The 60,948-nt window shown below is 30.0% G+C and overlaps 3 protein-coding genes across 5 annotated transcripts in view; 1 reads left to right on the top strand and 2 right to left on the bottom strand.

The window, feature by feature from the left end:
- Nucleotides 1–2,604: 2,604 nt before the first annotated feature.
- Nucleotides 2,605–16,431, bottom strand: LOC107455856 (uncharacterized). Its single transcript, XM_016073572.3, has 5 exons — nt 16,206–16,431; nt 8,660–8,859; nt 7,267–7,426; nt 5,002–5,115; nt 2,605–3,198 (listed from the first exon to the last, which is right to left on the bottom strand). The coding sequence occupies exons 1-5, from the start codon at nt 16,288–16,290 to the stop codon at nt 2,738–2,740; spliced, it is 1,020 nt and encodes a 339-aa protein (XP_015929058.1). The 5' UTR covers nt 16,291–16,431; the 3' UTR covers nt 2,605–2,737.
- Nucleotides 16,432–25,246: 8,815 nt separating this feature from the next.
- On the bottom strand, nt 25,247–43,869 carry LOC107455853 (F-box only protein 27). Its single transcript, XM_016073568.4, has 5 exons — nt 43,355–43,869; nt 32,509–32,604; nt 31,272–31,398; nt 27,543–27,699; nt 25,247–26,552 (listed from the first exon to the last, which is right to left on the bottom strand). Exons 1-5 carry the CDS (start codon nt 43,680–43,682, stop codon nt 26,421–26,423), a joined length of 840 nt encoding a protein of 279 aa, XP_015929054.1. The 5' UTR covers nt 43,683–43,869; the 3' UTR covers nt 25,247–26,420.
- Nucleotides 43,870–53,228: 9,359 nt separating this feature from the next.
- LOC107455852 (mitochondrial amidoxime-reducing component 1) overlaps nt 53,229–60,948 on the top strand; it is a 27,342-nt gene continuing 19,622 nt past the window's right edge. The window contains exons 1-4 of one of the 3 annotated variants that reach the window (XM_071183033.2): nt 53,366–53,380; nt 54,460–54,563; nt 56,431–56,656; nt 59,440–59,619. In XM_071183033.2, the coding sequence (XP_071039134.1) occupies nt 56,445–56,656; nt 59,440–59,619 (392 nt within the window). In that variant the 5' untranslated portion in view covers nt 53,366–53,380; nt 54,460–54,563; nt 56,431–56,444. Of the gene's footprint in view, nt 53,381–54,459; nt 54,874–56,430; nt 56,657–59,439; nt 59,620–60,948 lie in introns of those variants that run through there. The other 2 variants (XM_071183032.2, XM_043050928.3) reach the window with 2 other exon arrangements.

The raw sequence follows: 60,948 nt of genomic DNA, 5'->3' as shown, positions 1-60,948 counted from the left end.
CAAGTGTGTTTTTTTTTTATAATTCATGTTACTTTATATCTTGTTGATATTACAAATATTATTATTATTATTTCAATTGTGTCATCATAAGGAAAGTTTTGCAAAGGGATAATTTTAAATTTTTTTTTGATATTAGTTAAAATTTTTCGGCGAGGGGGGATGTAACATGAAAAGCTTCTATTAATCTTTTTATGTTAGTTTCTTTGCTATAAAACAACTCCTACTTTATTCCTAATTAATTATTCTATTTGAAATACTTTCTCACACTTTTAAAAGCCACATCCTGTTCTTAAATCTATTTTTGGCTCAACTATGCATTTAATTAAGAGCAGGACATATTTCCCTTGCTTTGTGTGGGAAACGCGTGATCTCTTTCATAAACCAATAGTAATCCTTATCACTTCCCTTTTCCCCTCAAATATAACAAAATAGAGGGAAATTCCTTTGCTACTTTCCCTAAGATAAAAACTTAAGCACACAGTTTTTGAGTGCGAATTTGAGCTCCGCCTTTGCTAGAAAATGTCTTAAATATACTATGCGAAGTTAATAAAATATTTTTTGCCTTCCAACTGCTATCTGCGTGGCCTAACATCACTCACCATGACTGCTACCCTTTCATATATATATATATATATATATATATATATATATATATATATATATATATATATATATATATATATATATATATATATATATATATATATATATATATATATATATATATATATATATATATATATATATATATATATATATATATATATATATATATATAATATATATATATATATATTGCTGTTCTTGGATCTTTAGGATGTCAAAACGCAAGAATTTAGCAATTTTTAATTATTTTGAGAAAAAATCACGACCTGAAATTAGTGAGGTGACAGCATCTAGTACCAATGTAAGTTTTTCTGTTGAACCGAAATGTGATACTTCCGTTGAAGATAACATTTCTAGCATAACAAAATCTGATGAATGTGAAAGTGGCCCTCAAAGTGTTACTTTCCACCCATATGACATTGGACTTTTTTCAGAAGATATTACATTATGTTCTTAAACTTAAAAAATCAAATCAAAATTTAACTAAACAATGTTGTCTAAATAAAAAGTCAAAATTGTCCAGCTGTCTAAATTAGGGAAATCATAGTGCTTTATTACAGATTTGAATTTCTTTTAGTAGTTAAAAAAAATTACGAAGACCCCCCTTGAAAAAATTCTGCGTACGCCACTGAAGTAACAAAACTTTTTCTCTTATTTGTAAAATAATAGGGTCGCCTGTAAATATTTGCAAGAAAATTACTGAATATAACAAAAATATTTTTCACTTGCGTGGGAAAAATACAAATGCAGTCAAACCCTGCTATAGTGAACGAAATGTTCGGTCCCGTGCCTTGCTATACACGGATAATGTTATTTTTTGTGCATATAGTGAACCAAAAAAGTGAGGAAGTTGGATATATTGAACTTTTTTCTGTCTTCGACTGATTTTTTTTTGTAATTTTGAAATTTCTACTTCAAAAAAAAAAAAAAAAAAAAAAATACATCTATCGATTTTCAAAACCATCTATAGAGGGGAATGTAGCGATAAGCATTTTTTCTTGTTTGCTTCCTTTATCTCACTTTCCCATATCTAAACAAACAAGGCAGATGTTTCCAACCCAGACAGTCGATGCCCCTGTAAGGTGTCAGTCAGTCGAATCAATATGCATTTCCTGTCAGAGGGAATGAGAAATTATTCATTATTGGTCAAAGGGTTGGACACTAATATGTGTTGATAAGGCCCTCATTTCAACTCCTTTTTGCTCTCAGTTCAGTTTAAACAATCCTGCAAACAAGTGTCTCAAATTTAACTATGGCGAGCAGTAAACGTAAAACGTTCTCCATTGATGATAAAATGGGCACAATCAGAAAAATTGAAAATGGATGCAATCAAGCTGATATTTGCAGGGAATATAAACTATCCAAATCTGCAGTTTGTAGTATATGAAAAAATAGGCAATTAATAATTTCTGTTCATGAAAAAAATTTAGATGGCAGAAAAAAGTTGAGAGAAGCAGATCACAAGGATGTTGAAGAAGCATTACTAAAGTGGTTCACCAATCGAAGTATCTGGACAAATGTCGATGAATTTGCTGAGCGATTTTCTGAAACTATTTTTATGTGCTCGAATGACAGGTTAGACAGGTTTAAAAAGCGGAATAACAGAAATTCAGAAAAAAATTTTTGAAAGTCGGGAAGTTTTTCTATATCTGATGTTGAAGATTGCTCATCAGCAAAAGATTACTAATTATTTCTTTTTGTACGCAAGACAAAAAGTAATGAAAAATAACGAATTTTTTGCTACTACATAATATTTTTCAGTCATTTATTTGAGTAATGTGTAATTAAAGGGAGGAGTTTGGGAACCATTAGTTAAATTGCCTGCGTAACGGATATAGTGAACTACCGGTTATAGTGAACAGAAGTTTCGGCTCCTTGAAGTTTCACTATAGTAGGATTTGACAGTACTTGTATTTTTTCCTCACAAGTGAAAAAAAACATGTTCGTTAAAAAAAATAGGGTTTATTTAAATCTTCACAAGAAAAGAGCTTACTGTAATTTTAATATCAAAATCTAATTTATTAACAATGACGGAATATAAAAACTAGAGCATCATTAACATTTACAATAAATGAATAATATTCTGCCACACTATTTAAACTTCCGCTACAAATTACGATTTTTTACCTATCTATTCCTCGTTTTGGTATCCCCGATTATCCGCTCCACCGAGTTCTGGTGCAGTAGGTAATTGGTCTAAATCTGGGTACATGGAGGGCACTTCGTGTATTTCTCTGTGTGTTGGGACCTCTTCCACCTTGGTGTCTTTGTTTCTTCGAAATGAGCGACGAACTCTGTTGTAAAGGGTTTCTGCAGAATTGGCTGAGTTTTGTCGGTCATCTGCTGTTGGAAGTTGGGCAACTCTTGCTGGTACAGTTGAAGAGACTGATTGTAATGGCATTGGGGGGCTGGAAGGGCTGTCATCTGCTGTGTTGTCGGATTTTGATCTTCTGGAACTGCGTATTATGACTGCTATTAAAGTGACTGTCATGATGAATAGAACTAAAGCGACCGCTGATAAGGAAATTAGCCACACAACTGAATAATTAGACCTTGGGCTGCCCTGATTGAAATCGCTGTTAGTCTCTGGCACTATATAGGAAAATTATATTAAGTTAATACAGTTCTACAAATAGTGCTTTAAAGAATACTTTTTTTAAAAAAAATGATTTAGCAAAAGGTCTTCATGGCAAATTCGCCTTCATTAGTAATTTTTAAAAAAACGGGAGTGTGGGCTGGGATAGCCTGGTTGGTAGGACCCTACACCCGTGTTCGCGAAAACTGGAGTTTGAATCCTGCCGGACGATGAAACCCTGTGTATTAAATGACAACTGGATGGTGCACATTAAATCTGTCGGGGTCTCCAAGTTCCTGTCACAAATCAATACCTCTGGGAGTACAAAATTGGTAATTGATTCTTCGCTCTTTCCCGTCAAAATTACGATCTGGGGATGAATGTATAGGTCCACATTGCAAAACGGACTGTGACGTCTGTGTGTGGTTGAAATCATATTTTTGGCTATAGATGGCACCAACAACAACCAAGAAACTCACGCTTTGCCTTTAATTCATTAGCAATTGAAGCAAACAGAAAAATTGAGTGCAGATGAACCAAGAATAAACCATTCAGCTTCAGATGCTGAAATATTTTCTTCCAAATATCAAAATAAATTACAACAAGAATACACAGTAAGGAAAGTAATTTTGCCATAATTTGTTCATGCTCTGATATTATGAAAAAATAATCAAAGTTGTTGCTTCTTATTTAACATGAACTTACTTTTTTCTGTTCTAATTTTTAATTGCCATTAGATGTGAAACAGAATTCGCCATGAAATGTTTCTCCCACGTTGAAGCGTCCTCTTAAATGGACGTCTCCAGTAATGGGATAAGCGTTTATCAGTTCTTAAAATAGAGAACATTTTAAAATCTATGCATAAAATCCCCGAAATGTAAATCTCAAATCCTCGATTACTACCTTTCATTAAATTCAGCACATCTCCTTTTTTTAATTTATTTTTTTATACAGTATTTATTTAATTTTCCAACCAAAATCACGGTGCCTCAATGGGATATTCATGTAGCTCCTGTTTGCAAAGCTACTGTCGTTTATTTCTGCATAAAAATAAAAAGTTTTTTTTTTTTTTGCCACAAAACGAAAATATTAGATCTAAGTGAGAATTTTAATCACTGTTGCCTGTATTGGCGATCGAAATGGGCTACAGGTGGCGTAGAGCAGAACTCTCTACCTATGCAAACAGTTTGCATATTTTCACCATTAGCGTGTGGAGAGTCATAAGAGAAGTACGTTAGTTTCTATCTTGATTTTCAACTAGATTAAGATCTTTTTAGTTAGGAAACTATATAGAACTGAAAAGTACATTAAACATAGTTCTAAAACAAAGCGTCATGGAAATTTTAAAAATTATTTTTAACAATTGAATACGAAAAATATTGAGAAAAGGAAAAGTACATTCTTATAAAACTGAAAAGAGGAGGAGAGGGAAGGGTCAACCGGTCTTCTCCCCAGATAGCGTATGTGAGCGTTGCCAACGAGAAAAATACAAAATAGTGCACATAAGGCCAGCATTTTCTAATATAACACATTTTCTAATATAAATGCTTCAAAAATAACCTGGCCTTTAAATTTCCTTTATTTCATAAATTTAATCATTCCTATTAAAATGAATGTATCAATTAATTAATTTCAAGTCAGCATTTTTTTTTTAATGCTGAGAGATTTTAGTTCAGGATTCTCTTCAGTTTTTTTTTAAGAATTAATTTTTAGTATTGAATTATAGGCACTATAAATAATAAAAAATAAATGGATTTGTTTTGAAATTATTTTCTAGACCTTTAATGTATATATATATATGTATTGCATTAAAAACTTACCACAGTTTAGGTTGTCGCTGTTATCGCCGCAGTGATTATGACCATTGCACGCAAGTTCTTTTAAAATGCACTTGCCATTTTTACATGGAAATTCATTAGACATGCAAGGACTTTCTAAATACAAATAAAATTAAAAACGATTAAAGTTAGTCACATTTTTAGTTTCAAGGCATAAAGTTTGTCATGAGATATTTTGTAAACATTTAAAGTTAAAAACATGTTATATAGTCGGACCTGTTTATCTCGAATCTCACGGGAAAGGCGAAAAATTTGAGATAAAGAGGTTTCGAATTATACTGGTACTTTAAAAAATTAAATTTAATTAAGTAATTCGATTAAAAGTGCTTTAATTGTTTTTAGTAGAAAAATACAGACATTTCTGTAAATTAATTACACCACATAAATCGATTTACATAAAACATTTTTTGCATACCTTTAACACTGAAAATAATCTTTTCAAAAATTTTTGACGACTAACCTTCTTTGTTTATGTTGTTCGGGCATTTGTGCTCGATTATTAGAAAATTGAGAAACAGAGGTTTTGAAAGAAAAATTTCGAGATAGACAATTTAGAAAGTTTGAGATATAGAGGTTTTCGAGATAAAGAGGTTTGAGATAAACAGCTTTAACTGTACTTGACTATGTTAAACATTACAATCCTTAACATATGTATCAGCAAGACGTTTCAACGTGTTTTATAGCAATTTTTCTGGAAGTTGAATGTACTTCCAGAAAAATTGCTATAAAACACGTTGGAAAAATCCAGGAAATGCAGAAAAACTGTACTTCCTTTTTTGCTTGATTCCATATTTTTCGAAATATTGAGATAAAAAAAAAATAATGAAAAGAACCCCTTTTTTCACTATCTTAAATTCCCAAGCTTGACTTAATACCTGAATAAACGATGTCAAGAAGAAATTTAAATGCCCCTGTAGTGGACTGATCGTTAAGACACGGTTCCCAGCAGATCACCCAAGTCAAGCATCACTAGCTGCTGTCAGTGGGTGATCCCTTGGATCAGTCTGCGTAGGGACCGAGGGTGTGCGGTATTGGTCCTCGTTAAACTGTTCTTCCGTAAAATGCTCGACTTCGCCTGCAGGTCGCTCTATCCCCTGAGCCATCGTGGCTCTCACTATTCTGTTTAGTTGAATTCCTATGCAAGATACTTTGCTCAGGGATATTTCCGAATCATGATCTCTCCCGCCAACTACAATCGTTTAAAAAAAAAACTTGTAGATGTATGCCCGGGGATGGCTACGAGTTACACTTTTCTAGTTGGTCCCTTTCTCTGATGTTTTTTTTTTTTTTTTTTTTTTTTTTGGTTTCTCGCAGGCCGATGCCCGAAGTTGCCAAGATTTGGCGATTATTCTGCCACAGATCACGATACGGAAATCTTCCCTAGAATCCTTTGCTTTACCATCCTCGAATGGATGGAGCAATAATAAATATTTCTACTTCCACGTAAGTTTAAGCACTGTATCTTTTATTGTATATACCTGCTTTTAATTCTGTGAAAAATGCCTTTAATTTTTGTGACACCAAAAGAGTTATATTTTAATTATTTATTACACTAATAATTTATAATGGAGACATAAATTATTTGCATTAATCATTGACATATTTATCTATTGAGACAAATTATTGTTAACGAATTACAGTCAAACCCAGCTATAGTGAACATGGTTTATAGTAAACTCCCGAATATAGTGAACGAAATGTTCGCTGCCGTGCCTTACTAAACACATAAAATATTATTTTTTGTGGATATAGTGTACCAAAAGAATAGAGGAAATTGTATATTATGAACTTTTTTCTGTTTTCGACTAATTTTTTTCTTCATTTTTTGGTAATTTTGAAATTTCTACATAAAATACATATACCGATTTTTAAAACCATCTATTGAGTGCAATGTAGCCACAAGCATTCTTTCTTGTTTGCTTCTTCTATCTCAGTTTCCCATCCCTAAGTAAAGGCCATCCCTAAATTTTTTGTACGCAAGACGAAGAGTAATAAGAAATAAAGTTAACACATATTCTATTACTATATATTGATTTTTAATCATATTTTATTTCTTTTTATGGGTCATTTGTTTAAAAATGTGTAATAAAAGAGAACAGTTCGGAAAAATTAGTTAAAATTGTTTGCAGTTATAGTGAACTCCCGGTTATAGTGAACTGAAATTTCGGTCTCTTGAAGATTCACTATAGCGGGGTTTGACTCTAAATTAAAGCTACAATATAAATTAATAAAATTAGAGCTACAAACCATGCACTTGAGTAAATGTAAATTGAAATCCAGATGTCAAAGAGCTGTTGTTTCTTTCGTAATTTATCACCATTTCCCCTGCTGAAATAATCGACTTTTTTTCATCTTTGAATAATGCTGAGCCAATCAGTGCAACAGTATGTTTATCACTGTCTTGAATCTGAAATTTTTGTTACAGAATTATTAACTAAATAAACTAAATATCAATTCAAAGGATGTCCACAATTGACACTCGCCATGGGTACCCATAAGCATCCGATGATTTTAAAATTCAACTAAAAAACAGGAGGAGTTGGAAAAGTGCTGCGTTCTGCATCTCAGTAAGTTTTGAAATTTGTTAAAACGTTTACCTGCAGACGGTGGGACTAAACGAGTGAAGCTATCAAACAATGATTAAAAAATTATGAACATTTGAAGCAACAATGTGACGGGATGCCGTCTGACAGCAAAGTTAATTGACATCCATGCAGTTATTTTAGTTGAAATATTGTGACATGTAGCCAAAATTATTGTTTTACAGTTTTTATCTGTTATCAGCGCCATCTGTCTAAATTTGAAACTTGGTAAGAATAAACTTCCGGTTTCCTAAACAGAACGCAGCGAACCATTCTTTTCTATCTTTTTCTGTTTTTATCAAAATAGTGGTCATAGTTGGGATATTCGATAATTCTATTTTCCATCGCAAAATACGTCCCTATGCAAAAGGAATAAACACCCGTATTTATCATCGTCCTAAAATAAATCTTGCTGATGTTTAAAGAACCTGTTAATTTAATCGATAAATTATTACATAGTACCAGTTCGACTGCACAACAACTTCGAAGTAATAATCGGAGTTGGTGAGCGACTGCGAATAGGGGCCTCCAGTAAACTCTAAAAGTGATTAGCAGATTGTCATCATGATTTATTCATCGCAATTGTATAACAGAATTTTTAATAAACATTCTCGAGTCGTGATGGCTCAGGGGATAGAGCGTTCGCCTTCCAATGAATTGAACCGGGTTCGAATCCCAGCGATGGCTGGTCGATACGAATCCACATCCGGCTTGCACCGACCACAGTGCTGGCGTAAAATATCCTCGGTGGTAGACGGGACGGATCATGGGATAGAGGCCCCTTGCCCCTTCAGGCTTACCGTGGGAGATTGCCGTGGTTTTCCTCTCCTTGTAACGCAAATGCGGGTTAACTCCATCAAAAAATCTTCCACGAAGGTCAATTTCTCCCTATACTTGATCCAGGAATTCCCTTGTCTCCTGGACGGGGTTCAAAATTACAAGTCTACGGAGTTGAACATTAGTAGTCGTAAACGCAAGAAATAGGGTGGACTGTTCAAGGACTGTTATAAAATAAAAATAAACATTCTCCATCTTAAAAACAATTAAAATAGACTTACTGTTAACTGATCTTGTGAAGGAATGTCGTATCGATATAGACTCAAGACAACTGAACTCTCCTTATGTGCAAGAAGTCTCATTCTACAGCTGATAGAATCACCTCTGGTGTGCCGCGGCACACTCATGAGGATTCCGGTATTTTCATATCTCAAATCAATTGTAACAGACTTCTTCAAGAAGCAAAGGTCATCGACGAATTCTGTAAAAGTCAAATAATTCTGAGGGTTTCTGTTTAGAAGAAGGTTACGGAAGTTGCATTTACGTTGAAAAAGGTTGTTTGTACAGTCAGGGGGTGGAATAATTTTTGATGTAATGATTGATACTATACTTTAAGTGCAACACGTACGATATTTTAAGTTATGAAATCAGATACAAAATATCCCTTTTTATGCATTTATATGCACAAACGGCTAAAGGTACTAAAATCTGCAATTGCACATGCACGTATGCAATTGCATACTGTCCGCTCTCTATAATCATGTTTTAAAATGATTATTAAGATTGAATCTTAAGGGAAAACATCCTAGTAAAATTTTCAAAAGAATTATTGAATTTTTCGATAGTCTATCCTATAGATTATTGTACCAAAATATTGAATTGATTTTCATAAAGATGTTAAGAGTTACAGCATAATATGTCAAGAGCAGGTTCTTCAAACGAAAGAGCAAAGTGGTTCTTTAAAAGATAACTGCTCCATTCAAGAGTACCGTTTGAAACATAAAATCACAAGATTATCATCTCATTTGTCTACGAAAAAACAAGGCTGATGTTATTGTAAAATTTTCATCGATTTTATCTGACAAAATTGTATCAATTACCAGGGCTAAAGAGAATAGAAGGGCTGGTTCACTCCTTTGAAGTAGCTCTCGCCGTGAAAGTGGTCCACAAAGTGCTACTTCCCACCCATATGACATTGGACTTTTTTCAGAAGATATTACATTATGTTCCTAAACTCAAGAAATCAAATCAAAATTTAACTAAACAATGTTGTCTAAATAAAAAGTCAAAATTGTCTAGCTGTCTAAATTAAGGAAATAATAGTGCTTTTTTACAGACTCGAATTTCTTTTAGAAGTTTCAGAAAATTATGAACACCCCCTTGAAACAATTCTGCTTACGCCACTGGTACGATTAAGCAAAGGAAGAAGTCTCTTCAGCAATTAGAAAGAGAAAAAGGAAAAAAAAATTGAAATTGAAAATTTAATCTAATGTGTGACGTAACAAGAGAAGAAGCTTTTTTATCAATAAAAAAGCGAGAAAACGAAAACAAACGATTTGATTTGCTGTGCAACACGGCTGGAGAAAAAAAAACCTTTTCACTATTATATAAAATAAAAAAAATCGAAAACATATAAATAACGTTAATTAGGACTTAGTTTTAATGGCCAAGATAACGAAGCAAAGGTCTTCTTGAACAAATGATTTGCTGATTTACATGTTTTTGTTAGGTTAGGTCATATGCTCTCATACTCTTCGTTGTGTCAATAATCGATTCTGATTTTTTTAAGTGCATTCTGATGTTGCGCTTAAACAAGTTCGATAACGTTGATATTAAACGGATTATTTTTAAGAGGTTTTTTTATCTATAAAAAAAACTTCTAGCGGTTGAAATTTTATTATTATTATATTTTTTAAAATGAAATCTGGCACAATACCTTTTATCATGAAGTGAAATATTTTCCTCTTCAACTTTTTTTTAAAAACTTGAAGTATCATCTTTCAAAAAAGGATGAGCCTTTTAATCAAGAAGCTCATCCTTTTTTGATACTGTATTTAGTTCACTTAAAATATTTTTAAAAATATTGTAAAGACATATTTTAAAAATGCTCAGTTTAAAAACTTAAGAGTTTTTATAATGTATGTAGTCAAGAAATGGTTATAATTTTATAAAATGCCTCAGTTCAAAAGTAAAGTTTTTCAATAATGTATTAATAAAGAATAGATCTTTTAAATGTACTTAGTTCAAAAACTATTATAACAGTTTTTCAAAATGTATTATGAATTGACATATCTATTTTTAAAAAAGTGCTGAGCTAAAGAACAATTGTATAAAACCTAACAGTTTTTCAAAAATGCATTATATATCTTTTAAATGTACTCAGTTCAAAAACTGTTATTGTTCAAATCATAACGGTTTCTTCAAAAAATATGTTGTAAAATAATATATTAATTTTTATTATGCTCAGTACAAAAACAGTTATTGTTTTCACTTTATAACGGTTTATTAAAAAATATTATTAAATGTGACAGGTGCCCTGAGTGGCTTGATCCCTCAGGAACAGCAAATCACACGTAATATTAGCATTTTAGGAAAATTTATTCATTGCAGAAGACAAATTCATTTGAATCATATGAGAAAAACTTAGAATTAGAAATCTTATTGGGATATTGTTTAGTAAAGAAATCTTATTGAGAGGTTGTTTATTAAAGAAATCTCATTGAGAAATTGTTAAGTAAATCAACAAAGTTCAAAATTTATTCTATGTAAAAGACAAATTCATTTGAATCATATGAGAAAAACTTAGAATTAGAAATCTTATTGGGATATTGTTTAGTAAAGAAATCTTATTGAGAGGTTGTTTATTAAAGAAATCTCATTGAGAAATTGTTAAGTAAATCAACAAAGTTCAAAATTTATTCTATGTAAAAGACAAATTCATTTGAATCATATAACAGAAACTTAGAAATCTTGTTGAGAAATTGTTAAGTAAATCAACAAAGTCCAAAATTTATTCTATGTAAAAGACAAATTCATTTGAATCATATAACAGAAACTTAAAAATCTTATTGAAAAACTGTTTAGTAAGCCAACATCGTTCAGAATTTATTCTATGTAAAAGACAAATTCATTTGAATTATATGACCAAAACTAAGAAAATTAAGAGCCTCTCGGCTTTCGCTAAACAATTAATCTCTCTCGCTTCTAACTGTTCTTCTAATCATTCTTCTAACGGATATTCCAACGGCTTTCCATGACTGTTCAAATGATTTGCAGGGCGTTTTCTAACGGCAATTATTGCTTATTTTGCAGAATAATTCAATTTTAAACTTACTTCCAACGTCTCTTTCCCTCTGTGGCAGAATTACAACAATTCGGATCAGACAGTTCAAAGGCTAATCCGTTACAAGATATAAATCATTTTAAAAACGTTCAGTTTGCGAACTGCTCAAAATATAGCCCTTTATTCACAATTCAGACCAGATATTTCATTAGAAATTTTAACGCATTCATAAACGTGATTATTAAATCTTGAACCTGACATAAGATGTTAGACATGAAGCAGAATATTAATATCATAAAAATTAGCACATGCGCCTTAAAGATTATATAAGCATTCTTGTGCAGTGCTGTAAACATTATTGGTCGAGGGGGAAAATAATTAGAAAAATTAGGATCAATATAACTCATTTAGAAAAAGGATTTTACTTTCGTAAATTAATATTAAATTATTCAATATATAATAATAATATTAAATAAAAATTAATCAAAATATAATAAGGAAATAAAAATTAATCAAAAATATCAATTAGTAAGTGAACAAATAAGGAAATTCCGAGCATATAATTCTCCTTAGGTTAACATGGAGGAAGTAAAATCATTTTTCTTTCTGAATAGGACCTTTAAGCGTACATTAGAGAGATTTTGCAAAGCATAACGGTTTCGTTTAACTCTAATGTTAACGCTATTCAAGCTCCATAGTGCTTGCGCAAGTATTTCCTTACAAATAAGAAAGTTTTTAAGGGTAGAAGATAACGTTTGCGTTACGGTTAATATAAAACAAAGGCTGTGCAAAATCTCTTTATTATTTGAATTATCCTTTTCGTTCGTTTGTTTATTCTCGCTCTTGTTCATTTATTTTATGTATTATTTTTATTAATTGGACATTATAACTGTAATTATAATAATAAACGCCGTGAAATCCCAATCTTATACAACGTGTTATAAATTACGAAGTACGATAAGCTATGTTTGATTTTATATTATAACTGTCGTTGCACAGTCGACCCAATTTTGGGTTTACGACTACTAATGTACCCAATCCAGAAGACAAAGGAAGTCCTGGATCTAGTATTGGGAGAAATGCTACCATCGTGGAGGACTTTTTGATGGAGCTAACACGAATTTGCTTTACATGGAACGCAAAACATCCCACGGTTAGCCTGACGGGATTCTAACCCATGACCCGTCTACTACTGTGGATATTTTACGTGAGCACTTTGGTCGGTGTGAGTCAGGTGCGGCATTCGTATCAACCAGCCATTGGCCAATATAGAACCTACATTGTAGTAAATTGGCTAAATAATGGATACAAAATATCGGGTGAATCTGATAATTATATATATGACTGATATTGGTTGTAAAGTGGCTGTAAAATAATGGGTGAATCGGAAAATTCTATATTAGTCTAGTTATCGATAGATTCATGAATATTGGCAATGAGGGCCCAAGTTATTTTGCTTCTAGGATTATTGTTTGTTTCGTTGAGAGTTAAATTGAAAGAACGCGTTTTATTGAAAACACTAGAAGTATAATAATGTTGGATGGTGCGTTTTTTTCAAGCTTAGACTTAAAAATCAGTCGGAAATAGGAACTCGGAAGTCTTACAACGAATTTTAACCTCCAGCGCCATCTGCGCTGAGCTTTACAAGGTCAACCATCCATACGGCGCTCTCTGTCATCCGGCAGTCTTATCAACTTGAGGCAAAAACATATCTGGTAAAGTTGCTGGCAATTTCATTCAAAAATTTTTTAGCCATAGTTGTGATTTTCCATAATGGAACTGCTCGTGTAATTCTTATATCGCGTAAATGTGAATAGCTAGGTAAGATTTCTAAATAGCACAGCCTTACATGATTTAGAATCGTATTTCTCAAGGCTATTCATTTTTTTATTATCGAATAATTCATTTCTGAACAAATAAAAAAAAAACGTCTAGCGATTTTGTTAGGAAATTTTTAAGTGTTATATTAAAAAACATATTCTATTTTTCTAGTAATCGATATTTTAAAAAATGGGTTCGAACAGGAACAGAAAAAAAAAAAAAGATACGCCTTAGCGTCAGGAAGCTGATTTTGCATCAGAAAGGTCCTCCGTTCGAATATCCTGGACAAGGTCTTTCCTTCTCTGTACTATCTGTGCGGGAAAAACGCGTTAAAAATATTTTTCAATGTTAATAATAACAATTTCTAAAACCGAACAGATGGCGCTTTGCGCAGTAATGTTAAAGGATTCATTGTAATCAGTTTCCTCAATCAATCAAGATGTATCATGAATATCTCACTTACTTTTGTTATTAAATAAATCATGTTAAAGGCGTTTGTAATGATTTAAATGCCCGAGATCATCGTACTTAACAAAACGTTACCCCACCTAATTTGGTGCCCCTGAAAGAATGGCCAACAAATCTGCCCTTCAATTAACCTAAATGATCAATCTGGTGGGGGTTGGAGAAAAAAAATTATATTTCAAAAAATCATAAATTCTTCTTTAGCAATTCGCGTGTATAATATAATTTTTTTGAATAATGTTTTTTTTTAATTAATTTTTTCTTTTAAACTAAAAAAATTGTAGGTGCTGCTGCTCTGGTCATGCATTTTACAAAAAGAAACATTTCTCTAAAGAAAACCTATACAGCAGACGACGGGGCAAAATTATGAAATTTTTCTTCTGGTCACTTCAAACTTTTTTTTTTTTAAACACTAGCCAATTTTTAAAACATGTGGCTACTTTTTCAGAAATTTAAAGTTTTATAAGGTTCAAAAAAACTGTTGATAATAATGTAAGGCATTTTTTTTCGAAACATTTCTGAAAATATGGCAAATATTACAAGGGTTATTTCTAAAATACAGAAAAAATTTAAGAAAAAAGGTCGAAATAAAGTAATTTTCAAAATATTATGAAATGTTTATAATAATTCTATACATTATTATTATTAATAATGATAATAATAGAAAGCACATGTGGTGCATTTTTGACGAAAAAAGTGACGATCGATTTACTCCATACAGCAGCCATTTTGTTTTGTTCCTCTTTGGTAAAATTAATTATTATATTGCTTTTAATTATTTGCATAATTAAGATTTTTTCTTAAATTTTTTATTGATTCCATTGTTTTTCTTAAAGAATTCCACGGATATGTCAATTTATTTATTTATTTTGGTCATTACAGTGATCTTATATTAAATTAGTTAAAATGAAGCGTTATGATTATTATAATAATCATTAACATTATTTTAGTATTTTACTTCTTAACTTAATTTTAAGTACAACAGCTACGAACTTTAAACGTTATGATTTTCACGTTATGATTATTATTATTATCATTAACATTAATTCAGCGTTTTGCTTCTTAACCTGATTTTAAGTAAAGCTGCTACGAATTTCATACGTTATGATTTTTATGTAATGATTATTATAATAACTAGAGCCCGGATTTTGATGACCTAAAAAATCTCAACTAATGCCCTTAAAAAGTGCAAAAAATGCCCTTAAAAAGGGCAAAAAATGCCCTTAAAAATCCAAAAATTGCGCAAAAAATGCTTTAAATAAAGTAAAAATATTGAATTAAAAAATGTTTTGCTCTTTAAAATTATTATGAGTCTTTTAAAAAATATAAAGCAATGCAATACTTGTTCTACGTTCATTAAAGTTTGAAAAATTCGTTTTATATCCTAAAATAACAAAAAAAGGAAAATATATTGACACCAAAATATTTTTATTTTGTATAGAAACTTTAATGGATATAAAAACTTCCATCTCGTAATATTACTAAATATCAGAATTACATTGGATTATTAAATCTTTTTTGATAATTTGAAATGTAAACGAGATTCTCTTGTCTGAAAGTAAATTTTCATTCCTGCAGAAGCTTCTTTCAACGTCTACTGATGTTATAGGTGCGTACTTGAAAAAGACGGTCTCACTTTCTTGACAATTCTTCTTCAATTTGAAAAGATTTTGCTTCACCTGTTAATATTCTATAGATTTTCTTCATTGTTTGGAAGACAGTGTAATAATGAAAGTTGATAAAAAATAATAATAATTAGAAAAAATTGACAAAAAACTTTAAAAAATGCATTAAAATGCAAAATACGCCCCAAAATTTAAAGAAAAATGCCATATAAATCTAAAAAAATGCTCTAAAAGACAAAAAATGTCCAAAAATGCAAAAAAATGCAAATGTCATCAAAATCCGGGCCTTAATAATAACCATTGATTTAACACTTTGCTTCTCGACCTGATTCTAAGTACAGCTGCTACGAATTTTAAACGTTACAATTTTTATGCTGTTATTAATAATCATTAACATTAATTTAGTGCTTTGCTTATTAACCAGATTTTAAGTACAGCTACTACGAACCCTAAACGTTATTATTAAGTTATAATTATTATAATAATCATTAACATTAATTTAGCGTTTTGCTTCTTAACCTGATTTTAAAGTACAGCTGTTATGAATTTTAAGTCTACAAACAAAAATGACGAACATATTTTACTATTAGCATTAAAAGCAATGAATATTATTAAAATTTCAAATTTACTTACTTATTCTTTGGACAGCATTTGTCCCAATTAATGTGTTTGTAAAAGTAAACGCACAAACAAACAAGAAATGTGTTAAAATCTTCATTGTGATCCGATTTAATCCAATCTTAATTTCTGTTTAAATTCACTAAAGTCGTAGTCAACGAAAAAATTGAGATATGGATTTTGAAGATAAAACTTCGAATATTCTTCGAAGAGAGATACCTGAGAGCGATCAGGAATAATCTTATCTATTTGCTAGGATACTTGCTTGGGTAAATGAAAGAAAAAAAATTGATTTCTACGTTAAAGGTAAAATGAAACTGTATTTGAAAAACGAATTTATTCAAAAGGGTTGGGGCTTATAATGATTTTTAGCTTTTATAGCAACAAAGCAGTTTTAATGAAAGCCATGATTTAAAACTAAATTGAGGTTTTTGGTGTGTTAAATTGTTATTTTGTAGAAATTTATATTTATGTAAATATATATAAAGATCGTTTAACACCGGACCCAATTTTCGGGTTGGCGACTACTAATGTTTAACTCCGTAGCCTTGCAATTTTGCACTCAATCCAGAAGACAATGGAGCTCCTGGACCAAGTGTTGCGAGAAATTTGTCTCCTTGGAGGACTTTTTTGATGAAATTAACACGCAATTCCTTTATATGGGGAGGAAAACCACCCATGGTTAGCTTAACTGCAAAGGGACTCTAACCCACGGTCCGTCTACCACTGAGGATATTTTACGTCAGCACTGTGGTCGGTGCAGGCCGGATGCGGAATTAGGATCAACCAGCCAGCTCTGGGATTCGAACCAGGTTCACCTCATTGGAAGGCGAACACTCTATCCCAGGGGTTTCCACCTTACATGAGACCGGGGGCTGCAATTAAAAACATCAGTCAAATGGCGGGCCGCAACTTTATCGAAATTTTATATAGAACTCTTTTATGTTTTGAAGGAACATTAAATATTACTGTCAGATTTTTATCAAGTTGTACAAAACGAAATTATTGAATTACAAATTAAAATAATAAGTAGATTTTAAAAAATATTTAATTACATATTAAAAAAATCTGGCTACAATAACTTTAATGTGCACCTATGTATCAAGCAATTAATGCGCAACAGACATAAAATTTTCAAGACATAAAACTTAAAACTATTTAAAACCCACATAGTTTTTTTACGAAAATTGTCCACAAAAAATGACAGCTAATATATTTTAGTTAGTTAATGTGCACCTATGTATTAAACAATTAATGTGCAACAGACATTAAATTGTCAAGATATAAAACTTAAAACTATTTAAAATCCCCATAGATTTTTTACGAAAATTGTACACAAAAAATGACAGCTAATATATTTTAGTTCGCGGGCCACAAAAAAAAAGGCTTCGCGGGCCGCCAGTTGGTAATCACTGCTCTATCCCCTAAGCCATCACGGCTCATTTTGTAGAAATTATTGAAATTTGTAAAGTGAAACCAATACTGATGTGAAAACACCTTTTTTAGATTTGTCATTTATAAAAATTGAATTGAAAGAATCGCATGAATACGGAAAAAGATGTGGAATTTTTAAATAAAGAGAACTTTAATGGAAATGTGTAAGTTTAAATCGCATAAACACAGATCATATGATGTGTAATTTTAAATCGCGCAAATACGAATCGCGATGCGAAATTTTTAAAAAACAGGGATGTGAATTACTGCTTTAATTCGCATTAACATAGGTTGGAAAAAGTGTAATTCGTGAACTTGTAAAAGCGGAATTTTCTTTGATAGGCGGAATTTTTCTAATTATTAAATTTAAAAAAAAAATGTGGAATTACTTCGAAAAGCGAATGGGTATCATTTGCGCTATTGTAGTATATTACATAATATGATGACCAAGTTTAAAAATTACATATTAATATTAAGGGGAGATATAGTACCATATATAAGCAACAATTCCTCCATTTTAACGCTATTATACGCACTTAGAAATATATACACACATACTTACATATTGAACCACATTTTCGGTTCCATAATTTGTTTATATTTCCTTCCGTATGGTATTTGATATTATAATACATATCACCTGATATTATAATATAGTGCCACCCCCTCTGCAGAGGATCAAAATTGTGATGGCATGTCTTCGGATCATACTCGAGGATGTTTCCCAAACCGTTGCCAATAGCCCATTGTGCAGCTCTAGTGCGACGTAAGTGAACTACAACTATTGACCATTTACGTTATATTTAGCACGCTAAAAGATCATTCGGTATTAAACCAAATTCGGTACCAAGTTCTTGCAACCAAAAATCATACAAGTCGTCTTTGCTGAACAGAATCAATTCCCGTAAAACATAGTATTCAAGTGTAATATAAGGTACGTGTAGATTCATTTACGCTGCACTAGAGCTGAACATTGAGCTATTGGTGACGGTCTGAGAAATATTCCTGACGATGATCCGGAGTCAACGTCACATCTCGTTTTACAAGAAGGACATATTTATCCATAACATCCAGCCACAAATTGTAATTTTAACCTGAACCAGAGCATGATCAATCCGATCAAGTATCCACAGACATGCTGATTTGTTATGGGAACTTTCAGGACTTTGTGATCCTGACACATTTCGCGTGCACCAGTCACCATTTATACGAGGGATTTTTCGAAAAGTAAAGATACACCGTGCGCCAGAGGAAAAGAAAAGTTTTCGCGAGCAAGTTGGCAACACAGGTTTTAACCTTGAACCGTTAGCTTTCTCCTCGCGGTCGTTCGGCATTTCAACGTTGATTCTGGTTGGAGTAGGTCGTGTTTAAAATGGCTGCGCCGATTCAGAATCCCGCCGAATGCGAAGTGCGCTCCGTCATACGTTTTCTTCATGCAAAAGGTCAGAGACCAGCGGATATTCACAAAGAAATTGTTTCTGTTTATGGGAACGTTACGAATAGACAAAATGTAACGAAGTGGTGTCGTCATTTCTCTGAAGGTAGGACCGAACCGATATTCATGGCGAACAAAGAACAGGTCGGCCATCTGTGATGCCCTTCTTCAGAGAACGGAGGAAGCAATTCGTGCGAATAGACGCCTCAAATTGAAAGAATAGCGTCAGATCATACCGGAAGTTTCAATGACAACTCTTTATGAAGTTGTGACTGTCAAGTTAGGGTACAGGAAATTGTGTGCGAGCTGGGTTCCAAAAATGTTAACAGAAGAACACAAAAAGAAAAGGATGGGCTTTGCACTCGACTTCCTCACACGCTATGCAGAAGCAGGTGATGAGTTCCTTGATCACATTGTGACAGGTGACGAGACGTGGGTTTATCACCATACACCTGAATCCAAGCAACAATCAATGAAATGGCGCCATTCGAATTCACCCAAAGCCAAGAAATTCAAAACTTCGATTTCAGCGAAAAAAATCATGGCTTCTGTTTTTTGGGACAGACAAGGCATTCTTCTGTTGAAATTTATGCCTCCCGGAACGACAATTAATGCTGCAGCATATTGCCAGACTTTGAAACGTCTTCGAATGGCAATTCAAAACAAATGCAGGGGAATGCTGACAAATGGAGTCCGCTTGCTTCATGACAACGCTCGGCCTCACACAGCTCTCGTAACCAAAGCACTACTCAAACAATTCAAATGGCAAGTATTGGACCATCCGCCATACAGCCCGGACCTTGCGCCCAGCGACTTCCATTTATTCCTTTACCTGAAGTCACATCTTGGTCTTCGGCAGGAGGGGATCGAAGACACGACCTCATGGCCTAACATCCTACCTGTCAGGCTTCCCGGATCCCCAAGATAGAAATAAATGAATATATAAATAAATAAAAGAATATAAATAAATGAAAAAAAACGCAAGATTAAAAAAATATACTTTTTTGCTTCCCCCCCAAAAAATCTTTCTGAAAGAATTCTGCAATGTTCTGCGACAATGTCAGTGTGATTCAATTCAATTTTTAATGAATTTTACACGAAAAGTATAATTTACAAACACGAGGACACAAGCTCCACTCCTGTAGGCTATACATACATGTTATAACATTATACATACATGTTTTTGAAAAATCACTAAAACTAAGACGAGGCCCTCCTACTGAAATGTATTCCATGGGTGTATAGAAGAAATTACAAAAATTTTCCACAAAAAAAAAGATTAACCATTTATTTTACCGAATGACAGTTAAAATCTGAAACATGTTATTAAGAATAATTAAAAATAACTTTCAAGAAAAATTCCAGAGAACTTGAAATCATATCATCAATTCCACATTCTTCCTGTTTTATTTCGTATGCATAACTAAGCATTGAAAAAAAAAATAACAACTTTTATTACTTTTTATTTTTTAAAGAAAATATTAAATAACAACAATGTCTTTTTTTATAAAAAAAAAAAAAAAAACTTAAATCTTTATTTTTGAATACTAAAAATCAGAATTACTTAATAGGTATATAACTCTAAAAAATTATAATTACACTTTAAGAAACTAGAAGATTGGTATAAAATGAATAAATAAAACCAAATGTCTCATAATATAGTTTTAATGCCACATACATATTTTAAATGAATCATTGAAATAACAAAAATATCTTTTCAATAAAGTATAATATATATATATATATATATACATAAACTTTTAATATTTTTTAAAAAGTTCCAATATCTAAGAGTACATGAGTTTGTTTTCATATTGGAATAATTTATTCTAAAACCATGAAACTTTTTTTTTTATTTTTTATTAATGATTTAAGTAACTTTACCTTTTGCAACTTTGCGTAACTTTAACCTTTTTATTTATTTATTTTTACATATTTTGGAATTTCAGTGAGTGTGAAGTTATATATTTTCTTAAACATTTGGTGCAAACTGGACACTGGTGTCTCCATTTTATATATTTTTTCTGGTACTATAATTACAAGTAAATATATTTTGGTAATTTTTAATTATAAAACATAGTCTAATTGCTACTAAAAAAAAACCCTGCTAGATTAACAGAATTACATTGGAACTAAAATATAAAATTTAAAAAGTCTTTAGAAATTTTTTTTCCATTCACATTCAAAAATTTATCAATAATTGATTTTGTAAATTAAAGAAATTTCAATGATGAATTATTTTTTTAGAACAAAATAACTGTAAATTTGAAAAATTATTGCTTGGAAATAAGCTGTTAGTCCATACTTTCCAAGAGTTACATGTGTCTCTATCTGCACCAACCTATCAATATTTCACAATCATAAATTATTAAAATTCTAAATATAATATTTTTACATTATTTTGACCCGCATTAATAAAAAATAATGAAAAATGTGTTACATGAAAACTCTGCAACAAGGGAAAAAATAAACTCGCACTTACAATAGAAGAATATCAAATTCTAACATTGTAGAACCGTTTAAAATCTTAAGTTTTAGATGATGCTCTAATTTACAAAAATTTTAGCACAATAATATCAGCATATTGCAACAATAACAAGTTACTTTTTAAAACAAAATCAACAGAAACATTTATATATTATTAACGATACTAACATAGATTTTTTGACTGACTGACAGTTCTTAATTGATGAAACTGCCATAAGTTATCTTTTAAAACAAAATCAACAAAAACACTTATATAATATTAACGATACTAACTTAGATTTTCTAATTGACTGACATTTCTTAATTGATAAAACTGCCATATCATCCATCAAAGAGCTCCAATATTTGATATTTTAAGACTAACATCAAGTCAGATAATTTATTTTAAAAGCTTACAATATTTTAATAATTAACGTTTTGATAATTTCAGGGCTCTCAACACTTTTAGGGCAAAAAATTGGGAAAAATGGGTACCATTTTTGTGGAAATGGGGACCCATTTGTTGAAATGGGGTCCAAAGTTTATAAAAGCAGAGTTGATCTACATTGAACAAATATACATTTTTTATAATCCTTATACTAATCTAAAACATTAAAAATAAAATGCACTCATTCATTTTTTATTTATTATAAAAAATATTTTTTCAGCAAGTATGTCAGATAAAATACTACTAAGTATGTCTCAAGTAAGTAGTTAATATATTTTTATTTTTAAGTATTTTTCTTTCTTTTTAGTAATATACAAATATGATAAGATAAGAACAAAATTTATGATCATTAAATTTGATGAAATTACACACACACATTATATACTGTAATATTCTTTGAAAGATTTTAATTTATTGAAGATATGAAGTTATTGTCTAGGCTTCTTTGAAAAAAAACTTGTTATCACAGAATCTTTTCTTTTATGCAACTGTCTATCTAACGTTTTAATTGTTTTTTCCTTTGATTTGCAGTCTTCTTTTGTGACTAGAACTCCATCTATCATTGCCTGCGCTACTTTTGCTTCAGCAATATTGTTGGACATTAAGGCTTTTTTTAATTTTTTGTTTGCTTCTTCAAGTAATGTATCAATAGTTGTTGTGGAATCCTTGACTTCTTTCTTTGCAGTTTTTAATTTGTCTTCTAAAATGGAAATATCCATTTTAGACTTTTTAAGCATGCTCTCTTTTTCTTCAGCTTCTTTAAGCTCTTCTAGCTTTTTTTCTTTTTCGATTCTATCTTTTTCCTTCTTTTCTTTCTCTAATTCTAGATAGAGATTATAGCTTTTGTAAGCAACACGTGCTAAACATAACAACTTTTCTGAGATTGGAACCATTTCAGGCTTATTATTATATGCTTTCAAAGCATCAGCTACAGTCAAATGTGCATTCAGCGTTCTAGAAGACATAGACGCTCTCTCTTCTGATAATATTCTACCAGATTTGGAAAAAGCTCTTTCAACATCTGCACTTCCATGAGCAAGTGTCAATACTGCTGTAATAATATTTTTAAGATTCATATATTTAACACTACCATTTAAGCCTTGAATTTCAAATATGTCACTCCAAAACTTTTCAATTGGTTTTTCTTCAATAACTTCTAACTGTAGAAGTTTCCATTCATCTATTACATCTCCCATCTTTGAAGGAAATGGTAGCAAGGATGCAATTTCTTGAATCTTTTTCAAACTGTTTGCTTTTTTAATATTACCAGGTTTAATACATGATAATATAGATAATAATTCATTCATAAGTGGCCCTTTTTTCAAAATATAACACCCAATTGTAACAAAATGTTTTTGAACATTCAGCATAAAATTTCTTTTCTCTACATCACTGCACTGAATAAGACAGTCAAGAATGTTTTTTTCTAACACAATATCCTTTGAAGGCAACAAACTGTCTTGATCAAATATATCACCTAATACACATGTGCTTTTTTTAAGATATGTCAAAGTTTCTGGTTTGCAAACTCTGCCACCAATTTTAAGCAGCAGTTCTTTTATGCAATCATAAAGTTCTTGCACTAAAGGTCCTTCATTTTGGAAAAATCTAGTATATTTGGTCAGAATTGCAGAACTAGCACAGACAAAATTTAACTCTGCTTTAATAAGTGGCAGTTTTAGAAGAGAAACAATTTTTTTATAGCTTGCAGAATCTAACTTTCTTTCTCTGAGAGGTATAAACTTCAAAAAATAGTGGACAATTCCATCCCAAAGTTCCAATATTCTCATGACGGCTGGCTCCAAAGTTAGCCATCTCGAAGTGGAATGTTTGATAAAACAAAGGTCTTGCAGCTTTTTTTCTACCAAAACAGTTCGAAAATCTTCTCTTCTGGCAGGCCATCCATCAAAATAATGGAATAATGCAATTGCTAAATCTGAAGTGTTACACCCAAAAACATTTAAACCTTTTATAAACGCATTATGCAACATATGTATATTGCAAAATCCCATTTGTAGCAACCCAACTCCTCTAGTTGATTTTATTTCTTCATTCATTAGATTAAATATTGCTTTGTTTACATTTGGTCCATCACTGGAAAGCATTAACAAGTTTGAAATATTCAAACCTGCATTATCTATGGCAGATTTTAGATGCTTCATTACATTTTCTGCTTTTGCATGGCCTAAAAAAAATGTCTCCAAGTGATGTGAGAAAACTTTTTTACTTTTTTCAGACCAAAAACGAACTCTGGTATGAAGCTCCTTATAATTAGCATTGTTTGTAGTTTCGTCAAATTGTAAAGTATAAAAGGAATTTTTAATTTCATCTAAAAATTCATTTCTGAAATAAGGAGCTAACGCATCAGTGATAAGGTATGTTGCTTTAGTAGGATTCAGTGAAAAGTGTTCTATAGTTGAAGAAGGAAACATACAATTAAACACTTTATCTAAGTCTTTGCAGGTAGAAAGTGGGAAATTAGAAGAGATCATTTTTAGGCACCAAATTATTTCAGCTTTATAAGCTTGATCCTTAATGCTCAGCATACTTAATGATGAAGTATGACCAGATAATGAAAGCTGGTTGGAGTTTTTTTTCGTTGCAAAATTTGACTTATGTTTTTCCGATTCAGAATGCCTTTTTATAGCATAAAAACCTTTATCAATATTTACAGGCATCATGTTACACACCACACAAATTAAATTGTTTTCACGCTGGATGCCCCAATCAGACACAATGTGTCCATTAGAATCCTTCATACCAAGCCATTGTTTTACAAATTTACATTTCCCCATGACTTGAAATTTTTAAGTTATGAATATTCTAAACAATATTAACTAGAAAATGGTTATATTCTTAAAACAAATTATTAATTTCCAAAAAAACATAGCATTTGGCAGAAAACAAAGTCAAAATTGTTGAGCTTAAGCATGTGCTAGTTTTGGGGGAAACGCTATCTGTTGGTGTATCCATAAGCTTTAAGATTATTACTCAGCTCAAATGTGCGCAGCTTACAGCTCCCATTGATTTGAAAATGATCGATCTTTTATATGACGTCATAGGTACGCGATTTTATGAAAGGCGGAACACGTGATGGTAGAACTATTACACCAGTAAAAAATAAATAATTTCTGATTAAGTTCTTTTTTTTTTTGCTGAAAGAAATGAGTAAAATGCGGTTCTATTCGATGACGGCGGACTTTTGCGGTGGTAATTTTTTTTTGCGGACTTTTGGGAAAATTGTGGACCATTTGGGAGGCCTGTAATTTAAAATTAAATTTTGATTTCTCTTAACCTTTTTGATAGTACAGAAAAACCTGTCAAGTTGACCTCCATTGAAAAATAGAACCAAATTTATCTAATAATAGAAAGAAACAAAACCTATGTAACCTGACCACTGGTTTATTTTGTATGTTGACTACAGAAATAATAGATTTATCTAAGAGTTTTGAATGCTTTTCTAAACCTTTCAATAAGTTGACTGGAAACGAAAACTTTCCCAGGTAACTTATGAGAAAGTTATGAAGTCAACTTATGAGCAAGTTTTACAAGTCAACTTATGATTATAAACTTCTTGAAAAAGCAAATTTTTCCAAGAAATTTCCTATGCCATAATACCATCCATACGCAAAAATTATTAAGGACTTTTGTAAAATTTAGGTTCGTAAGTATAATATGAAATGTATATAATGTTCTTGCATACAAATATTTAAGAAATGTACAATAAATTACTGTCTTGCATCTCAAAAAAAAAATGTATATTTTTTAAATTAATCTGCTTACTATTAAATTTTTCTAATAAATTGCAGTTTAATAGCTACATTTATCTTTAAATTGATTGGTAATAAACAAGAAATCTATGAATAACATGCTAGAAATTACAGGAAAAAAAAACAAAAACAACAATGACTCCACCCTATCTATAAATTGACCATCTGTCTAAGTTGAACAATAAAGTAATGCATTACAAGAGGCCAACTAAACAAATTTAACTGTATCAGTTTTTAATTATTTTTTCTAACTTTTAAATAAAACACCAGTACTAAGGCACATATTTTTGTAAACATTATTCAATCAAAAGAATTACAACTCATGCTTTCATATACATCACACATTTTAATATTCCAGAATTCTAAATTAAATATCATATAACTATCAGCAGATGTATTTTTTCCAAAACATATTATTGCCTTAAAATGAAATCCACTTTTAAAAGTACTTATTAAAGTCACATAGAAGCTATTTTTAAATCATTACTGAGTGACAATTTAAATTCTTGACATAAGCAAAGACTAAATTTGTACAGAAATACTATTTACAAAATCATCACAATATAATTAAGCAAGAACCCGTCTCACAGCATTTTAAATAAACATACTCATTTTAAACACACATTAAGAATAGCCTCAATATCACAGGTATTTAGGAATGCATGGCAACACATGAATTAAATTACAACTTTTGCGTAGGCACCGGTCATTTTGCTTCCATAATGCCCAGCCCAAAACTGACAGTCTTTGCCATGGTGCTCAAAATAAATAAAACGACTTTTAGCAACATTTTCAAACACATGATTTACCTGAAAAAAAGAAAGAAAGGAAAATTCTTTAATGATACAACTAATTAAAACATTTTAAAGTCAGAAAAATAAAAACCTCATTTAAAAAAAAGCAGTCTTAAATCTCAAATATAAAAAAAAAAAACTGGTACATGATTTACTAAAACATTTTATAATCTAAAAGGTGTAGTTAATTGAATAAAGCAGTATTTTAATACAGAAAAGAGCAAAAGAAATTTGAATGACATTAATTATTAATAACATTTTATAATCTGAATAAGAAAATGAACATTGAACAAAACAAAAAAAAAAGAAAAGAAATTAGAAAAGATATATAAAACGACTTTTTCGTCTAAAAAGGTATGGAAAAAACTATTTACAATCTAAAAAAGAAAATGTATAACATAACTAATTAAAACTTTTTATAATCTAAAAAAAAATTACTCGAATTGAGTACATTATAAAAAAAATGTACAACATTACTTATATCTAAACAGATACCTAAATTTTATACTAAATCTATTAAATATTACTATACATTGCAAGTTTCAAAGTGAGAAAGTTTTGCACTGCGCATAAGCGATAGTTGGTTTTTCAGAGCAGTGCATAAATGAAGAAAAGTTATCGTTGTTTTTCTATATTCCCAGCCAGGACTGCTAGAAAAGCGTGCATAAGTGAGAAACGCATATAAAAGAGAGAGTGCATAAGTGAGAGATCACTGTATATACATAATAGTGTGTTAAATTGAATATGCGTAAAATAAACTGAATGCTCCAAGGATGATTACAGCTTTCCTGTGTAATAAATAATAATACAAGAAGCTGAAATAAAATACACTTACAGTGAAAAGTGGTGATCAGGTGGAAACAGAAAATATTACCTTTTAGATTCTGGATAGTATTTGCGACAATCGTTAATTTTTATACTTTCTGTATGAAATATTGCCCCTTTTTAATTTTATCATGATTTTTTAAGCATTCTGTATTAAACTAAATAAATAATTTTGCTCACTTTATGCCACTCTTTACCAACCCACTGCTCTTCTCTGTATTCAAACGTAAAATGATCCACAATGCAATCTTCCCATGTTTCAGTACCAGGATAATTTCCGTCCAATAAAAATACATCAAGTTTATAAAATGAAGCACAGTCGAAACGGGCGGCATACCTAAGAAAATTAAAAAGAGATTTTAGTCATGCAACAAGGAAACAGAAATAAAAATCATACAAAAAGTCAAAAATTAACTTCTCATTTTGTTATCAACTTCTTGCATGAAACTGTCAAAATACTTTGAAAGTTTCATGTGGAATAGAATTCTTTTTTCAATAATATTTTAAAGATTATAAGAGATTCTAGTCATGCAACAAGAATAAAGAAAACTTTTCTTTTTAAATTTTTATATCTCAGAATCTATTCAACCAATATCTTATAAAGCTGTTTTTTTCTTTTTTTAAACTTTTTTTTGTTGATTCTTTCTCATATTTTAGTACTACTACTATCAATACAACTTTATTGGAAAAAAAATAATTATAGTTAAAAGTAGACAAACACTTTAAATTTGAAAAAAAAAAAAATTTTTTAGCAAGTTATTTTCCCTTTAGATAAAAAAACATTAAAACCAATTCTAAATTTTTGCACATTTCTATTAGCAAGCAGAGATGTGAAAATTTAAAACATTTGATTACAAACAGTATTTACCATTAAAAATTTCATGTTGATATTTAATACCATTTTCCTTATTAGTATGTAAAATTTAGTAAAACATAATTAAAATAAGTGTCATTAACTACACTTATTTAACTAATTAATAATAAAAGTCAAATGAGATATTTTAAATTTTCTGTCGTTATAGCCTTATCCAAAATAAAGTGGCCTTAACGGTAGCTTTCCAACTGGTGACCTGATATGAAGTTCAGACAGTGATCTTCCTTTTAGAAGTACGGCTCACCCTGCCTGCTATTTGATCCCTACAAACTTGCCCTCCTGGTTATTTCTATAAAAATAAGTCGCCATCCCATAAAAACATTGTCTTTTTATGTAATTTTTTCAAGAAAAGGTTGTTTTCTTAACTATCTGATTTAAGAAAAAGTCCAAAGAAAAAAACCTTGCTTCTCCTGATTTTGGGTGTGGTATTTATAGACAATAGATTGGTCTATAAATCTTATCTAAGAAAAACAACCCCTTCTAGTTCCTGGAAAAAGTGGAATTTGTGTATACTTTCTAACACCTGCTTTCTATTTAATTAATATCTTTGCCTTTTCATAGAAGAGAAAATCGAGGAAGGGAGAATATCGTCCTCATGAAACGAAGATTACCATCCTCATAAAATTTCAGGCCTATTGATGCACAAAATAAAAGATCACAAAGGATAAACACCCATACGTTATACTATGCTTCAATACAATAATTTTATAATGGAGAAGTTCCTGCGTTTTACTTTTCTAAATTTGAATCTCGTTTCAAATATGATTTTTTAGATTTGTGTTTTTCTGCACTTTTTTAAGACAATAATAATAAAAATGCCAAAGAAGAAAACAAAATCATAAAAAGCAAAATCAGAAAAAAGCAGCTTGAGCTGTTATTAAGTTGAGTACTTTAATACTAAAAGCAACGTAAATGTTCAATATAGAACATATTTATATATGGAGGTACAAATATATGGAGAAATGCTTTTGTTTTAAAAGAAAATTTTCAAGCTCTTTTGCCTTCCTCCTTCTTTCTTTTTTTATTTTTCTCACTATATTTAATACAAAATGAAATGGATTTTATTAATTAACCACTTTATCAGTTATTGGAACTAACATTCCTAACATAATGTTAATACTCCTAACATAAGCGTTTAGTTTTCTTTTTCGTATAATTCTATCTGTTTCAGTCCTCTTCTGAGAGAATACTTGTCAGCAATTTTATAAGCTAAAAATATTTAATATTCGTTTTGATTAATATGCATTGCTTATTTTATCATTTCCATTTAAAAAGAGATTTCGTGTTTTACTTAACAGTTCTAGTCATTCAAGTTCCTATTTATTTACATTTTTATATATTTTTTTCAAAAGTATGTTTGAAACTTTTTCTTTTTGAGAGCTAGTTTTACAATTAATTGTCAATTTTACTTTTTTGTTAATTTTTTACATTACACAGTATCTGGTTCTTTTTAGCGACAGAGCTGAATCTAGCGCTATTTATTATTAACAGATTTCCATCTTCATTGTTACTGATTATTTTCAAATATAATATATAATTTTTTATTATTTCATGCCTTTGTTTCAAAATTAGAATTCCAAGAAATCATTAACTCTTGCATATGACTTACGGTTAAGCACATGTGTTTCTATATTTGAAATCCAGATCCCTCTGTTCGAGTAATTGGTTATTTTTGTTCAATTGAATTACATTTTATTCCGTAAAGTAATTATATCGCATCCAATAACTTATAATTATTTTGACTTTAGTCTTGAGCTGAAAGTGTTTACTACCAAAAATGCATGCTTTCATCTGCGTGGTTATTGATTAAGTTAAGTTAAGTGAAACTGATCATTGTTCTATAATTTCTTGTCATTGTTTTAAAATTAATTATTAGTTTCAATGGGTTATAGATTTTTATATTTGAATTCTGGTAAGCAAATAAGTGTGATGTCAATTTCATTCCAAATCATGTCTGTTTAAGTTACTGATTATTTTGAGTGCAATTTAATTTCAATCATAAACCAACCTAGTGGTTTCTGATTATTCTCAAACATAAATTACTTTTTTTTAAAAATTCTTTCATATTACTACATTGTACTATTATCACTGCATTGTATTATTATTATTGTATTTTATTAGGTATTAGTTTAAATGATTCATTTAAAAAAAAAAGTTTGGGTTAGAGTTTTCGGCTTACATGTTTTAAAATTTGACTACTTGTTTAACTATTTTATTTATTTATTTAGTCATTTATTTATTTTATTAATTTTTTTATTTTGTTTTGCAATTTGGTTAAATATAAATAGCATTTTTTTGCTTACCTAGCTTTAACCCTTAAAAATAGTAATAAGGTTTGTGTTGTCTAAAATATTTTTTAAAAAAATGTATAACAAGTGATTACCGTTTTAACTCTCTTTTTCCAGATCTACTAAACATAATACTTCAATATTTCACTGAATGCAAGAAGAAGAAATACAATATTTTTGTCCAAGAAAAAAAAAGGGTGAGATATTTAACATAAATTTTATCTAAAAAAACTGTTACATATTTTTTTTAATTAAATATAAAGTGTTGGCTGGAATTCCAATTTTTTTTTTAATTGCAATTTCCTATTTATTTTTATTCTTCAAATATCTTAATCACCATTAGATTTTAAGCTAACATAACCACTTTTGTTTTTCTTTAAAAAACTATCTTAAAATTAATTTTCCTTAATATTTTAAGAGTAATTATACAAAAAGATAGAATCGTTTAAAATTAAATTGGGATTATATGTAATTTTCTTAACATTTTTTTAAATAGAATTCTAGTGATCCAGCAGAAATTTGAAATAAAATAATTCCTGTTCAACTGTATTAAATTGTTATGTATTTTAAACTTGTCTTTAAAAATAAAGCATAATAACAACCTTATCAGAAGTGAAGATCAAAGTAAAATATAACATAAATGGAAAATTTAAGACACATCATATCATTTTAATTTTGTCCATAACAGAAAAATAACAAGTAATAAAATTTTAAATATAATTAATCACACTTTGATTTATTATTTACCATTCTCCGATTTCAATTTTTGTCTTAGAGCAATCTATAACATCAGGATGAATTCCTCTTGCAACAAGATCAATTACTTGATGTTTTTCACTCGGTAGGTATGAAGTTGCAAAGCACTTAGTTGAGCCTATTAGAAAAAAAATAATAAAAATTATGGAAAGAAATTAAAATCAACCAATCAAAAAAAAAAAAGTCAAAGCATAAGCCACAATATTTTTTTTTAAAAATTTAATTTTAAGAAAATATTCATTACTGTTAACATTTTTATAAATATTAACTCATAAAGTTGAGTTATTTTATAAAGTTTATAAAAATATAAAATAACCACTAAACAATTCACAATTATTGATTAGTTTCTTCGTTGATATTTTTTCATTGGCCTTATTATTCAATCTTATTAGTTGCACTGTGTTATTAAATTTTCTGAATTTCTATAAAGTTTATAAAAATATAAAATAACTGCCAAACAATTCACAATTATTGAATAGTTTCTTAGTTGAGATCTTTTCATTAGCCTTATTATCTATATCTTCGAATCAAAGTTTTGTAATCATCATGTTGGACTAATCAAAGTTTTGTAAATGAGTAGTTTGTTTTTTCAACTGATAAAATCAAATTTTAAATATCATTAAAATTTAATAAAGACAGAGTAACAGTTGTGACTCTACCCTTGAAATCACTGATCAAATTGAATGTGTTCATTTCAAAGTAAAAATTTTTGAAGCAGATTCAAACCAGAGTCCTATTTAAAAGAAAGAATCATTAAAACTGACAATAATGACATAGATTTTGTTTTGTCCTGATTAGTGACTAGATACATTTTCCTAAGAAAGGAAGGCTCGCTTAATGATTTTAAGATTCATATGAATATCATGAAAAATTTGAATATTACGCAATTTACTTCATAATTAAGAAGAAGAAAGATGCAATGTCTAAAAAAATCTTTTTTTAAAAAAAAACTTATTTTATTACTATTTCTTTGAAATAAAAAAATCAGTTCCTGTCAAACAGTAAAGTAAAAATAATTAAGAAATAACAATATTGAGTATTTATTGATAAAAACCATTTAAAAAAGAAGATTAATTTAACTTCAATGTATTTGAAAATGTAAGTTTTTTTTAAAATTTAAATAACTTTCGGGAATAGCCTGTTGTTGAAACTAAAATCCTCATTAAAATAATAATAAATCGCTTAACTAAACCAAATGGAACACAAAATAATAATAGAACCTGCATACCAACTTCTGCTGGTACTGGATCAGCTCCATTTGGCGGGTCTTCAACAGTCAATCCATCTCCACCACTGTGGGTAATGATCCAGTCATTCATCCCATCTATAAAAAAATAATCAACAAACATGAAAAAATTATTAAAACTAGCACATTTATAACATTTTAATTTATTAAAATTTAATTTAAGGAATCTTATTTAATTATACAGTCGAACCCCGCTATAGTGACCCTGGGATATAGTGAACACACGGATGTAGTGAACATTTTTAGCGGTCTCGTCCGTACTCCTATTTAAATAATGTTATTTTTAACGCTTATAGTGAACAGCTTAGAACTTGGAAACTCGGTTATAGTGGACTCAAATTTCATTTCTTTAAATATCTTTTTCAGTCCACCATCTTTAAATCTGTAGGTGTTGGGACTGAAAATGAATGCATTCCTATAAAATGTGTCATATTTCACTCCTCTATGCTTATCACTTTTAACTCTACTGTAATAAATGTCAAACAGAATCTTATACTCCCCCTCCCTGACAAGCCTCGCTTTGTCTCTTTTCCCCAAGCTTGCTCTACAACTAGTTAACTTGGTCACCTGCTGAAATTTTGGAATTTTCTTATCTGTTCAAACCATATTCCTTTAAAAATCACCCCTTGACAATCAAGAAGGGGAACAATTTAACTCATTCTACAGCTGCTCTTTTCATATTCTTACATTATCTATTTGAGACAAGTTTTTTATTTTAAAAGCAGTGAAAATGTCAAATTCTCTAAAGAGAAAAGCGTTTTCGATAGAGGACAAAGTTAAAATTGTAAAGCGTATTGAAGATGGAACCAATCAATCGACACTGTGTAAGGAATTTTCCTCGTCAAAATCTACAGTTTCAAACATTTGGAAAAATCGAAGTGCAATTCTTGCCACATACAACAAAAATATGGTTTCATCGAAAAAACTGCGTGGAGCTGAAAGAGAAAACGTAGAAGAAGCTTTGTTAAAATGGTTCACCACTCAGCGGGATAGAAATCTTCCTGTGACCGGACCTATGCTTCAAATTAAAGCGAATGAGTTTGCTGAAAAATTAGAGGAAAGGGATTTTGTATGCTCCAATGGATGGCTGGATAGATTCAAAAAGGGATTAATATTTCTTCAGGAAAGATTATTGGAGAAGAAGCGAGTGTTGATGCAACGGATGTGGAAAAGTGGAAAACTGGACTGTGGCCGAGTATTATACAGAATTATGAAGAGAAAGACATTTTTAATGCTGATGAAGCTGGACTATTTTACAAATTGATTCCCAATTAGACGATAAAATTTAAAGGAGAAAAATGCACTAATGGGAAACTCTCCAAAGTGAGAATAACAGTTCTTGTTTGTGCTAATATGAATGGCTCAGAAAAGCGAAAACTAACTGTCATAGGTAAATCTCAAAAACCAAGGTGCTTTAAAAATGTTAAAAAATAGTAAGTACTTTTTTCATCAATTTTCGCTTTATTATCTGTTAATTAGTTAATAATTTTTTAAATGACTTGTGTAAAATTGCAAACCCAATTTTCAATCATTCAACTGTCTTATACAAAAAATATTCTTCAAAAAATTTGGACATAGTGAACCATTGGTTATAGTGGACACATTACTGAGTCCGTAGACGGTTCACTATAGCGTTGTTCGACTGCATTTCAATCAATTTAATTATATTTTAATTATTTTTATCACAGTGACATTTGGATTGAATACAATATAGATTTCATGAGCAGTGCCGTAGCTTCACCTCTCGGGGCCCTGGGGCAAAAATTTTTGGCGGAGGCCCTTTCAAAAACTTTCACTACTCCATCTCTAATCGTCATTTTAGCTATTTATGTATTATGTTAACGAATATGTTTATGAAAACAAGTTATTTGTTCGCATATAAATTGGATAACGAAACATTTTAAGTTTTCCACATGGCAAAATACAAAATTTCAGCGAAATCGATTAATCCTGAGAAATTAAATTAAAAAAAAGTCGTACTTATAAAACTCAATTTCTCAAGAACTAATCAACCAATTTCGCTTTAATTTTGTATTTTCCATGTGGAATTAGATACTTTAAAATGATTAAAAAATATATATATATGCTTTGCGATTCAAAAGTTTTCAGACTATTATTGTCCCGTAGTGGACTGATCGTTAAGACACGGTTCACAGTAGATCACCGAAGTCAAGCCTCACTGGCTGTGGTCAGTATGCTGGTGTGTGACCACTTGGATCAGTCTGCGTAGGGACCGAGGGTGTGCGGTATTGGTCCTCGTTAAACTGTTCTACCATAAAATGCTCGACTTCGCGTGCAGGTCACCAGGCTACCGAAGCGGGGGTGCCAAACCCCTCTGCAGAGGATCAAACCTCAAGGGATGTTTCCCAGACCGTCGCCAATAGCCTATTGTGTAGCACTAGTGCAACGTAAATGATCAACAACATCTGACTATTATTAAATAAAAAATACTAAATATTTACTAAAAGTTATTTTTTGCATGGAATTATCTTTAGATAAAAGAATTTTCTAATAGTGAGCAAAAATTTTTCAATTCCCTTAACATTTGGGGGTCCAAACTTTGGATAGCTCACCCGACCCAACTATTGGGACCATATTTCCCAGATTACAGCTACCTATATTACGGGGGTTAGAAAATCGAATCTGTTGAACAAAAGTAATGTTTATTCAGGGAAAGTATGTTTTTGTGTCTGATTGTGTAACTTAAAATAAAATATCATGCACTAATTAATTTGCATATTTGAAGTCACACCCTCGAATTATTAAGATGGAGTCCTAGAACGTGAAGATCCGATCATTAAATTAAAAGTTATTCAGGATGGTACGTTTTTGGTTCACTGCACGTAAATGTTACCAATTTACGGCATCTCACCGAGGAAATGACTAGGGGAAAAAAAGACTATTCATGTTGTCTCCTCTTGTCCCCCATGCCCACAGTAGCCTCCTTTTCCTATAAATATAATGCTAATCACAAAATACCAATTTTATAAACCAGATGAATCCGGTTACTATACCGTTAGGAAGGTCTTTTCAAGACAAAATCATTATAATAATTAAAATTATTTTTTAATTTCAAATCTAAAAGTTTTTGATCGCGTTATGGAAACTGAAGGAAATTATAGACTTTTTTTTCTATCGGCACATATATCCACATTTTAAAAAGTCCTAATTGAAAAAATAAACAGAAATTTTTTCTCTATATTCATCGATTAACAAAAAACAAAGTTGCTTTACTCCAATATGGACAGGTCCCTAGAAAATATAGCTATATTTTGAAAAGAATTCGTTCTTGAATATTTGGCCTATGTATTCATGACGCCTTGTAATCATATCGATGGTTCAAAACTAAAAGGACATTTCTGCACTCACTTCTCATTCAAATAACATGAGAAGATCGTGCAGAAGTGTCGTTTTAGTTTTGAACCAACGATATGTGGCAAAATTATGACAAAGAGTAATAGTTTTTTTTTTTTTAATGAAAGAAAAATGATAAAAAATGAAAGCATATTTGCTAATTAAAAAAAAATTCCTTTTAATGGTTTGTCATGGTAATGAATTTTAATTGCTACGGATTTCTAAGCTGATGTTCATAGCTTTTTTATTAAATTAAATATGATTTTTTTTATGTAAAATAAAGATTGCATTTCATTTTTTAATGAAAACAAAGTTGTTAAACACCCTAAAAATTCGAAGTTCCAATTTAAAAAATTTAAAGGTCTTAATAATTCAAAAAATATAAAATCAGAACAAAATCCATGCACACAATAAACAGTAAAATTATCAATTAAAGTACTATACAAATTAAATTTTATATACGAACATAAAAAAAAGCAATTTTTATGTTACCATTCTTATAAAAGAATTCTAACAGTATATAAATATAAAATTTAAATGTATTAAATGAGTTAATGCAAACATTTACTACTTACCTCCTTATAAATAAATTTACATTTGGTTTTCTTGTTTTCCAAAGAAATTTTTTATTAAGAATGGGAATTATTGATATCACGATTTATGTTTGAAAAAATGAAGTTGCAAATAATTTTAAAAACTCTTAATTAAAGTTAAATTTTAATTTCAAAAATTGAACAAAACAAAAGGTAACAGAAAATTTATATCTCAATTAAAAATGGTTAATTTAAATGATGCAATTAAATGAGTTAAAAACTGGAATTTAACTGCAACGTTTTACGTCCTTAAAAGCTTACATCCGTTTTCCTAGAACATCTAGATAATTTCTAGTTTAAGACAACTTAAGGGACATATAAATGATTAAGGCAATTTTAAGACGGAAAAGGTCATTTTCCCATGGTGTAAAAGGAGATGGCTATTTTTTGAGGAGTCAGATAACTGTGGGTCAACTCTGGGGGGTATGAAGGTTTAAACACCTTCATACCACCCACAGTCAAAAGATGCTTTCAAATATATCTATTAGTCTCAGTGTAGAATGCATTTTTCAGGATGCAAAACAGTGGTGCTTATTTTAGTTTTCTAAACACTTGTTATGTTTTTTTATGATGTGCTCCTCTTCTCTTTTCGTGTTTTTGTTTTAAATTTTTTTAATAAATTAAAAGTTGTAATATGTAGAAAAAAATTGAAACAAAACCGAAGCATTTTTCTTGGGGGGGGGGGGATTTCTATTTCAATTTGAAAAATAGCTATCAAATTGGGGAAAAAAGTAATTTCTTTTTCTGAAATTCTCAATTCTGTTTTACTTTATTATAGCGAATGTCAAATTTTCAGAAGGGGAGGCTAAAGTTTTCGATTTGGAAAATAGCTTTAAAGTCGAAAATAAGAGTTAAATATAAATTTCACTCGACTTTATTCTTGCGAATGTCTGAAATTCAGAAGGGGTGAAGTATATTCTTCGCCCCCTCACTTTAAGAAGAAAATAACATTTTCTTTTTGAAAAATAGCTTCAAAGTTTTTTTTTTTTTGTTTTTTTAAAAAAAAAAAAAAACAATTTTACTGGACTTTATTATTTCAAATGTCTAAATTTCTGAAGATACAAAATTTTTTTTAGCCCCCCTTACTTTATATCAGAAGAAATTAAAGTTTTCTATCCCCTTACTATAATTTAAGAGGAAAATGAAGTTTTTTATTTGGAAAATATCGTCGAAGTTATGAAACAAAACAATTTTTTTCTTCTAAAATTTTCAACTTTACTTGATTTTATTCTATTAGTGTCTAAATTTCAGAAAATGAGAAGCAAATTTTTCGCCCCCTTACTTTTATTTCAGAAGAAAATAAAGCTTTCTATTTGGAAAATAGATTCAAAGATGACATTTTTTTTTTTAGTTACCAATTTTTATTATTTTTGAGCACTTTGAAATTTCAGAAGGGGCGAAAAACTATGTTCGCCCCCTCATTACTATTTCGGTAGAAAATAGAGTAAAAGTTGGAAATAAAATACTTTTTCTACTTTTACTTTACTTTTTCAAAAGTCAAAAAGCATATTAATCGCCCATAACAGAATAACTTGATGTATAATCTTCAAAGCTGAAAAAGAATAGCTTTTTTTTCCCTTTAAAATTACCTATTTTACTAGACTTCGTCTTGGCGAATAACCAAATATAAGAAGAGGCAAGGCACATAAATGTTAGAGGAATATAAAGTTTTCTATTTCAAAAATAGCTTCAAAATTGAAAAAAATCTTTTTTTTTTAATTACTAATTTTACTTGACTTTATTTTTGTGAGTGTCTAAATTTCAGGAGGGGTGAAACGCATCGTTTGCCCCATCATCTAAATTTTAGAGGGGCCCTCTGCCACTGGGTCTGACGCAATCAACTACATGCAGCTGTGGCCTTTCCCCTTCTCTGCAAAGCTTGTTTGTTCTTTTAAGAAAGGGAAATAATTTGTGAAAAGGTGTTTTACCGTTTTTTACTCTTCCCTTTATGTTATAGTAGGTACGCAATTACAAAAAAGAAAATTTTCATCAACACTATCTTAACACAATTTCTTTCCTACATATATATAATTAGAGTGCTTTATTTTGAAAAAAAAAAAACATGATGTGGTCTCGTCATATGAGGCCCCCTTGACCGTCGGGGCCCGGGGGCGGTGCCCCGGCGTAGTTACGGCCCTGTTCATGAGGTCTAACCATGGATCTTCACATATAAAACTGGTATCAAAACTCTAAAAATTTAGCTTTTAGGTATTTGTTGAAATATTATCATTTAAATAGCACATTGCATAGAGTGTTTATTATTTCATTAAATATTACTTTCATTATACAATTTACCATAGAATGAAAAGAAAATGTCTTGTAAAAAAACCCTTCAATTATGTATATAAAATATAAAGCATTGTATGCTAATAAAAGATCTTCTAGAAGCACTATATAGTTATAAAAATGTTTTAAAATAGAAAATCTTAATTAAAAAACTTTTTGCAAGCAACTGATTAATTCTTGTAACTAGTTTCAAATCTTTTATTGACACTTCCTTTTGGCAAAATTTGCTTGAAAATCACAAAATTTTTTTAAAAAAAATTTCTTAATTTTTTTAAAAAAAAACTTTATATTGATTCAGACCACAGAGATGAGTTTTGTTAAAAAACAAAAAACTTTTTATAATTAAAAACGCGTTACATAATTGACTTAAAAACACTTATTTGCTTCACTTGAAATGATGGATGAATTAGGCAGGGTTCGCCAAGTGGGCCCACTTTGAAAAAACCCGCCCGGGTTTTATTGGGCGGGCCCACCTTGAAAAAACCCACTTGGAACGATAAGTGGGTTTTTTCAAAAAAAAATATTTTTTTTTTACTAAAACTTATTGTTTTGCATTTACATTTATATAATTTATAGTGCAGCATAAATTTGTCATGATTTATATGATTAAGTTTTTAATATTAGTAAAGTAAAAGAAACTGGAATCTTCATGTAATTTTATAGTAGGTATCTACTATTGAAAACTTCAAATGGGTTTTTTCAAAAAGTAATATTTTAATGATATTAAATCAAATAAAAATTTAAATAATATACTCTGAAAAGATCAATTTTTCAAATATAGTTGCATGCTTTATATAATTATAAACAGGTTATTATTATTAATTCATATGTTTAAAAAAATTGAAAAGAAATTTTTTTCTTCTTTTTTTACCAAGTGATACATTAACAAATTTAAACAGTTTTATTTTCTGGCTTTAAAAAAAAAAAGCTAAAACTTTTTATAAGAGAACTTTTTAAAATTATTTATCTAAAAATGAAATCATTTTCCTAGGGTTAATTATTTGAAAACAAATGGGACAAGTAACTGATACTCTTTATAATTATTCGTAGTTTTAATTCCACTTTCTATTAACCTTATTATAAAAACATGTAAGACCATTAAATATTTATTTCAGTTTTTTATTTTAACTCAAGTCAGATGAAATTTTAGTTTTTACTGATTATAAATATTTACAGATTATTATTTTATAATAGGTAATATCCATATGTTTAATAAATATAGTAAATAAATGAATGTGAAAACAAAAAGATTAATAAACTTGTTCCTTTTATATTACTGCATTTATATTTTATAATTCCAAATTTAAAAAATTATGAAACATAATGCACTTAACAATAAAGAAGATTCAAATAGGTAGTGATAATGCATCATTTAAACTTAATATAAAATACATATAACCAGGGTTCCCCAAGTGGGCCCACTTTGAAAAAACCCACTTGGTGTTTTTTTACAAATTGGTTTTTTTAAATTTGATTCAAAAAGAAGTAGCTCCTAATACTATCATTGGACACATCGTTGAAGTTAACAAATATTTTAGAAATGTGCATCAAGCACATGGATGGACAAATGAAAAAAATGATAGGTGGAATTCATATTATGAGCACGTAAAAACTTTTGCCAATAATTACCATAAATATGAAGAGAGTGTTCTTGAACATCAAAATGAATCTAATAATAATACGTCAAAAATATTAAATAATGTTGGGCTTTACCAATAAACTATCAATTGGGAAAAACAGATATCAATTGTTTCTTAAGCTTTAAAAAAGCTTCAATCAGAAAACATTTCAATTTCAGAAGCTGTTGAAATATGAATTAACTTACTATCGTGTGATGAATTAGAACCTCATAAACATTTTGTAAAAAGATTCAATCAGGCTGTTCAGCCACATCATTTATTAGCATATGCGTCCTGGATCCCGAAACAAGGGGACAATTTTTAAATGATGAACAAGACCAATTAGCAGAAAACTGTCTTTCTAAGCATCATCCAGAATTCCTGCCACGTGTTATGGCATTCAAAATTTCCGATCCTGAATACTTTCCAAAATCAAAGATGCTTGAGTGCAAAAAATAGTGGAAAATTATGGCAAAAAAAAAAAAAAAAAAAAATAAGTAAATAAATAAATAAAATTCCTAGCTTCCACAAAATTTCTGTCAATTCTTTTTTATTTGAACTCAGCACCAGCATCCTCTGTCTCTATCGAAAGACACTTTTCAAGTTTCGGTTTGGTGCAGAGTAAACTTCGAAATAGATTAGGAATAGATAAAGCTACAAAACTCGTAAAAGTGTATCACCATCTAAGAGAGAAATGTAGACCCTTTGAATCTGTTGTATGATAATAATAATAAAGGAAAAAATTGGACTTTTTTTTAAGTTAACTCTTAACATCTGCTGACAATTTTTAACTATTTGGAGAAAGTTTATCACAATTAAAAAACAGTTAAAAATTAAAATATTACTTTAAAGATTTTTTAAATATTATTTTTAAGATTTCATTTGAATACAATTTATTTTGTTTCTTTTAATCATGTCTAAAATAATGAAAGCAAACAAAAAAAAAATTTCTATTAAGTGATACATTAAACAACAATAAACAAATTTAAAGTGTTATTTTCTGAATTTAAAAAAATAAGCTATAACTTTTTATATATGCTTTTTTTATAATTTTAAGATTAATTTGTCTTTTGAAACTATAAAGTTAAAATGTATCTAAAAATGCATATATTTATCTAAATATTTGAAAAAAGGGGCAAATAACTGATACTCTTTATAATTATACGTAATTTTAATTTCACTTTCTGTTAATCGTATTATAAAAACATGGAAGACCATTAAATATTTATTCCAGTTTAATTTTATTACAGGTAAAAGTCAGATGAAATTTTAGTGTTTACTTGTACAACTCTATTTAATAAATAAAAATATTTTCACAGTAAAATTTATGAGCACTAAATGAAAAAACCCAATTTCCCCCGGGTTTTTTCAAATAAAACCCAATTTTCCCCGGGTTTTTTCAATAAAACCCAGGTGGGTTGGGTTTTTTCAAACCCTGGAATTAGGTATCTAATTCACTTAAAAACACTTTATGTAAATGAAAACATACCTAAAATTTGAGCAAGAAAAAAGTGTATATGGGAAGCATTTATCCATGGAATGTAATCAACAATTTAATGAAAATATCAATGTGAGATTTTATTTAATTATTTAAATTGTGTGACTCAAAATGTGATTTTTAAATCATGCGAATATGAATCTCCATATTTATTCAAAAATTGCGTGAATACGGACCTTGATGTTTGATTTTAAAAACATGAATATGAATTCTGATATATAATTTTTAACTAATTTAAACACAAATCACAATAGTGGTTTTTAAATTGCGTGTAAAAGAAATGCATTATTAGATATGAAATCATGAAAGGAGAACAAGATGCCCTGTCAAGAAAACAAGATGCCCTGTCCTAAATCACGTAAATACCAATCACAATGTGTGTGATTTTAAATCATACAAATGTAGTTTTAAATTGCATTTGAAACCAGCATACCTGAAGGTTAAATACAATAACGTAACCATGGGAAAGATGCGGCTGCCCAAAGCAGAGAAAAAAAATCTGATATCAATCTCTGCCAGATAAGAAAAATCGAATTTTGACTGTTTTTTTTATTACTAATACGAAAGTATTTCCCCAAACAGCATTCACATATATATTACTCATATCTGGTGATTATTTTCACGTAGGTACTGAGACAGAAATCATTAGCCTTTTTTATTTTGGTTTTTTAAAACGGGAAACAATATGAAAATATCAATTAGCAGGGGTCTATCCAGACATTTTGCGACAGGTCCGCCTTTGTAAAATTGTGAAAAAATTACTCGTAATTTGTGAATATAAAATAAACGTTAAGTCACATTCTTTCAACCATGGTCCTGCTTTTGTGAATGTCAGCAAATAAGGTCCTGTTACTTCAAAAAAAATTTTCAAGGAGTTTTTAAATTGTAAAGGCATACAAGATTATGCTCAACACTGTAAAATTATTAATAAAAAAAATTAACTTTTAAAAATTAAACAGCAATTGCTGCTACTAATTCAAGATGCAACATACAAATATTTGGTATTTAGCCTATACTGCTGAACGCAGAATATTCATTTCAGACGAATAATGGAAGAAGCGTCTGCCGAATACAAAACTTGGTTCCTTTACATCTGTCTTTCTCTCCCCCCCCCCCCTCCTGGGAAGGGTTTATTTGATTCATAAAACAATAATGAAGATAAACAAATTTGTGAAGGGTCCGATTAAAAGATAAAAATTATTTTGTGAAGGGTCCGTTTTTAAGTTAAAATATTTTGTGAAGGGTCCTTTTTTATGAAAAGATTTTTTGTGAAGGGTCCGTTAACGGACCTAAATTTTTTCTAAACAGACCCCTGATTAGATACTACATTAATAATTTAAATCAGCTTAAAAAGCAGATGTATTATCCTAGATTTTTGACGCTTGTCATCTCAAAAACTCAAGTATTTTTTCTCACGTTTTTCAATATTTATGCATGTTTTATTTTATTTACACAAGTTTTCATTTCAAAATGCTTACTTTCACCAGATGGATTTTGAATGAGATTTATTCCATAAGGATTGTGAATATATATCATTCGATAGTAATGAAGAGGTATCTTTTCAAATTTAAGTGATGGGAAATATTTCTTTTCACGTTCGCATTTAATTTTCCACAGTCCATGCCCATCAATAATTTCTTTCCATAACTTACAAACTAATCGGCAATGAGTGATCAAATCATTGGATGGTACAAACGACAAAACGTCAATTAGCAAATCATCAGGTATTTCGAAATTACAAAACATTTCCGTATTTTCTTCCCCCTCATGACAAGACGCATTTTTTCTTGATACAGATGAACCCATATTTCACACACTATAACAATTAATTGTTCAAAAATACTTTGGTAAAACCTAAAATAAGGAAATTTTTTACATATATTTAATAATTTCGTACGTGTAATTTCTACTTTATATTGACACTTAAAAAGTGAACTTTAGATTTCACTTTCGTATTGATGTAGAGTATGAATTGTAGAGAGTGCAACGAGCACTCTGCGTTGGCTTATAGCTCTGCATATTAATTAATTGTTGTTGCTGTTAATTTACGTCGCACTATTGGCGACGGTCTGGGAAACATCCCTGAGGATGATCCGAACACATGCCATCACAATTTTGATCCTCTGCTGAGGGGATGGCACCCCTGCTTCGGTAGCCCGACGACCTACACGTGACGTCGAGAACTTTACGGTAGAACAGTTTAACGAGGGCCAATACCGCACACCCTCGGTCCCTACGCAGACTGATTCAAGTGGTCACCCACCCACACACTGACCGCAGCCAGTGATACTTGACTTCAGTGATCTGCTGGGAACCGTGTCTTAACGATCAGTCCACTACGGGACTATTAATTAATGAACCTTATGGTTTGAGTAAAAAATCAGAAACGGTTTGTTCCATAGTCCGAGGACGGAAGGACTTCACGATATCGGTAAATGCTAGATTTTGAGGACTGACGAAGTTCTTTACGAACATTCTGGAATGAGGGACACTCCTGACACAACAGTTGACAATTCGGAGCAGGTGATCTGATTCAGAACCCCACCGTGTGCTAGAGGCGTAGTGAAACAAAGAAAGTGTCTTTAAGAATTTTTGTTTTAACGCTCTGAAGTGATAGTGAAGGGTCATGTCGATAGAGAAATGCTGGCTGAGAATTCAAAGGCTTTTGAATACCTTGGATAGATTTGTTGAAAATGTTGAAGCTGAAACTATCAGCAATCCATCTTCTAGAGAAGAACCTCTCAATGAGGAGCTCAGTGCATGAAAGAGGTGTAAATAATTAATTTCTTTTCATCACCTTGATGGATCCCAGGACAATCGTCCCCATATCAGCTCCCAAAACCTTAAACTTCTAATCGCCTGGCAAAAAACTAAATTCCTCCTGACAATTGCAATTACAATTGTGCAAATTGATACAAAGCCCTAACTGTCCGTATTCCGGAGGTGATCGTCGACGCAAATGTTCACTTCCTCCTGAGGAAGTAGGAGGACGTCCTCCGTCCGATAGTAAAACAAAATCCAAACCTCGCAACTCCCGAAGAGAGCGGTGAAGGGAATCCCAGCCCTCAAACAAAGGTTCGGACCCTCCCCCTAGGAAGTGACGTTTTGTATCGATAGTTATAAGAAAGTGACCAATGACTTTTGTTTATCCTTTAATCGTTCTCCCTTCGCTTGGGGGTCGTGACCTCCATCCCAGAGTTTACAGTGTTCTTTCAGAAAGAGAATGTATTCTTCTTTCATTTTGACAATTACATACATAGTCTAAAATAAATATCTACATATTTTAATCTCTAATCTTTCTTCAAGAATTTAATATGTAATACTCGTTTTAAACTTGTTTGCATTATTGTATTAATATTAGAGAATCGATTCACTTATAACTATATTTACTAACAGTTTGCCAAAAAAAAGAAATAATCTTAAAATAAAAAATAATACATCAAATAGTACAAATCAATAATGCAAATCAAAAACATCTTTATTTATTACCTTTTCTAAAAATCATACTTTGAATGTTGTTTTAAATAAATGTAATTGAGTCATTCAGAAATTTTATCACTAGATTATGAAACTTCAGAAATTATATGTATATTATCGAGAGCTTTTAGATTTAAAGAACTAATGATTAATAAGGGTTATTTAATTTCACAAAATTTTGCAATTTTCTATTTTTACTTATTTTATTATTTATAAAATTTTTATTATATTTATGATTACTTTATTACCTTCTATTATTTATAATTATTATTTTCTTTTTAATATTTGCAATTGATAAAATGTGTAGCTTTATACTTTATACCACTAAAATCTTTTAGTTTTAAAGCTACAATAAGTATCAAAATAACGCGCAATAAATAAGCTTTAATAAATAGGTAGAATGCATGAAATAAACTTTAAACTAGCATTTTTTAAATAATTGTTAGTTTAAATAATCTGAAAAAAAATTTGCATTACAATTTTAAAAAAAACTGCTTTTTCAATTTTTCACTTTCTTTTTTGTTATGATTCCTCTTTTTTTTTTTCGCAATTGCAAACTTATACACTTTAATAATTGCAAGTTATTTTTTCAAAAAAGCATTATTTTCTTCTCTTTTATAATATTTTTTATAATAAATTACAATTCGCAACTCGAACAATGCAATATTTATTTTTCAAATTTAATAATTTATCTCTTTTTTGAAAATGGTATTTTCAATCGTTGTGTTATATTGAACTAGATTTGGAAAAAAATTCTCTGCAATTAATTTTTTGCCTTTTATTATTCTCTTACATTAAACCCAACTCAGAAGACAAGGATGCCAAGTAGTTGTACTTTATTTAAGAATTTCATGCTAGAGTAATTAGTTGCACAATTTCACTATTGTCGTTCTAACCATAAGGGCAGTTCGTGATTTTTTTTATATCACAAATTCGTTTTTAAAGTTTAACTCGTTACAAGTATTTTTAATACTTTCAATTAAACACATTTTCAATTTCAAAATATCCTCAATTGTTTTTATATTTGATGCTGGATTTTATTTTTTTTGCATTATCATTTACCATTGTGTATGTAAATAAATTATGAAAAAGTAATTCGGAAAAATATTTGTTTTAAGTGCCACATAAATTTGCAAGAGACTTTTTGAATTAGAATTAATTGCATCAATGAGGATAACTTAAAATATTATTCGAATAATACCAAAAAAAACTAGTATAATAATTACCAATGAATACAGGTAAAACAGAATATATTAGTTAATATTTAAAAATTAATAATACTTAGCAAATTATTAAAACTTAGCTAATATTTAAAAATAATTAACAGAGAAAACAATTATGCTTGGTTTTTTTCTCTCCCTAAAATTTGTAATACTAACAATAAGTATTTTCAAAAATTCAAATGTCAAACAACAGTTTAAGAAATAACTAAAAAGTTTTCTTTAGTCTAGAATTTTTTTAGTACAATTTTTAAACAAAATATTTAAAACAACGTGATTTTTTTAAAATTTTTTTTAATGTTTATTTTAAAAATTTTTTTTTCTTAAAATACTACATAATTTTCAAAAAACAAATTTTCGAGTATATTTCGATGTCATAATTATAAGACTAGAAATATAAATAATTTTTTCTTGGAATATTGAGAACAGGAAAATTAAGGAAATAAATAATAAAAAAAGGTTTCTTAATTATGCATCTTAATTTATCAGCAACTTTAAAACAATTAATTCAAAAACAATTTTATTAAAAAAGTTTTCTTTCTTTATATTCCGGTCTTTTTATTACGCTCTTATATGGAATCCAACTCAGAAGACAAAGGTGCCAAGTCGTGAGAACTTTGTTAGAACTTTTGGGAGTTAGACCTTTTAGTTATACATTTCCATTGTACAGCAATGGAAAATGGTCTAGCCATAAGGATTATTCGTGATTTTTTTTTTATTACAAATTCTTGTTAGTAGTTTAGCTCGATGCAAATATCAACTAGTTTTCGTTGCACACATTTTTAATAACAAAATTCTCTCAATTGTTTTTCTGATTGACGCAGGATATTTTTTTCTTATGATTTACCATTCTGTATATAAATGAATTATGCTAAAGCAATTCAAAAGAAATTCTCTCTTTTTACACGTCGCATAAATTCGAAAAAAACTTTTTGAAGTAGAATTAATCGCATACATTAAGATAATTTAAAGTATTATTTCAATAAAAACATAATAACGCTAGTTTAATAATAAGAAATAAATATAAGTGAATATCTTTAGAGTAACTTAGCTGATACTTAATGGAGAATCTCAAAACAGAAAAGAAAGTAATGATTAAGTTTTTTTTTCCACCCTAAAATTTGTTATTTACCATTTTATTAAAGGAGTAATTATTTTAAAAAGATCAAATGTCAAACAGAAGATTAAGAAATAACTCTAAAACGCTTTCTTATTCAACTGCTTTTTTAATGCTATTTCTAACAAAAAAAATTTAAAAAAGGGGATTTTAGAAGTTTTTTAATCTTAATCTTAGCAAATTTTATTCCTAAAAATAATACATAATTTTTCAAAAAATAAATTGTCGAATATATTTTGGCATTATAGATATAAGATAATAGATATAAGATATATAGATATAAGAAGTAAAAATATCTTTTTGTCTTAGAAAATAAAAGATGAAGTTTTCGCATTTTAAAGTATGAACAGAAAAATAAAAAAAATGATAAAAATGCTTCTTAATTATGCATCTAAATTTAACTACAACTTAATAATTCAAAAACGATTATATCGAAAAAATTTCCGCTCTTCATATTCCATGCTTTTTATTACCCACTTGTATTCTACCCAACTCAAAAGACAAGTGAAAATAAATGAAATTATGCTTCTTAATTATGCATCTAAACTAATCAACTACTTTATAAAAATTACAAAACCGATCATATTCTAAAAGCTCCAGTTCTTTCAAATCTCTGATAGAAAATTGCATAGCGGATTAAAAATAAGTATACAATTTATAGTAATTCTTATTTCAGTGGCGTACGCAGAATTTTTTCGAGGGGGGTGTTCATAATTTTCTGAAATTACTAAAAGAAATTCGAGTAGATAATAAAGCACTATTATTTCCCTAATTTAGACAGCTAACAATTTTTAGTTTTTATTTAGACAGCATTGTTTAGTTAAATTTTGATTTGATTTTTTAAGTTGAAGAACATAGTTGAAGAACATCTTCTCGCATGTAACATATCTTCTGAAAAAAGTCCAATGTCCTATGGGTAGTAACACTTTGAGGGCCACTTTCACATTCATCAGATTTTGTTATACTAGAAACGTTTTCTTCAACGGAAGTATAACATTTCTGTTCAATAGAAAAACTTACATTGGTACCAGATGCTGTCACCACACTAATTTCAGGTCGTGATTTTTTCTCAAAATGATTAAAAATTGTTAAATTCTTGTGTTTTGGCATCCTAAATATCCAAGAACAACAAATATATACATAGATTTATTGGCATAGAAATATCCGCTATGCTACGATCTCAAAGTTTCGACATGGAATGAATAACTTCAACGAGCACAGTATCTCCAATGGTATTGTTAATGATTTCTTTAGTAGTCGAAATAGTGGCGACGACGGGTTCGGCGATTGAATTAACTTTTAGTTAAGACAAAACGAAGCAGATTTAGCTCCGAGCTCCGAAAGACTAGCGGCAGTGATAACTCTTAGTCTGACTAACTAACTCCACTATACCTATACCTATATTAAAATTGAAACTAAGTACCAGCCGCAGGCTGCGGCTTTTGCTCATCCATCTGAGTGAGAAATAATTAAAAATTACGTAAGAACGTATCAATGAAAATAACGAGAAGGGGTTGGGGGTTAGCCCTAAGTCCCGGAGACCTGCTTCCCCCGCAGCTTTCGCAGGTTGCTCCCCGGGAACAGTCTTGAGTAATATATACAATTAAGATAAGTGCGAATAAAAATGAAATCAGTAATAGTGAATAAAAATATATACAGGGAAGGGAAAAATATATACAGCTTATTTACAAAATTTGCTTGATAGTACCCCGTCCGACAGGAAGAACGCAGTCGCCGGGCTGTATTTGGTGTTGTTATTGACTAGGTCAAAATTAAATAGGTCCTTATAATCGCAAGTGCTGCAATTAATGGCATCTTTAAAGAATGAAGCACTCAGCTTAACAATGTGCTCATTTATGTTGTCTAGTTTTAGGTCATCCCTAAGGTACCGCATATTTATATACCAGGGAGCTCCAGTCATTTTCCTAAGAATCTTATTCTCAAATATGAGGAGTTTTTTCTTCTGGGTATCCGTAGTCGCGCTCCATGCTGGGGAGGCGTAACTGACAATGGGCCTAATGCAATGTAGATATAATGTGCGTTTTGTTTTCTGTTTTAATTTGGAGTGAGCTCCTATTATTGGTTTCAGGGCGTAACTAACTCCACTGTACTCTGTTCCCCCTTTTATCTAATTTTTCACCGCATCTCCAAAAGTTTCGAATTGTCTCTAAGACGACAGAACGTCTAGGATTCCTGAATCATCGCGTAAAGACCTCGCGAAAGACTGACTGCCAATCTCGAAAACTATCGCGACTGGCAGGACGGAAAGGAACCAGCCCGTAACAGTATCACGCGAATTTGGTTTCAAAAGTACAACTTTATATTATAGTAAATGTTCTTTCAGTGAGAAATACCGTGAGAAAAAAAAGTAAGCATAAGACAAAAAAATATATATAGTCTTAAAAAATAATAGCCCCCATAATTTCTACTAAAATTTTTATTTTTGCCATTTTGTCTGAGCTCAAGGGGGGGTGTTTAAACCCCTAAACCCCTCCCTTGCGTACGCCCCTGTCTTATTTATATTATATACGATGCAATTTTCTATCAGAGATTTGAAAGAATTGAAGCTTTTAGAATATGACCGGTTTTGTAATTTTTATAAAGTAGTTGATTAGTTCAGATGCATAATTAAGAAGCATAATTTCATTTATTTTCATTTGTCTTTTGAGTTGGGTAGAATACAAGTGGGTAATAAAAAGCATGGAATATGAAGAGTGGAAATTTTTTCGATATAATCGTTTTTGAATTATTAAGTTGCAGTTAAATTTAAGTGCATAATTAAGAAACATTTTTATTATTTTTTTTTATTTTTCTGTTCATACTTTAAAATGCGAAAATTTCAACTTTTATTTTCTAAGACAAAAAGATATTTTTACTCTTATATCTATAATACCAAAATATATTCGATAAATAAATAATAAAGTATAAGTTTGCAATTGCGAAAAAAAAAGAGGAATCATAACAAAAAAGAAAGTGAAAAATTGAAAAAGCAGTTTCTTTTAAAATTGTAATGCAAATTTTTTTTCAGATTATTTAAACTAACAATTATTTAAAAAATGCTAGTTTAAGGTTTTTTTCATGCATTCTACCTATTTATTAAAGCTTATTTATTGCGCGTTATTTTGATACTTATTGTAGCTTTAAAACTAAAAGATTTTAGTGGTATAAAGTATAAAGCTACACATTTTATCAATTGCAAATATTAAAAAAAATAAAATAATTATAAGTAATAGAAGGTAATAAAGTAATCATAAATATAATAAAAATTTTATAAATAATAAAATAAGTAAAAATAGAAAATTGCAAAATTTTGTGAAATTAAATAACCCTTATTAATCATTAGTTCTTTAAATCTATAAGCTCTCGATAATATACATATAATTTCTGAAGTTTCATAATCTAGTGATAAAATTTCTGAATGACTCAATTACATTTATTTAAAACAACATTCAAAGTATGATTTTTAGAAAAGGTAATAAATAAAGATGTTTTTGATTTGTATTATTGATTTGTATTATTTGATGCATTATTTTTTATTTTAAGATTATTTCTTTTTTTTTGGCAAACTGTTAGTAAATTTAGTTATAAGTGAATCGATTCTCTAATATTAATACAATAATGCAAGCAAGTTTAAAACGAGTATTACATATTACATTCTTGAAGAAAGATCAGAGATTAAAATATGTAGATATTTATTTTAGACTATGTATGTAACTGTCAAAATGAAAGAAGAATACATTCTCTTTCTGAAAGAACGCTGTAAACTCTGGGATGGAGGTCACGACCCCCAAGCGAAGTCACGGTGGCTACTTTAGCCTGGGGTTATTGAGGCGCCTATGTCAATACATGACCCTTTATCCTCGTTCATAAATAAAGGAGAACGATTAAAGGATAAACAAAAGCCATTGATCACTTTCTTATAACTATCGACACAAAACGTCACTTCCTAGGGGGAGGGTCCGAACCTTTGTTCGAGGGCTGGGATTCCCTTCACCGCTCTCTTCGGGAGATGCGAGGTTTGGATTTTGTTTTACTATCGGACGGTGGTATGGATGGGTGATCGTGTAAAGCTAAGAGTGGTGGCGCTAGTGGTAAAATTGCTCTTTTAAGACTTCCGGGTTACTGCTTCCGATATATTTTTACGCCGCAGATTGAAAAAACGCGCCATCATATTATTGCATCATATCTTTTGCAGTATTTCACATGTACCGAGTTCTTTCTTTCAGCCTTTAAACTTCAGCATTATCATATTAATATTATAACCATTAGAATATTTTCTAATTAGGCTAACTTAAAAATATATTTTTGGCGACATTTTATTCAAATGTAGCCAAATAAGGGATAAAATACAAAACATGGCAAACCTTAAGAATTATTCACAATGAGATATTAACTTTCCGAAATTTTTTTTGGCCTTCCGACCTCTGAGAATCAATACATTTCTAAAAGCTCTTATGAATGGTACAATTATATTTAGATTTGAACCCAAATTACAATAACAAAACTGCATAGAATATTTGGCTTGTTCACACATCGCCTCGTAGTCATAACATAAGCGGAGGGATACACCGGAAATTTTCTAAATTTCTTCCGGTTTAAGGACGCGTGTTATTGTTTACATTAGACCACCCTTCCATAGAATAGACTCCGGGGAATAGTGACGTCACCGTCCTTGTTGAAGTCTGCGAGGTTTGGGGTCCTGGAATATCCCTCATCCCTCAGTGGACTGATCATAAAGACACTGTTCCCAATAAAACACCGAAGTCGAACATCACTGGTAGAGGTCAGTAAACGGGTGTGTGACCACTTTGAGCCACTTATGCAGGGACCGAGGGTGCACGGTATCGGTTCTCGTTAAACTGTTCTGCCTTAAAGTGCTCGACTTCACGCGTAGGTCGTTGGGCTACCAAAGTGCAGGATCCATCCCCTCTGAAGAGGATCAAAATTGTGATGACATGTCTTCGGATCATCCTCGGGGATGGTTCTAAGACCGTCGCTAATAGTCCATTGTTCAGCTCTAGTAGGGTGTAAATAAAATACCCACCTACCTACCTGGAGCATCCCTCATTCCAAATTTTACGCGAAGAGCTTCACCAATTCCTTATCTTTTCAGAACCCAACATTTAGCGATGTTGTGAACTTGTCTTTTAATCCTCGCCTCGCACTAGCCTTTTGTCCCACAGTGAACTGATCGTTAAGACGTGGCTCCCAGCAGATCACCGAAGTCAAGCATTACTGGTTGCGGTCAGTGAGCGGGTGGGTTACCACTTGGATCAGTCTGCATAGGGACCGAGGGTGTGCGGTATTGGTCTTTGCTAAACTGTTCTACTGTAAAGTGTTCGACTTCGCGTGCAGGTCGTTGGGCTACCAAAGCGGGGTGTCATCCCCTTTGCAGAGGATCAAAATTGTGATGGCATGTCTTCGGATCATCCTCAGGGATGTTTCCCAGACCGTCGCCGATAGCCCATTGCGCAGCTCTAGTGTGACGTAAATGAAGAACAACAACAACGCACTAGCCTTTTAGAAATCTTTCAGCCTCTAGCCTCAACCAAACCTTATTAATCGAAATAAAAAGCTATAAGCTAAAACAAATAGCTCGCACACTGTTCTGCAATTATCAACTATGCCTCCATGTCATAAACAAATTCACTAAAATCAAAAGTAAATTTAGTGCTGTCTCTAAAAATTATGTATGTTATTTTGTTTCTATTATAACTGTTATTATGGTTAAATTTAGCTTCTGTTGTTATATTGTGCTTAAAATTAGCTTCTCAAGAAATTAATATTTTTCTTTCTTATAAGTTTCATCTCATAATTTTTCTAAGAGTTTAATTAAAAAGTTATTCTTTAAAGAAAGTATTTTTGGTTAGAGTGTAAATTTTGGTGCTTGTCTTGTATTGGACACTGTATTTTAAGCTTTAACTGTAAAATCTTCATTTAGTTCTATCATTGTTAAGTTTTAGATATCTACCATTTCGCTCTGACGTAAAAAAAAGTAAAAACTAAGAGCAATAGTTTACAATAGGAGCCCCATTCATTTTTGGTGATTTTTGGACGCTTAGATTGGCACCAAAACTTAATAGATATTTGGTCTTTTTGCATATCTTTTTAAAACTACTGAAACGCATTAAAATATTTTATATTAACAATCATTATTTATTGGGGAGATTTTCGTATCGTAATCTGTGGCAGAATAATCGCCAAGTCTTGTCAATTTCCGGGCAGTGGCCCGTGATAAACTAAAAAGAAAAAAAAAACATCTCTGTAAGGGACACACTCAAAAAGCATAACTTGCAGCACCTCCCCCGGAGTTTTTGTTTTAAAAAGAATTATCAAGTTTAAAATCTATTTAGCACCTTTTGATTGTTGACCTTACAGATCACGTTGCGGAAATATATCCCAAACATTTAGGTAATATGGATGATTAAACATCTACATAAAACAATTTAGGCAATTGTAATTTATTTTCATATCATAAACGCAAAGCTTTTCGAAACAACATAAACAGCTCTCATCTGTGAATATTATTGAAGTTTCTTTTTGGCATAATTTGATGAGTGTTTCGTGAACAAATCATTTATACATTACATTCAGTCCTGGAGCGGATCAGCTTCCGCCTGATCTCGGTACTACCGGCATCTTCACATAAATTCTTCAAAATAAGAATTGAAGATTTCTGCAGAGGACTAGTGAACATTTTGTTTTCGAAATTCCCTATTTATTTGGAGCTAGATACCCTCAGTTTTATTTGTATTTTCACAAGTTTCAGGATCTTCAAAATTCAAGAAATGATGGAAATATTAGTACAGAAATCTTCATTTTTTGGATAATAGATTTCCCGCAATCAGACATAATTGTTCTAAGCTATAACAGGTAGTAGCATCAAGTAAAGTTTCCTTCATACGATCCTCTATAACCTAGAAAAACAAAATGAAACATTGCTAATTCTTTTAATACCACCAAATACTCGTCTACCAAGACTATATTTTCTTTAACTGAATTTGCTTTCCTCAATTTCTTTAACCCTATCAAGACCTGACCTCCAATCATTTCACTCTTTTTCACACAGACATCAATACACATTTTTATAGACAAATTACGTCAAGAAACAAAAATATTTCTTGACCTTACATTCATCTCATTCCTAAGAAGATTTGTACCAGTTTAATTTACCCTCAAACAAGTATGTAATTATTAAAATCTCAATTCTATTTATTTCACTCTCCTCAAAAACTAAGTACCGATCCTCAAAGATTGTTTATAACGATGAGCAATTTTGCCTTTTTTACGAAAAGCCCATTGGTAACAATTTGCTTGTTCCTTTCGTTTAGCTTAACTCATATCTTTCATACAAGTAAGACGAAAATAGTATGTACTCGCCAATAATGAATAATTTTTTCCTTCATTTGCCTGCAGTTTTTCAAATTCTGATTTATTTAATATGTTATTACGACACATGCATTTCCAACTTGAGCTGAACTTTGTGTGATAATATTTATTAAATTGCAGTGCAATTTATGGCACTGCAGCATAAAATTGAAAAGGTATTGCAGACAATATCTTTTCAATTTTCGCGGAATTTTTGAAAGATATAATATTCACAATTCAGAAATAATTATGTGCACTAAGTGGCAAGTAGAGAAAAGTTCTTGTGACTATTTTTTTCGTTTGTCCTTCGTATCATGGAATTTCCTCTATATGGTAATCAATATAGAGTTTTATAAAAATTATAACACTTTAAACAAAATAGTGATTTTTCAACAAGTTTTGTTAAAATTAGTTGGCAGAGAAAGGGTTGATGCTAGTTACAAGAGTCAATAAATTGCTTGCAGAAAGTTTTTTTTTAATTGTGATTTTGTGTTTGCAGGAGGTTTTTCATTTTATTTAAGTATGCTTATGGCCAACATGTTTTTATAGCTTTTTAGATTTAAAATCAAAATGCATGAAACCTGTTGTAATCTGTTTAGAAATATCTATCAAAGTTTTCCAGGGTGCGTAGTACTTTTGTAAAGTGCTTAAAGGTGCTTATTTTCGAACTTGGTTCTCAAAAGCCCTTAAAGATACTTTTTTTATTGGGTGTTTTTAAAAAATACTTAATTTTCCCTTTTCAAAAATGTGATTTTTTTCTTACATCGATTTTCACCACGTATTATGCAAAAGTGTGCTTTTTACCTAGCTCTATTCAACATTTTCATAATTCATTCAACCACCATCTATTTCGGTGTACCATCGGTCCATAGTGTATGAAAGGGCCAATGATTTTACATGGTGGATGAAATACTTGCGAGTCCGCATGTGCGTCCACTGAGCTGAGTTCAATGAGATTATTGCACTCTCATGTGCAACTCTATTGCATTTTGCAAGATATTCTTAATTTCAGGCTTCATTTTCCACCTTCGAATATCGAACCGAAAAATCTCGATCAATTATTATGGCTAATATAATCAAGAAAAGTGTTTTTTGTCAGAAACTGGTTATTTTATCATGATCATGTAAAGTCTTTGAAAATTATTTTGCATTTTGTTGATGTATATAGTGCTTAGAAATATTTCTTCAGTGCTTAAAAGGTGCTTATTTTTTATTGAAAGGTTTGGCTGTGCACCCTGTTTTCGCTTTGCAATTGTGTTCAAATCATGTATACTGAAACTAATAATAATATTTTTTGAATTATTAATAATTTAGAATTATTTATTATTAAAACCCTGTATTGAAATAATGTTTAATTTTTATTTTATTTTAGAAGCTTCTTTCAAAATGCCTCAGTTATGGAATGGTTGGATAATTTTGCCTGTTTTAGCTGTTGCTGTTATAGGAACTTTGGTGTGGAAGAAGAAAAGACGAGTGTATGAGAAAGTGGGATATGTCAGTAAAATGTTCTTTTTCCCCGTCAAGTCTATCAAAGGCTATGAAGTGACAGAAGGAAAATGTACAAAATTTGGTCTAGAAGTTAACGGTCTTTTAGAACGGTATATATATTTTTTTATAGGATCAGGTGTGGTTAGTGTGTATTTGTTTAGAGTATTTGTTACTAGTGTGTATTTGCTTAGATAACAAATGTTAGTTTAAGCTGTTGATGAACTTTCTTCTAATATTATTAAAAACTATCTGAAATTATTAACTTTAGTTCAGACTGGTAGAGGGACATCTAAAGAATAGATCTACATAGAAATTAAAGTATAAATTTCAAAATTTTATTTATTATGAATTGTTTTCTGTGGTGGTGTAAAGTGTGTATATGAATAAGCTTAGCTAAGTGTTCTAAGATAGGGATTTTTTTTTTTTTTACTTCTGTGTTAGCTTTAGTTAGTATCTAATATTCTATATTTAAAAAATAACTTTTAAATAATTTACATGTTAGTACCACATAATAATACCCACACAGTAATTTTAATTCTGAAAGCAAAATTTCTTTTAAATTTTATATTTTAAAGAGAAGAATGATCTCGGAAATAGTAGTATAATCGACACATTATACAACTAAGAAAATTGCCAAAATGGCATAATGGTACAACTTAGTGAGCATATTTAGAGATAGAGATGACACAAGTTTTTGTCTAAATATGGCAGTTTTTTCGTGGAAACCAAAACAATTTCCTTAAACTAACTAAATTAAATAAAAATACGTTTTTGCTATAAATAGTAAAAACACTTTAAATGTTCATTTTTTTAAAATTTTTTATTTATTATTTTTTTTTTAATGGGGGGCACTTGGAACTATTGTCCATCGGCCACAGAAAGTGCCAGAACTGCTAACTCTCTTTTCGTTACGCAGTGGGCACCTGTGGCGAAGCCACGGCGGTGGAGCAGCGTCGCCCACGTCTACCACGCTACCACAACCCTTAAATTTTCATTATAGATATTAACATTTACTCTTTCATTTATATTTCAAATAAACCAAAACCTATTACACTTTTCTTGCATTTTTTATGAAATTGTGTAGAGTTTTGCAAGTTTTCTGCATTCAAAGTAATACCTATTTTTGATGGACATGAACATTAACGCTTTAATAATATGAAAAAAAACAATATTTATAAGAAAAATTCTAATACAATATTTACAGGAAAAAATTCTAAAACAATATTTACCAGAAAAAATTCTAAAACAATATTTACATAGGTTTTTTAATGAAATATGTACTCATTTTAAAACTATATCCACTTTACCCCACAGTGTGATAAAGTGGGTTTATCAAAACATTGTCTTTAGAATGCATTAATGTAAGAAAACAATCAAACAAAATTTATAAGTTATACTTCATATTTAATCTATATGAATCCAATGTGTTTAAAATACATCAAAATTTTCAGTAAAATAAATTTAATGGTATGGTTTTAGAAGCTTCTTTTAAAAAAGCTTGAATTTATATCCACTTTCCCCAAAAGTAGTCATTATTTATAGAAATCAAAAATATCATTAAACACATATATATTAGAAAAGAAAATCTTTTAGTTCTATATTTCTTCAAGTCATTTTTTCCTTTCATAATTAGCTTTTATTTGTTCAAAGTAAATACAGGTTAGACCTACCATTAGGCCATCTTAGGCAGCCGCCTTGTGGCGTCAGAAAAAATGGCAGAAAATTGAGCTTTGACTTATTTAAAAATGTAATTTGTTTTAAACCTGTTCCATATGCTTTTTAAGGTTTTTTTCCTTCCAAATTTACTGTTTCCTGTGAAAAAAAAAATTTGAACATCGAATCATAACAATAGCAAATAAAAATATTTTGATTTAATTTCCAGAATTTAGTGCAATTGTTCATTTGGTGAGATAAATTAATTTTTGTTTAAAAATCACTTGTATGTTATAGTTTCCTGGTAAATTAAATTAACTATGCAATTAATTTACTAACAAATCGCAGACCATTAGCCTTTCATGTGTCCATACTCGTTATTTGTATGTGTTTATCATGTATAAACACACACACATATATATGAGTTTTCACTCTTATACTCTTTGTATATATAGGGTGAGAGATTTTTTTTTCTATATGCACGTCGGAAAGGTGAGCCAGCTTTCAGTAAATTATACGGAATACGTTTCAGATTGAAAAAATAAAAATGAACAGTTTAATATTTTAAAAATCCAAACTTGACCTTGTACCCCCATAATTCTAGTTGCCCAGATGGTATATGATATCACCATTAAATAATTTAAACCCAATTTACATTTTGCAATTATGATGTCATCTGTGAACCTAAATGTATAAAGTAGGGATACTCTTTTCAGGAGGATCCAAATCTGCAATAAAAACAGGAATTCCAATTAAAGATTTAAAAGTTGGCATTTTGCCATTTCCTAAAGGAAGGTTGAATTTGATATCATTAAATTATTCTTTTTTAAATTATTAAAATCATGCTTTTTATGTACCAATTAATTCTCTAGTTCCATATTCTGATTGAAACCTTGCATTTTTTGTTTCATAAGATATTTAGATGGTTATCACTGGTTCATTCCTAAAAAAATAATTAAAATGATTAAAGGATTAATCTTTTCACTTTTGGGCAATTTTGTATAAAAATTCTACCTCAATGCACAACTGTCTTATTAAATGAGTAGTAAGAAACTTAGTTTTTTTAGCAGTATTAAGTAACAGATAAAATGCATGTTTAGCTGTCTAAAATAATGTCAGTTTAGGAGCATGTTTAATATTTCTACTTATTTGCATGTCCTACCATCAGTCAAGTTCTGTTGTGAAGAAAAGAAATCTCTTTTAACATATATTTCAATATATTTATAATGTTTCATTTTAGCTCATTTATGCTGATCGATGAAAATAATGTTCTTTTATCACAACGTCAAGCCCCAAAGCTTGCTCTTCTTGCTCCACAGATTATTGACTCAAAGCTTATAATATCTGGTCCTGATGTTGATCCTCTTACTGTTGATATAGAATCTTCACCTAAACCTGGGGACAAAATTATTGAATGCCAGTAAGTTACTATGATACATAAAGATTTGCAAGCATTAAGGTACTTAATAACTTATTAGAGTTCCAGATAGGACTATCAAGGGTCTGGTTTAGTTCTGTTCTTTCTAATTGTATTTTTGTTGTATCTTTGAAGTTTCATTAATGTTTCCTTAATTCTATATTCTATTACCCTTTTATTTTTTAAATTTTTTTTATTCTATGTTTTGATCTAAATATAATTGCACTACTTTTATACAGTTTGATCAGAGTTACTGTCTGCCCATCATGAGATAAGCCCATTACTGTAAATAAACATATTTAGTGTAAACTTATATGTATTGAAGTTGTTATGGAAACAAAATGTTCCAAATTTTGTGTGTGTTACACATGGCTTTATTTAGAATCCATATAATTATGGCAGTCCAAAAATGAGCAGGAAGAACAATTAACAGTTTCTACATTTTTGTAGGTTTGATGACTGTGGAATGCATTTCGAATGGACAATTACAGTCGATTTTTTTTAAAAAATCTTGATGCATTCAGAATCTTTCTGAACTCCCTGAAAGCATTTTATTCCTATTCTAAGAGTGCTATTTATTTAGTTATTTTAAAGCAAAAAATGCTTTTTTTTTGTTTTTGTCTGTAAAGGGGAATTACATGGAAAGGGGAATTTATTCACGAATTGAAATCACACGTGCTGCGAAAGCCATTACGTTCTTGCTTTTGTTTGATGGTTATAAAATAAAACTATAAAAATTACAAATAGTTAATTATAAATTGCAAATTCTTGCTCTTTATTTTGTCTAGTAATTTACACTTTGTTATAAAAAGTTAGTTTTTGTAAAAAAAAAATTCATTTAATGCACATAAGTATAAAAATTTTATTATTTTTAAACCAATAAATCTTCATTCGTTTTTAATAAAGAAAAATTGAAACAAAGCCTGCATTTATTTAATCTGTTTTTATTTTTGAGAAAATTAAAATAAAGTTTGTGTTATTTATTTAAAAAATTCGGCTATGAACTAAAAGGACTAAATTTTTTTAATTAAATAAAAAGTTAAGCAATGCTTTGACGCTTTCGTAATAATTTAACAATAGTGCTATTAAAAGTTAAATTTTTTTTCTTCTCTAAACTCTTTCGGTACGTGTTCATTTAATGATTTGTTAGGCAGTCTTTATTATTTCTAAATCAATAAATCTTAGGTCAATTTTATTTCCAAAAAAAGAAAATAATAATGAATAAATAAAACAAAACTGACATTTTTACATTTATTAAGTATAAAATTTGACCATTAGTCAATCTAACTTTATTATTTTAATTATATAAATAAAAGAAGATGTAACGGTGAT

Source organism: Parasteatoda tepidariorum, chromosome 7 (assembly GCF_982258835.1).
Source record: "Parasteatoda tepidariorum strain Cologne lab strain chromosome 7, Ptep-v5.0, whole genome shotgun sequence".
NCBI classification, from domain to species: Eukaryota; Metazoa; Arthropoda; class Arachnida; order Araneae; family Theridiidae; genus Parasteatoda; species Parasteatoda tepidariorum.
Note: the sequence above shows the minus strand (reverse complement) of the source record. Positions and strands in the feature narration are given on the sequence as shown.

Bases quoted from the DNA above. Each gene is read 5' to 3' on its own strand.
- LOC107455856 (XM_016073572.3), bottom strand. From the start codon at position 16,290: ATGAAGATTTTAACACATTTCTTGTTTGTTTGTGCGTTTACTTTTACA. The intron at 7,427-8,659 runs GTAAGTCTATTT...CAAAAATTTCAG, and splicing joins CTTCACAAGATCAGTTAACA to ATTCAAGACAGTGATAAACA. The intron at 5,116-7,266 runs GTTTGTAGCTCT...ATTTGTATTTAG, and splicing joins TACATTTACTCAAGTGCATG to AAAGTCCTTGCATGTCTAAT.
- LOC107455853 (XM_016073568.4), bottom strand. From the start codon at position 43,682: ATGGGTTCATCTGTATCAAGAAAAAATGCGTCTTGTCATGAGGGGGAA. The intron at 31,399-32,508 runs GTATGCAGGTTC...TTTTTCTAATAG, and splicing joins TCCAGTACCAGCAGAAGTTG to GCTCAACTAAGTGCTTTGCA. The intron at 27,700-31,271 runs GTAAATAATAAA...TAATTTTCTTAG, and splicing joins AAAATTGAAATCGGAGAATG to GTATGCCGCCCGTTTCGACT.